The 72089-nt window shown below is 43.4% G+C and overlaps 3 protein-coding genes, 2 long non-coding RNA genes and 1 pseudogene across 6 annotated transcripts in view; all 6 read right to left on the bottom strand.

Annotated features, from left to right (window-relative positions):
* Positions 1-1683: 1683 nt before the first annotated feature.
* palb2 (partner and localizer of BRCA2) lies at positions 1684-25936 on the bottom strand. Its single transcript, XM_065000993.1, is given in 15 exon segments — positions 1684-3059; positions 3169-3320; positions 4114-4201; positions 4606-4722; positions 4822-4971; positions 7941-8023; positions 9057-9209; positions 9319-9830; positions 9832-11223; positions 11361-11866; positions 23874-24669; positions 24838-25021; positions 25173-25232; positions 25347-25420; positions 25615-25936. Coding segments are annotated over 14 exon segments (4452 nt in total). The 5' UTR covers positions 25395-25420; positions 25615-25936; the 3' UTR covers positions 1684-2848.
* Positions 14879-22682, bottom strand: LOC115122251 (uncharacterized). The gene is made up of 2 exons (XR_010458638.1): positions 20256-22682; positions 14879-16906 (listed from the first exon to the last, which is right to left on the bottom strand). It is a non-coding gene; the product is annotated as an uncharacterized LOC115122251 (long non-coding RNA).
* A 4949-nt stretch (positions 25937-30885) lies between the features above and the next one.
* Positions 30886-49074, bottom strand: LOC135560000 (oocyte zinc finger protein XlCOF6-like). Of its 2 annotated transcripts, none has more exons than XM_065000966.1 (3): positions 48850-49074; positions 37056-37820; positions 30886-34751 (listed from the first exon to the last, which is right to left on the bottom strand). In XM_065000966.1, the coding sequence occupies exons 2-3, from the start codon at positions 37747-37749 to the stop codon at positions 33262-33264; spliced, it is 2184 nt and encodes a 727-aa protein (XP_064857038.1). In that variant the 5' UTR covers positions 37750-37820; positions 48850-49074; the 3' UTR covers positions 30886-33261. The 2 variants fall into 2 exon arrangements, with proteins under 2 accessions (XP_064857038.1, XP_064857039.1); XM_065000967.1 differs by having other exon boundaries at positions 48774-48851.
* Positions 49075-56335: 7261 nt separating this feature from the next.
* LOC135560012 (uncharacterized) lies at positions 56336-62390 on the bottom strand. Its single transcript, XR_010458640.1, has 3 exons — positions 62162-62390; positions 59085-59714; positions 56336-58794 (listed from the first exon to the last, which is right to left on the bottom strand). It is a non-coding gene; the product is annotated as an uncharacterized LOC135560012 (long non-coding RNA).
* A 1685-nt stretch (positions 62391-64075) lies between these two features.
* Positions 64076-64614, bottom strand: LOC135560007 (large ribosomal subunit protein eL18-like; annotated as a pseudogene).
* Positions 64615-71846: 7232 nt separating this feature from the next.
* LOC135560003 (gastrula zinc finger protein XlCGF17.1-like) overlaps positions 71847-72089 on the bottom strand; it is a 15721-nt gene continuing 15478 nt past the window's right edge. Inside the window, exon 4 of the mRNA XM_065000984.1 lies at positions 71847-72089. This exon is cut by the window's right edge and continues 2278 nt beyond it. The gene's annotated coding sequence lies outside the window, so the exon portion shown is untranslated.

The raw sequence follows: 72089 nt of genomic DNA, 5'->3' as shown, positions 1-72089 counted from the left end.
TCATTTATATGTAGGTACATATGGAACAGACTCAGGAACCATGCCATTTATATGTAGGTACATATGGAACAGACTCAGGAACCATGCCATTTATATGTAGGTACATATGGAACAGACTCAGGAACCATGTCATTTATATGTAGGAACATATGGAACAGACTCAGGAACCATGCCATTTATATGTAGGAACATATGGAACAGACTCAGGAACCATGCCATTTATATGTAGGTACATATGGAACAGACTCAGGAACCATGTCATTTATATGTAGGAACATATGGAACAGACTCAGGAACCATGTCATTTATATGTAGGTACATATGGAACAGACTCAGGAACCAGTTGAACCATGTCATTTATATGTAGGAACATATGGAACAGACTCAGGAACCATGCCATTTATATGTAGGTACATATGGAACAGACTCAGGAACCATTTGAACCATGTCATTTATATGTAGGTACATATGGAACAGACTCAGGAACCATGCCATTTATATGTAGGTACATATGGAACAGACTCAGGAACCATGCCATTTATATGTAGGTACATATGGAACAGACTCAGGAACCATGTCATTTATATGTAGGAACATATGGAACAGACTCAGGAACCATGTCATTTATATGTAGGAACATATGGAACAGACTCAGGAACCATGCCATTTATATGTAGGTACATATGGAACAGACTCAGGAACCATGCCATTTATATGTAGGTACATATGGAACAGACTCAGGAACCATGTCATTTATATGTAGGTACATATGGAACAGACTCAGGAACCATGCCATTTATATGTAGGTACATATGGAACAGACTCAGGAACCATGCCATTTATATGTAGGTACATATGGAACAGACTCAGGAACCAGTTGAACCATGTCATTTATATGTAGGAACATATGGAACAGACTCAGGAACCAGTTGAACCATGTCATTTATATGTAGGTACATATGGAACAGACTCAGGAACCATGTCATTTATATGTAGGAACATATGGAACAGACTCAGGAACCATGTCATTTATATGTAGGTACATATGGAACAGACTCAGGAACCAGTTGAACCATGTCATTTATATGTAGGAACATATGGAACAGACACAGGAACCATGCCATTTATATGTAGGTACATATGGAACAGACTCAGGAACCATTTGAACCATGTCATTTATATGTAGGTACATATGGAACAGACTCAGGAACCATGCCATTTATATGTAGGTACATATGGAACAGACTCAGGAACCATGCCATTTATATGTAGGTACATATGGAACAGACTCAGGAACCATGTCATTTATATGTAGGAACATATGGAACAGACTCAGGAACCATGTCATTTATATGTAGGAACATATGGAACAGACTCAGGAACCATGCCATTTATATGTAGGTACATATGGAACAGACTCAGGAACCATGTCATTTATATGTAGGTACATATGGAACAGACTCAGGAACCATGTCATTTATATGTAGGAACATATGGAACAGACTCAGGAACCATGCCATTTATATGTAGGTACATATGGAACAGACTCAGGAACCATGTCATTTATATGTAGGAACATATGGAACAGACTCAGGAACCATGCCATTTATATGTAGGTACATATGGAACAGACTCAGGAACCATGTCATTTATATGTAGGTACATATGGAACAGACTCAGGAACCAGTTGAACCATGTCATTTATATGTAGGAACATATGGAACAGACTCAGGAACCAAACATTTGAACCACGTCATTTGGATGTGGTAGAAAGTGATTCAGAAGAATCAGAATCAAAAATGTGATTCAGCACCAGAAGTCACGGTTGCAGGTGTTTACGACTAAGCAAGATCAATGTGTTACCCAGCTAACTTGCCTAAATATTCAGAAATAACTTGTTTTATAGAAATATATAAAGTGCATGGCATAATAAAACAACCAAAAACACATATCTAAGTTTAGCTTTCTTAAATGAACCAGAAAATCAATAGTTATTTCTGGTTGCTTATCAAAGTTAGAGTGCTAACTCATTGTTCCTGCTATGTAGCAGACCCTTCTGGGCTGCATTCAGCAGGACACATTGGACAACCTTCAGATAGAAATGTGTTTGGTAGAACAAACATGCCTCTCTGGCATGTATAACAGTAGTTCAGAGTGGTCTGTAGTTGTTCAGAGTGGTCTATAGTGGTCTGTAGTTGTTCAGAGTGGTCTATAGTGGTCTCTAGTTGTTCAGAGTCGCCTAAAGTGGTCTGTAGTTGTTCAGAGTGGTCTATAGTAGTTCAGAGTGGTCTATAGTGGTCTGTAGTTGTTCAGAGTGGTCTATAGTAGTCTGTAGTTGTTCAGAGTGGTCTGTAGTTGTTCAGAGTGGTCTAAAGTGGTCTGTAGGTGTTCAGAGTGGTCTATAGTAGTTCAGAGTGTCTATAGTGGTCTGTAGTTGTTCAGAGTGGTCTATAGTGGTCTGTAGTTGTTCAGAGTGGTCTATAGTAGTCTGTAGTTGTTCAGAGTGGTCTAAAGTGGTCTGTAGTTGTTCAGACTGGTCTCTAGTTGTTCAGAGTGGTCTATAGTGGTCTGTAGTTGTTCAGAGTGGTCTAAAGTGGTCTGTAGTTGTTCAGACTGGTCTCTAGTTGTTCAGAGTGGTCTATAGTGGTCTGTAGTTGTTCAGAGTGGTCTAAAGTGGTCTGTAGTTGTTCAGACTGGTGTATAGTAGTTCAGAGTGGTCTATAGTGGTCTGTAGTTGTTCAGAGTGGTCTAAAGTGGTCTGTAGTTGTTCAGAGTGGTCTATAGTAGTTCAGAGTGGTCTGTAGTTGTTCAAAGTGTTCTATAGTGGTCTGTAGTTGTTCAGAGTGTTCTATAGTGGTCTGTAGAGGTGTAAGCAGACGTCTCCATTGAGGTGTGCCGTCAGGACAGTTCCCTGCGCCCCCCAACGGGCGAGCTGACACCCCAGCTCTGGGAACCAGACTCCCTGCTGGCCCTGACGCCCCCCAAGCTGCCACACACACACGGAGCCGGACCGGAAAACCCCAATCACACTGGATCCATGGACATCAACCTCCACCAGCCTAGGGAGAGAACACACACACAGAATAAACACACACCCACAAACAAGAGAGAGGTTAACACACAATTCCCTCTTCCTGCCAACTCTCCCTTTCCTCCTCCCCATCTCACCTCCCGGTGCAGGCTTTGGGGAGGCCTAGTCTGGTTGCCAGGGCGACGGTGCCAGTCAGAGGGTTGGTGGCGATTAGCGAGAACAGAGCCCCTCCCTCTTCCTCCTCCACAGCACACAGGGACGGGTGTTGCAACAGGACAAACAGCACCCCCTGTAGGACGAATGGGGACATGACAAATCAAAATTCATTCAAAGTGTATTTCTCCAGGTCTCAACACACTTCACAAAAAAAGAAAAAAAAGAAACAACCAATAAAACAGAACAACATCATGACTGTACATACCATCACTATATCTACAAAGGTACCCCAGCACATTGACTCGGTACCGGTTCCCCCTGTATTTAGCCTCGTTATTGTTATGTAAATGTGCTGTTTTACTTTTTGATTGATTCGATTTTATTTTTTTACTTTAGTTTATTTAGTAAATATTTGTATTAACTATTTCTTGAACAGCATTATTGGTTAAGGGCTTGTAAGTAAGCATTTCACGGTAAGATCTACACACCTGTTGTATTCGGCGTATGTCACAAATACAATTTGAGTTACACATTGACTGTCTCAATTCTCTGTACTCTCACAATACACTTGTTCACTTCCCTTCATGGATTTAGAAGGAAAGTAGTGGACACTCCCTCTAACCCCATGGATGGGTTATGGACAGTAATGCTGTAAATGTGTGTGGGAGAGAGTGCACATAGAGAAAGGGCAGAGAATTGGGTGGTTTGGGACGCAGACACTGGGAGGTTTCGTAGGACGGACTGGGACATGACAACCTCATCACTATTCAGTCAAGGTGGGTGGAGGCTGTTGGTTAGACATGGGGAATGACATGGTGAGAACACAAACACACAAAGATCAGAAATTCTCCCGTGTCCTGTGGGTTCTCTCACACATTATAGTAGGAATGAACACACTCTTTCTGGTACAGATACTACACACTCACGCAGAGGGAGTATCCTCGGAGGCAGGTCATATCCTTGAAACCATCTCCCAGATTGATGCTCCGCAGCAGCTGCCCCGTCGTCACGTTCCTGACACACACACACACGCACGCACGCACGCACGCACGCACACACACGCAGTTAACGGAGAAGATTCTCATTCAACTGTAAACAGGTTTGAAAAGGTATTTAGCAGATGCTCTTATCCAGAGAGAGACTTACAGTCAGTGCATTCCACTAAGATAGGTGAGACAAGCACACATTAGTCATTGGAAGTAAAAGCGTTCCTTGATAAAGCAGCTGTCTACAAAACCAGTGCAAAGTGTCTTTGAAAACCTTTCAATTAGAGCCTCCTGGTCCCGGAGACCTAAAGAGGTGTTTTCGCCCCAGAACGACACCACTTATTCAAATTATTATTAAAATAACCACAAGGGTGCCACCGTTTAGGTCCCCAGCACCAGGAAGCACTGAATTAGCTACGTTCTTTTGCTCACCACAGAACAACATGTCCTCCGTGGGTTGAGCCAATCAGAGCGTCAGTCTGTCCCTCCACCGCCGCCACGGTCTGCACGCGCTCAGTAGGACAGACCAAAGACAGGCAGGCCTGCAGCCTGAGAGAGGTCAGAAAGACAGAGATAGAGTACACACACACACACACAGCATTAACCATGCCAGACGAGAGAAGACCTTGGTCACCCATGGTTACCTACCTGCCATCCTGTGTCAGTGTGTAGACCTGCAGCGGGGTTGTGGCGACAGAGTAGGAGGAGCTAACCAGCCTTCGGTTGGACATGCCCACCACCATGTGGATCTCCCCCTCACACAGCACCGCCTGGGACAGACTGGAGCAGCACAGGACCCTACACACACACAGAGATACATGTGCACAGACACAGAGATACATGTGCACAGACACACACACACAGAGATACACAAATATTAATAGAAATATTTACAGACGCATGAACACAGAGACTGACAAGCAAAGAAGAGGGAGAGAGAGGAAAAAGAAGAACAGGGAGGGGTGGGGGAGTGGTAGCAGTATGTGTGTGGGGTGGGGGAGTGGTAGCAGTATGTGTGTGGGGTGGGGGAGTGGTAGCAGTATGTGTGTGGGGGGGGGGAGTGGTAGCAGTATGTGTGTGGGGTGGGGAGTGGTAGCAGTATGTGTGTGTGGGGTGGGGGAGTGGTAGCAGTATGTGTGTGGGGGTGGGGGAGTGGTAGCAGTATGTGTGTGGGGTGGGGGAGTGGTAGCAGTATGTGTGTGGGGTGGGGGAGTGGTAGCAGTATGTGTGTGGGGTGGGGGAGTGGTAGCAGTATGTGTGTGGGGTGGGGAAGTGGTAGCAGTATGTGTGTGGGGGGGAGTGGGGCAGTAGTGGTAGCAGTATGTGTGTGGGGTGGGGGGAGTGGTAGCAGTATGTGTGTGGGGTGGGGGAGTGGTAGCAGTATGTGTGTGGGGTGGGGGAGTGGTAGCAGTATGTGTGTGGGGTGGGGGAGTGGTAGCAGTATGTGTGTGGGGTGGGGGAGTGGTAGCAGTATGTGTGTGGGGTGGGGGAGTGGTAGCAGTATGTGTGTGGGGTGGGGAAGTGGTAGCAGTATGTGTGTGGGGTGGGGAGTGGTAGCAGTATGTGTGTGGGGTGGGGGGGGGAGTGGTAGCAGTATGTGTGTGGGGTGGGGGAAGTGGTAGCAGTATGTGTGTGGGGTGGGGGAGTGGTAGCAGTATGTGTGAGGGGCAGTAGGGGAGTGGTAGCAGTATGTGTGTGGGGTGGGGGAGTGGTAGCAGTATGTGTGTGGGGTGGGGAGTGGTAGCAGTATGTGTGTGGGGTGGGGGAGTGGTAGCAGTATGTGTGTGGGGTGGGGGAGTGGTAGCAGTATGTGTGTGGGGTGGGGGAGTGGTAGCAGTATGTGTGTGGGGAGTGGTAGCAGTATGTGTGTGGGGTGGGGGAGTAGTAGCAGTATGTGTGTGGGGTGGGGGAGTGGTAGCAGTATGTGTGTGGGGTGGGGGAGTGGTAGCAGTATGTGTGAGGGGTAGGGGAGTGGTAGCAGTATGTGTGAGGGGTAGGGGAGTGGTAGCAGTATGTGTGGGGGTGGGGGTGGTAGCAGTATGTGTGAGGGGGGAGTGGGGGAGTGGTAGCAGTATGTGTGTGGGGTGGGGGGGAGTGGTAGCAGTATGTGTGTGGGGGGGGGAGTGGTAGCAGTATGTGTGTGGGGTGGGGGGAGTGGTAGCAGTATGTGTGGGGGGGGGGGAGTGGTAGCAGTATGTGTGGGGGGTGGGGGGAGTGGTAGCAGTATGTGTGTGGGGTGGGGGAGTGGTAGCAGTATGTGTGTGGGGTGGGGGAGTGGTAGCAGTATGTGTGTGGGGTGGGGGAGTGGTAGCAGTATGTGTGTGGGGGTGGGGGAGTGGTAGCAGTATGTGTGGGGGGGGGGAGTGGTAGCAGTATGTGTGTGCGGGGTGGGGGAGTGGTAGCAGTATGTGTGTGGGGGTGGTAGCAGTATGTGTGTGGGGTGGGGGAGTGGTAGCAGTATGTGTGGGGGGTGGGGAGTGGTAGCAGTATGTGTGGGGGTGGGGAGTGGTAGCAGTATGTGTGTGGGGGTGGGGTGTGTGCGGGGTGGGGGAGTGGTAGCAGTATGTGTGTGGGGTGGGGAGTGGTAGCAGTATGTGTGTGGGGTGGGGGAGTGGTAGCAGTATGTGTGTGGGGTGGGGGAGTGGTAGCAGTATGTGTGTGGGGTGGGGGAGTGGTAGCAGTATGTGTGTGGTGTGGGGTGGGGGTGGGGGAGTGGTAGCAGTATGTGTGTGGGTTGGGGAGTGGTAGCAGTATGTGTGTGGGGTGGGGGAGTGGTAGCAGTATGTGTGTGGGGTGGGGGAGTGGTAGCAGTATGTGTGTGGGGTGGGGAGTGGTAGCAGTATGTGTGTGGGGTGGGGGAGTGGTAGCAGTATGTGTGTGGGGTGGGGGAGTGGTAGCAGTATGTGTGTGGGGTGGGGGAGTGGTAGCAGTATGTGTGTGGGGTGGGGGAGTGGTAGCAGTATGTGTGTGGGGTGGGGGAGTGGTAGCAGTATGTGTGTGGGGTGGGGGGTGGGAGTGGTAGCAGTATGTGTGTGGGGTGGGGGAGTGGTAGCAGTATGTGTGAGGGGTGGGGAGTGGTAGCAGTATGTGTGTGCGGGGTGGGGGAGTGGTAGCAGTATGTGTGTGGGGTGGGGAGTGGTAGCAGTATGTGTGTGGGGTGGGGGAGTGGTAGCAGTATGTGTGTGTGGGGTGGGGGAGTGGTAGCAGTATGTGTGTGTGTGGGGTGGGGGAGTGGTAGCAGTATGTGTGTGGGTTGGGGCAGTAGTGGTAGCAGTATGTGTGTGGGGTGGGGGGGGTGGGGGAGTGGTAGCAGTATGTGTGTGGGGTGGGGGAGTGGTAGCAGTATGTGTGTGGGGTGGGGAGTGGTAGCAGTATGTGTGTGGGGTGGGGAGTGGTAGCAGTATGTGTGTGGGGTGGGGAGTGGTAGCAGTATGTGTGTGGGATGGGGGAGTGGTAGCAGTATGTGTGTGGGGTGGGGGAGTGGTAGCAGTATGTGTGTGGGGTGGGGGAGTGGTAGCAGTATGTGTGTGGGGTGGGGGTGGTAGCAGTATGTGTGTGGGGTGGGGGAGTGGTAGCAGTATGTGTGTGGGGTGGGGGAGTGGTAGCAGTATGTGTGTGGGGTGGGGGAGTGGTAGCAGTATGTGTGCGGGGTGGGGAGTGGTAGCAGTATGTGTGTGGGGTGGGGGAGTGGTAGCAGTATGTGTGTGGGATGGGGGAGTGGTAGCAGTATGTGTGTGTGTGTGTGTGTATGGGGGGGGGTGTAGTACCTGGCCTCTCTGATTTCCAGCTGGCCCAGAGTCACACACAGAAGCCCAGGAGCGTCCGACACAGGAAACACTGACATCACTGACTTAAACACACACACATACATTAAATACACACATACATACAATGTAGACTCACTGGACAGTTTATTAGGTACACCTATCTAGTATCGGTCAGACCCCCCATTGCCTCCAGAACAGCCTGAATTTTGGGGGGTATTCAACAAGCTGTGGGAAACGTTCCACAGGGCTGTTGGTCCAGTTGCTGCTGATTGGACGGCGGTACATTCATGCTACCAACATCTCATCCCACAGATGCTCTACAGGGTTGAGGTCTGAGGACTGACCAGGCCACTCAAATAAACTGAACTCGCTGTCATGTTCCAGGTGATGCTTTTCCACTCCTCTCATCCAGTGTTGGTGACGGCGTGCCCACTCTTCTTGGTTTTAGCTGATAGGAGTGGAACCCGGTGTGGTCGTCTGCTGCAATAGCCAATCAATGACAAGGATCCATGAGTTGTGCGTTCTGAGATGCCGTTCTGCTCCGTTATTTGTCTGTTTGTGGCCCGCCGGTTAACTTACACGGTTTTTGTCACTCTCCTCCTCATTCAAGGGTTTTTCTTTATTTGTACTATTTTCTACATTGTAGAATAATAGTGAAGACATCAAAACTATGAAATGACACATATGGAATCAAAAAAAGGGTAAACAAATCAAAAGAGAGAATGCCAAGAGTGTGCAAAGCTGTCATCAAGCCAAGAGTGTGCAACGCTGTCATCAAGCCAACAGTGTGCAACGCTGTCATCAAGGCAAGAGTGTGCAACGCTGTCATCAAGGCAAAGGGTTGATACATTGAAGAATTTCAAAAAATAAAATATTTTTGTTCATATTGATCTGTTTAACACTTTTTTGGTTACTAGATGATTCCATATTTGTTATGTCGTAGTTGATGTCTTCACTAAAGAAACTAAAGAAAGGAAAACTCTTGAATGAGTCCAAACCTTTGACTAATACACAGTTGTTACACACACACACTCATTCAACACAGAAACCCCCATGAACAATATAAACTCACAGTTGTTACACACACACACATTAAGACACACAACACAAAGTTACTTCTATGAAGGTCCAGGTGTGGAGTCGTCTCCAGTGTGGGGGCTTGTTCTGACCCCAAACACACACCTCCCACTCTCCTGCCACCGCTACACATACACCTACTGACAGCCACGACACACAGCACACATCCACCAGGCTGCCTCCTGCAGGGGCCTACACACACACACACACACACACGATTATTATTACACACACAGACATTCTCTGAAATGAGTGGTGACATGGATGTTGAAATACACAACAATGTCATCACAGTATTGACCTTCAGTGTGTGAGAGAGCGTTAGGACACCCTCCTCTGTCATCCCATCCCTCCTCTTCTCCTCTTTCTTCCTCCACGCTCTCTCCTCCTCTCCCTCTCCTCTCTCCTCGGTGGCCTGTCTGGTTGAGTGGAGAGAGGGAGCTGGCTGGCGGAGAAGCTGGATAAGGGACGATGGAGGGGGTGTATTTGGGGTTGGAGGGAGAGATTGAGGCAGTAGTAGAGGAGTGGGAGGGAGCAAAAGTTGGGGCAGGGAATCAACAAGGTTGGGGTGGCAGAGAGCAAGGGAGGAAGGAGGGGAGGAGGAGAGAGGGAAGATTGGCGAGGGGCAGGGAGAGAGGGAGGGAGGAGAGAGGGCTTGGGTGGAGGGACTAGAGGGGAAGGGGAGGGTCAGAGTAGGGGGACAGGGAGAGCAGGAGAGGGGGAGGGTCAGAGTGGGGCGGCAGGGAGGGCAGGAGAGGGGGAGGGCCAGAGTGGGGGGCAGGGAGGGCAGGAGAGGGGGAGAGTCACCGCCTCTAAAGAAGGTAATGGGGGCTGTCAGGGAGGGAGAGGGGTATGTTGGGGTTAGGGGTCAAGGGGCTAGGGGTCATCCCTAAGGAAGGTAAGGGGGGAATGGAGGAGAGGGAAAGGGAGAGGGTGTGTCCGTGAGGGGTGTGGCTGGTTAAGGAGGAGCTAAGGAGGAGCAGGGAAGGGCTGGGGGGGACAGCACACTCTGCATCTGTCTCCGTCCGGAGGGAAGGGCACTCAGTAGTGCACACGGAAGGACATTTGGTAAGGCACTCGACAGAGAACTCCGTAGGGCACGGAGAAAGGCCCTTAGTCTTTGTGTGGAAGGATGGACACTCAGGAGGGCACTCTGTCTCGTTTTCAGTTTGAAGGGAAGGGCACTCAGTAGTGAGTAGGCCTGTCTGCTGGTCTACTGAAGGAAAGTCTATAGACTGGCCTACTAAAACGGTTAGCTGATGGCCAATAAGCAGGTCTACAGATTGGTCTGTAGACTGATGGCCAGTAGGTTGGTCTGTAGACTGATGGCCTATATGCTGGTCTACAGGGTGGTCTGTAGACTGATGGCCAGTAGACTGGTCTACGGGTTGGTCTGTAGACTGATGGCCAGTAGGCTGGTCTACAGGGTGGTCTGTAGACTGATGGCCAGTAGGCTGGTCTACAGGGTGGTCTGTAGACTGATGGCCAGTAGGCTGGTCTACAAGGTGGTCTGTAGACTGATGGCCAGTAGGCTGGTCTACAGGTTGGTCTGTAGACTGATGGCCAGTAGACTGGTCTACGGGTTGGTCTGTACACTGATGGCCTGTAGGCTGGTCTACAGGGTGGGCTGTAGACTGATGGCCAGTAGGCTGGTCTACAAGGTGGGCTGTAGACTGATGGCCAGTAGGCTGGTCTACAAAGTGGTCTGTAGACTGATGGCCAGTAGGCTGGTCTACAGGGTGGTCTGTAAACTGGCAAACTGAATGGTACTCCGAATGGAGGTCTGTAGAATGGTCTAGTGCGTCTGTAGACTGCTGGCCTATAGGGTGGTCTATAAGATGCTGGCCTATATATCTGTCTACAGACTGTTCTACCGGAGTGACGCAGTCTGTGACAGAAGGGGTGAGGCTGAGAGGGAGGGGCTCATGCGTAGGCGCTTTAGACGTCTGACCGCCTGTGTCGCCGTGGAGACCGTGGACCGAGCCTCTGTTGCGGCGACGACGCATGTTGTAAGGTGAGAAGGGTTCTGGGACGGCAACGGCAAATGAGGCGCGAAGCTTCTGGAGCTTTAGCTGTCCGAACTGATCGTCGGGGAGATGGAAATCCTGGAGGTCAAAGGTTGAGATGACGCGGCCCAGACTCCCAGGGTGCACTGCTGGTCCTCCAGGGGAGAGGGAGGAGGGCAGGAGGAGAGACCACACACTCTCTACACACACACACACACACACACACACACACACACACAGAACATGAACATGAGTGAAATAATGAAAAAGTTAGCTGATAATTGAAGTCACAGTGAAGTGTAACAGCCTTCAGATACACCACACAGCTCAGTCCCACCTTTGCTCTGCTTTGATGTGTGAATGAGGGGAGAGACACAGCTCCTTCTGAAGATGGGATAAAGCTGTTCCTCCACACCTCCAGAGAGAGGCCAGCGCTCCGGACATCCACCCCCAGGGAGAGGCTGTGAGGCTGGGCTAATAGCAGCCGGGGTCTGGGTGTTGTCTGGGACTGGTGCTGGGGGATCCGAGTCCAAACTTAGAGAGCGGCCCAGTGTCGGCCTCCTTCCTCTCCTCCTCCGGCCTCTGATAGGCCGAACACTGCAGGCTCTGGAAGGTAAACGCTCACTCTGATTGGTCCCTGACTCAGCGGTAAGCATCTGATTGGCTGATGGCTCCTCAACCGGTGTGCGATTGTTCGGTGAGTTTGAGGTCAGTTGACTTGAGCACGGGCGGTGATTGGAGGGTTGTGCTAGTGAGTCGGACTGTGAAGTGTTAGACATCCGGCCCCTGCTCCTTCTGTGGCGCCCCCTGTTGAGTTGGTTCAGAATGACAGCCTGCAGGTCTCTGAAAGTAGCATTAACAAAACACCTTACATTAGATTTGTGAACCACAGACGAGACAGAGCAGGCTCACACACGGAGCACCCTCACATTCAACTTACTGAGACGGCGTTTTGTTGATGGTGGTGGAAAACGCTAAATGATGGAATTTCACGTGGACGAATGGTTATGCATCCCTCCAATAGAGTTCCAGACACTTAAAGAATCTTTACCAAGCCGCTATTCTGGTGGCTCGTGGTGGCCACAAAGCTTTATATAGGCATTTCTTTTGTATTACCTAATATACAGTGCATTCATCAAGTATTCAGACCCCTGGACTTTTTGTTACGTTACAGCTAGTTGAAACTGTATGAACATTTCATATCACCATTATAGTGACCAAAATGATCACAGTTATCAGTATTATCAGTATTATCAGTATTATCAGTATTATCACGGTCGTTTAGTATTATCTGTATTATCGCGGTTATCAGTATTATCGCGGTCGTTTAGTGTTATCTGTATTATTGCGGTTATCAGTATTATCGCGGTCGTTTAGTGTTATCTGTATTATCGCGGTTATCAGTATTATCAGTATTATCAGTATTATCAGTATTATCAGTATTATCGCGGTCGTTTAGTATTATCTGTATTATCGCGGTTATCAGTATTATCGCGGTCGTTTAGTATTTTCCGTATTATCGCGGTTATCAGTATTATCGCGGTCGTTTAGTATTATCTGTATTATCGCGGTCGTTTAGTGTTATCTGTATTATCGCGGTCGTTTAGTATTATCTGTATTATCGCGGTTATCAGTATTATCGCGGTTATCAGTATTATCAGTATTATCGCGTTTAGTATTATCTGTATTATCTGTATTATCGCGGTCGTTTAGTATTATCTGTATTATCAGTATTATCGTGTTATCTGTTTATCTGTATTATCACGGTCGTTTAGTATTATCTGTATTATCGCGGTCGTTTAGTGTTATCAGTATTATCGCGGTCGTTTAGTATTATCAGTATTATCAGTATTATCAGTATTATCGCGGTCGTTTAGTATTATCTGTATTATCGCGCGTTTAGTGTTATCATTATCTGTATTATCGCGGTCGTTTAGTGTTATCTGTATTATCTGTATTATCACGCGTTTAGTGTTATCTGTATTATCGCGGTTATCAGTATTATCTGTAGTATTATCGCGGTTATCAGTATTATCGCGGTTATCAGTATTATCAGTATTATCACGGTTATCAGTATTATCAGTATTATCGCGGTTATCAGTATTATCAGTATTATCAGTATTATCAGTATTATCAGTATTATCGCGGTTATCAGTATTATCACGGTTATCAGTATTATCAGTATTATCGCGGTTATCAGTATTATCGCGGTTATCAGTATTATCAGTATTATCGCGGTTATCAGTATTATCAGTATTATCAGTATTATCGCGGTTATCAGTATTATCAGTATTATCAGTATTATCAGTATTATCGCGGTCGTTTAGTATTATCTGTATTATCGCGGTTATCAGTATTATCGCGGTTATCAGTATTATCACGGTCGTTTAGTATTATCGGTGTTATCAGTATTATCAGTATTATCTGTATTATCGCGTCGTTTAGTATTATCTGTATTATCGCGGTTATCAGTATTATCGCGGTTATCAGTATTATCACGGTCGTTTAGTGTTATCGGTGTTATCAGTATTATCAGTATTATCGCGGTCGTTTAGTATTATCTGTATTATCAGTATTATCAGTATTATCGCGGTCGTTAAGTATTATCTGTATTATCAGTATTATCAGTATTATCGCGGTCGTTTAGTGTTATCTGTGTTATCTGTATTATCGCGGTCGTTTAGTGTTTATCAGTATTTATCTGTATTATCGCGGTCGTTTAGTGTTATCTGTATTATCTGTATTATCAGTAGTGTTATCTGTATTATCGCGGTCGTTTAGTGTTATCTGTATTATCTGTATTATCGCGGTCGTTTAGTGTTATCTGTATTATCAGTATTATCGCGGTCGTTTAGTGTTATCTGTATTATCGCGGTTATCAGTATTATCGCGGTCGTTTAGTGTTATCTGTATTATCAGTATTATCAGTATTTATCTGTATTATCGCGTCGTTTAGTGTTATCTGTATTATCGCGGTTTTAGTCATCTGTATTATCGCGGTTTTAGTGTTATCTGTGTTATCTGTATTATCAGTATTATCGCGGTCGTTTAGTGTTATCTGTATTATCAGTATTATCAGTATTATCGCGTTTAGTGTTATCTGTTTATCGTATTTATCTGTATTATCAGTATTATCAGTATTATCGCGGTCGTTTAGTATTATCTGTATTATCAGTATTATCAGTATTATCGCGGTCGTTTAGTGTTATCTGTATTATCAGTATTATCGCGGTCGTTTAGTATTATCTGTATTATCAGTATTATCTGTATTATCGCGGTCGTTTAGTGTTATCTGTATTATCAGTATTATCGCGGTCGTTTAGTATTATCTGTATTATCGCGGTCGTTTAGTATTATCTGTATTATCGCGGTCGTTTAGTGTTATCTGTATTATCTGTATTATCGCGGTCGTTTAGTGTTATCTGTATTATCTGTATTATCGCGGTCGTTTAGTATTATCTGTATTATCGCGGTCGTATTATCTGTATTATCGCGGTCGTTTAGTGTTATCTGTATTATCTGTATTATCTGTATTATCGCGGTCGTTTAGTGTTATCTGTATTATCAGTATTTTAGTGTTATCTGTTTATCGTCGTTTCTGTATTATCTGTATTATCGCGGTCGTTTAGTGTTATCTGTATTATCGCGGTCGTTTAGTGTTATCTGTATTATCAGTATTATCGCGGTCGTTTAGTGTTATCAGTATTATCTGTATTATCGCGGTCGTTTAGTGTTATCTGTATTATCAGTATTATCGCGGTCGTTTAGTGTTATCAGTGTTATCGCGGTTATCAGTATTATCGCGGTATTGTTTAGATGTGCTGGAAATGTTGAAAAAGTACTGATTCACTGAAATAATTTCATCAAGTTTTATACTGAAAACCAACAACAAATACAATTAGCAGCACTATGCACTTTTTAAAATAATATCCTTAACATTAAAGATGGCGCCATGTGGCCATTCACTAAGTATCCTTAGTGCAGGTTTTAATGAACACAACCTTAAGCAACACAAGTAAAGCAATGTGCATGTAAGAACAATACAACCATATGTAAACCCATCCAATGTGCAGGTGATGACATTAACACAATATGTAAACAAATCAAACGAACAGCACTGATTGTATATCTGTTCTCTCCTTCATATAGAAACAAGGTGCTGCTGGCCTAACATCCTGTCTGTCTGTTCTCTCCTTCATATAGAAACAAGGTGCTGCTGGCCTAACATCCTGTATGTCTGTTCTCTCCTTCATATAGAAACAAGGTGCTGCTGGCCTAACATCCTGTATGTCTGTTCTCTCCTTCATATAGAAACAAGGTGCTGCTGGCCTAACATCCTGTATGTCTGTTCTCTCCTTCAAATAGAAACAAGGTGCTGCTGGCCTAACATCCTGTCTGTTCTCTCCTTCATATAGAAACAAGGTGCTGCTGGTCTAACATCCTGTCTGTTCTCTCCTTCATATAGAAACAAGGTGCTGCTGGCCTAACATCCTGTATGTATGTTCTCTCCTTCATATAGAAACAAGGTGCTGCTGGCCTAACATCCTGTATGTCTGTTCTTTCCTTCATATAGAAACAAGGTGCTGCTGGCCTAACATCCTGTATGTCTGTTCTCTCCTTCATATAGAAACAAGGTGCTGCTGGCCTAACATCCTGTATGTTCTCTCCTTCATATAGAAACAAGGTGCTGCTGGCCTAACATCCTGTATGTCTGTTCTCTCCTTCATATAGAAACAAGGTGCTGCTGGCCTAACATCCTGTATGTCTGTTCTCTCCTTCATATAGAAACAAGGTGCTGCTGGCCTAACATCCTGTATGTCTGTTCTCTCCTTCATATAGAAACAAGGTGCTGCTGGCCTAACATCCTGTATGTTCTCTCCTTCATATAGAAACAAGGTGCTGCTGGCCTAACATCCTGTATGTATGTATGTATCTTTGTTCACTTGAAACTGAAATGTAAAAATGTCAACATATTTACTTTGTCCGGTTTAAATAGTGATCTGCAAGGGGAGACAAAGTGCTCACTGGCACTGAACACTCTGACGGCACGCTGGTTGCTGGGATGCATAAAAGCTTCCTGGAAACCCTGGCAAGACGAGGCAGCTCTGATGCAGGACCCCTCCATCCCACCAGTGGATCCTCTTCAGCTGGAATGGCTGGCAGAGACAGGTAGACCTGGATCTCTTCTTTCACTCTGTCTTCTGGGGAGGTTGGAATCTGACCCTCTTCACCAGGGGACAATGAAACAAGCCATGTGCACGACTCTCTTTGCCTTCTCTGTGTATGTTGTTAAGGTCTTCTCTCATTACCCTTTTCATCTCCTTAGTCAGGGACGGCTCCGTATCCGTTTCCACCAGAACATCACGGGTGATGTGGTCCAGGACACATTCGCAAAAAAAACTCTGATGTTGTGAGCCGAGTGATCTTCTGGGAAGAACTGTGTTTCCAGGCAGTTTGATTCCAGTTGCCAGTCTGGGGTGAGGTAATGGATAGTGACGCTGATGTAGGGTTGACCACCACCCACTTTCACTGGTCCAGAGGTCAGTAGTTGCAGCAAATCATGTGCCTTGAGCCAAACTTTTGCCAACATCAGCTTTAACCTGGTTGTACAGGTTTGGGATGTCAGTCTTGGAAAATAATGTTGGTGATGGCACTTTGTCGTGGGGCACAGCAACCTTCACCAGCCACAGAAAGCCAGGCCTCTCAACAATATGAAATGGCATCATGTCCTTTGCAATGTAATATGAAAGGGCTGCAGTGAGGTCTTGAGCATGTTTTGATGTGGGTGCATAAGCAGCCTGCCTTTTAAATGCTTACTGGAGTGTCTGTCACAACCGTAGATGAGGGACCAGTAGCGTCACTGGGTTTGCTGCACGTCCATCTCTGTAAACAAGGGAATAGCAAATGTATTATTATTATTATTAGTGGTGTTATTATTATTATTATTGGTGTTATTATTAGTGTTGTTATCATTAGTGTTATTATTATTATTGTTATCATTAGTGTTGTTATTATTATTATTATTATTATTATTATTATTATTAGTGTTATTATTATTATTATTATTAGTGTTGTTATTATTATTAGTGTTGTTATCATTGTTATTATTATTAGTGTTGTTATTATTATTATTATTAGTGTTGTTATCATTGTTATTATTATTAGTGTTGCTGCTGGCCACAAAAAAACTCTGATGTTGTGAGCAACATCCTGTATGTTCTCATTATTAGTGTTATTGTTATTATTATTATTGTTATTATTATTGTTATTATTATTATTATTAGTGTTGTTATCATTATTATTATTATTATGTATTATTATTATTATTAGTGTTGTTATTATTATTATTATTAGTGTTGTTATTATTATTATTATTAGTGTTGTTATTATTATTATTATTAGTGTTGTTATTATTATTATTATTAGTGTTGTTATTATTATTATTATTAGTGTTGTTATCATTGTTATCATTGTTATTATTATTAGTGTTATTATTATTATTATTATTATTATTATTAGTGTTATTATTATTATTATTATTATTAGTGTTATTGTTATTATTATTATTATTATTATTATTAGTGTTATTATTATTATTATTATTATTAGTGTTATTATTATTATTAGTGTTATTATTATTATTATTATTAGTGTTATTATTATTATTATTATTATTATTAGTGTTATTATTATTAGTATTATTATTATTATTTATTATTAGTGTTATTATTAGTGTTATTATTATTAGTGTTTATTATTATTATTATTATTAGTGTTATTATTATTATTATTATTATTATTATTATTATTAGTGTTATTATTATTATTAGTGTTATTATTATTATTATTATTATTAGTGTTATTATTATTATTAGTGTTATTATTATTATTATTAGTGTTATTATTATTATTATTATTATTATTATTATTATTAGTGTTATTATTATTAGTGTTATTATTATTATTAGTGTTATTATTATTATTATTATTATTAGTATTATTATTATTATTAGTGTTATTATTATTATTAGTGTTATTATTATTATTATTATTATTTATTATTATTATTATTATTAGTTATTATTATTATTAGTGTTATTATTATTATTGTTATTATTAGTGTTATTATTATTATTATGTTATTATTATTAGTGTTGTTATTATTATTATTATTATGTTATTTTATTATTATTATTATTAGTGTTGTTATTAATTATTATTATTAGTGTTGTTATTATTATTATTATTAGTGTTATTATTATTATTATTATTAGTGTTATTGTTATTATTATTAGTGTTATTATTATTATTATTATTATGTTATTATTATTATTATTAGTGTTATTATTATTATTATTAGTGTTATTATTATTATTATTATTGTTATTATTAGTGTCATTATTATTAGTGTTATTATTATTATTAGTGTTATTATTATTATTAGTGTTGTTATTATTATTATTATTAGTGTTGTTATTATTATTATTATTAGTGTTGTTATTATTATTATTATTAGTGTTATTATTATTATTATTATTGTTATTATTAGTGTCATTATTATTAGTGTTATTATTATTAGTGTTATTATTATTATTATTATTAGTGTTGTTATTATTATTATTATTAGTGTTATTATTATTATTAGTGTTATTATTATTATTATTATTAGTGTTATTATTATTATTAGTGTTATTATTATTATTAGTGTTGTTATTATTATTATTAGTGTTATTATTATTATTATTAGTTTATTATTATTATTATTATTAGTGTTATTATTATTATTATTAGTTATTATTATTATTATTAGTGTTGTTATTATTATTATTATTAGTGTTGTTATTATTATTATTGTTATTATTATTATTAGTGTTATTATTATTATTATTAGTGTTATTGTTATTATTATTATTATTAGTGTTATTATTATTATTATTATTATTATTATTAGTGTTGTTATTATTATTATTATTAGTGTTATTATTATTATTAGTGTTATTATTATTGTTATTATTATTAGTGTTGTTATTATTATTATTGTTATTATTATTATTAGTGTTATTATTATTATTATTAGTGTTATTGTTATTATTATTATTATTATTATTATTATTAGTGTTGTTATTATTATTATTATTAGTGTTATTATTATTATTATTGTTATTATTATTATTATTAGTGTTGTTATTATTATTATTAGTGTTGTTATTATTATTATTATTATTATTATTATTAGTGTTATTATTATTATTATTATTATTATTAGTGTTATTATTATTATTATTATTATTATTATTATTATTATTATTATTATTAGTTGTTATTATTATTATTATTATTGTTATTATTATTGGTGGTGTTAGATTATAATTATAAACTCACACAGTCTATCTTCTGTGTTGCATTTGAGTATATGCAATGACCCCATGCACAATTGACATAAATACAAATGAGTCTTAAGAAGACAGTGATAGTAATTGCAGTGAGCCCAACAATTGACATAAATACAGGAGTCTTGTATTAGAGTCTATAGTGTTTAACCTGTTATAACAACCAAGTGGTCGACTGACGGATTTTAAATGAACAAATCATGTTGTTTGGGTGACTAAATTACAGAACGTGTTATCGTGTGCAATGGGAGAATAGTCTGTAGACACACGACACATACAGCAGCAGAACAACGTGTTATCGTGTGCAATGGGAGAATAGTCTGCAGACACACACAGCAGCAGAACAACGTGTTATCGTGTGCAATGGGAGAATAGTCTGCAGACACACGACACACAGCAGCAGAACAACGTGTTATCGTGTGCAATGGGAGAATAGTCTGCAGACACACACAGCAGCAGAACAACGTGTTATCGTGTGCAATGGGAGAATAGTCTGCAGACACACGACACACACAGCAGCAGAACAACGTGTTATCGTGTGCAATGGGAGAATAGTCTGCAGACACACAGCAACAGAACAGAACAACGCAGCAGAACAACGTTTTCGTGTGCAATGGGAGAATAGTCTGCAGACACACACAGCAGCAGAACAACGTGTTATCGTGTGCAATGGGAGAATAGTCTGCAGACACACAGCAACAGAACAACGTGTTTTTACAGGAGTAGGTAACACAACGCTTCAGTTTACATTATTGACAAGCTATTAGCAAGTTAGACAAACCATGACATATCCCCCAATCCCAAAGTCCCCACATCATGAATTGAGCTAAAAGTTAACTTACCTTGCATTCGCTATAAAGTAGTGGGTGATGGTCATGAAGAATGACTCGAGAGATTTGAAGTGTTGCCCCCTTTCGCAGCAATTATTTTGTTGCATGTTCTGCAGACAGGGTGACCATCTTCGATTAAGTTTCCCTCAGCACTCAGGGGAAAACCCAAAATACAACCACAGCTCAGATTTGGTCCTCTTAGAAGGCTGAAAAATCTCCAGAGCGCCATCACTGCCTTCCGCCATGTTTTCACACAAAACCAAACCCACGTTGCATCAGACGTCTGCACGCCGCGGTCAAACACGGTTTTAATCAGAATATACATTTGAAACGATAATACTAATCGTCGGGAATTTTACCGTGGTTAAATCATGAAACCGGTAACCATTTCATCCCTAGTTACAGCCTTATTCTAAAATGGATTAAATAGTCCCCCCTACCCTCATCAATCTACACACAATATCCCATAAAGACAAAGCGGCAGGGCGTTGGACTAGTAACCGGAAGGTTGCAAGTTCAAACCCCCGAGCTGACAAGGTACAAATCTGTCGTTCTGCCCCTGAACAGGCAGTTAACCCACTGTTCCTAGGCCGTCATTGAAAATAATAATTTGTTCTTAACTGACTTGCCTAGTAAAATAAATCAAATAAATAAAAAGCAAAAACTGGTTTAGACATTTTTCTACATGTCTATAAATATATATATTTTTTTTACAGAACGTGTTATCGTGTGCAATGGGAGAATAGTCTGCAGACACACGACACATACATCACTTTTACATAAGTATTCAGACCCTTTACTCAGTACTTTGTTGAAGCTCCTGTGGCAGCGATTACAGCCTCAAGTCTTCTTGGGGTATGATGCTACAAGCTTGGCACATCTGTATTGGGGGAGTTTCTGCCGTTCTTCTCTGCAGATCCTCTCAAGCTCTGTCAGGTTGGATGGGGAGCATTGCTGCACAGCTATTTTCAGGTCACTCCAGGGATCTTCGATCGGATTCAAGTCCGGGCTCTGGCTGGGCCACTCAAGGACATTCAGATACTTTTTCCGAAGCCACTCCTGTGTTGTCTTGGCTGTGTGCTTTGTCCTGTTGGAAGGTGAAGCTTCACCCCAGGCGGAGGTCCTGAGCAGGTTTTCATCAAGAATCTCTGTATGTTGCACTGTTCATCTTTCCCTCCATCCTGACTAGTCTCCCAGTCCCTGCAGATGAAAAACATCCCTTCAACATGATGCTGCCACCACCATGCTTCACCATAGGGATGATGCCAGGTTTCCTTCAGACGTGACGCTTGGCATTCAGGCCAAATAGTTGAATCTTGGTTTCATAAGACCAGAAAATCTTGTTTCTCATGGTCTGAGAGTCCTTTAGGTGCATTTCGGGAAAACTCCTAGCAGGCTGTCATGTGCCTTTTACTGAGGAGTGGCTTCCGTCTGACACTCTACTATAAAAGGCCTGATTGATGGAGTGCTGCAGAGATGGTTTTCCTTCTGGAAGATTCTCCCATCTCCACAGAGGAACTCTGGAGCATTGTCAAAGCTTGGTCACCACCCTGACCAAGGCCCTTCTCCCCCGATTGCTCAGTTTGGCCGAGCGTCCAGCTATAGAAAGAGCCTTGGTGGTTCCAAACTTCTTCCATTTAAGAATGATGGAGGCCACTGTGTTCTTGGGGACCATCAATGCTGCAGAATGTCACACAATCCTGTCACAGAAGCTGCACAGGCAATTACTTCGACCTCATGGCTTGGTTTTAGCACTTCTGGACCCCACAAGAATAGTTAAATACACACATCATATGCTGCTTCTAGTGTGTTCTTTAATTTAATCTCATTATTATCTATCCTGATGCCTAGTCACTTTACCCTGCCTTCATGTACATACAGTATATACCTCTGCACAGTGATCTGGTACTGGTACTCCCTGTATATAGCTACACAGTGATCTGGTACTGGTACTCCCTGTATATAGCTGCACAGTGATCTGGTACTGGTACTCCCTGTATGTAGCTGCACAGTGATCTGGTACTGGTACTCCCGGTATATAGCTGCACAGTGATCTGGTACGGGTACTCCCTGTATATAGCTGCACAGTGATCTGGTACTGGTACTCCCTGTATATAGCTGCACAGTGATCTGGTACTGGTACTCCCTGTATATAGCTGCACAGTGATCTGGTACTGGTACTCCCTGTATATAGCTGCACAGTGATCTGGTACTGGTACTCCCTGTATATAGCTGCACAGTGATCTGGTACTGGTACTCCCTGTATATAGCTGCACAGTGATCTGGTACTGGTACTCCCTGTATATAGCTGCACAGTGATCTGGTACTGGTACTCCTGTATATAGCTGCACAGTGATCTGGTACTGGTACTCCCTGTATATAGCTGCACAGTGATCTGGTACTGGTACTCCCTGTATATAGCTGCACAGTGATCTGGTACTGGTACTCCTGTATGGTACTCCTGTATAGCTGCACAGTGATCTGGTACTGGTACTCCCTGTATGTAGCTACAGTGATCTGGTACTGGTACTCCCTGTATGTAGCTGCACAGTGATCTGGTACTGGTACTCCCTGTATGTAGCTACAGTGATCTGGTACTGGTACTCCCTGTATGTAGCTACAGTGATCTGGTACTGGTACTCCCTGTATATAGCTGCACAGTGATCTGGTACTGGTACTCCCTGTATGTAGCTGCAGTGATCTGGTACTGGTACTCCCTGTATATAGCTGCAGCTGGTACTGGTAGTGATCTGGTACTGGTACTCCCTGTATATAGCTGCACAGTGATCTGGTACTGGTACTCCCTGTATATAGCTGCACAGTGATCTGGTACTGGTACTCCCTGTATATAGCTGCACAGTGATCTGGTACTGGTACTCCCTGTATATAGCTGCACAGTGATCTGGTACTGGTACTCCTGTATATAGCTGCACAGTGATCTGGTACTGGTACTCCCTGTATATAGCTGCACAGTGATCTGGTACTGGTACTCCTGTATATAGCTGCACAGTGATCTGGTACTGGTACTCCTGTATAAAGCTGCACAGTGATCTGGTACTGGTACTCCTGTATATAGCTGCACAGTGATCTGGTCTGGTACTCCCTGTATATAGCTGCACAGTGATCTGGTACTGGTACTCCCTGTATATAGCTGCACAGTGATCTGGTACTGGTACTCCCTGTATATAGCTGCACAGTGATCTGGTACTGGTACTCCCTGTATATAACTTAATTCTTCTGTATTTTATTCCTTGTGTTACTATTTGTATTTTTCTTATCTTATTATTTTGAACTGTGCATCATTGGGAAGGGCTTTCAAACTTGTATTTGATTATTGGTCTAAAAGGAGCTAAAGCAGCCAATTTCATCATGAAATGGTTTGTGACACAAATGTCAAAAATCATATCAAACATTCTTCCTCCCAATTAAATGTATGTGTGAGAATTGCCAGAACAAGCAGAGATATCAAAAAATATATATTCGTCCCACCCTGGCGTGGAATCACCCAGGCAACCTGTGGATCTGAGACGAAGGCATGCGTCGCAGTCTAGTGGTTCTGAAGTAGTATTCAACAATAGAGTACAATACAATCAAGTATAACAACAACAGATATTGAAGGTGACCACTAACCTGTGGCTCTGTGAAGAGGCCATGCGTCTTGTGGTTCTGATGTAGTATTCTACAGGGAACGGTAGACCTTCCACCAGAGTGCAGGAGTCCAGGACTCCCCCAGTGTTACACAACCCAACAGCCCCTAACACGGAGTCTCCCACAGCTACTGAATCACTTCCCTCTTCTCTCTCATTCTCTCCATCTCTCCTCAGAGAAGGAAGGGGTGAACCGATCTCCTTCTGTCCATATGTCCTCTGTTCTTCTCTCTCCTCTCCATCTCTCCTCAGAGAAGGAAGGGGTGAACCGATCTCCTTCTGTCCATATGTCCTCTGTTCTTCTCTCTCCTCTCCATCTCTCCTCAGAGAAGGAAGGGGTGAACCGATCTCCTTCGGTCCATATGTCCTCTGTTCTTCTCTCTCCTCTCCATCGCTCTGTTTCATTGCCTCTTTATCTGGAATTTCCCTCTCATTCTCCTCCCTCTCCAGCTTTTTCTTCACACCCTCCTTCTCTTCCTCCATATTTCTCTTCTCTCCGTCCTCTTCTTTCTCTGTTTGTGCATCCAGCTCCAGCCCATCCTCGCTGGTCTCCGTGTCGTACCTCCCCCCTGCCCCCTCACCGCCCTGGACCCTCCCCGTCCGCTCCCAGCGCAGCCGGCTTCTCCGCGACCTCAGCCGGAGGGAGTGGCTTCGTCTGTGAGGGTTAAGGTCAGGTGTCCGAGGGCAAGAGTCATGGACGGGTAGGAGGAAGCGGATGGACGGACCCCTCCGCCTGGGGTTCTCAGATTCCACTGGACACGATGCCGCCACAGTCGAGTCTGCACACATACACACACAGTACAATGTCATTTCCAATACACATTACAACCTGAATACAACCTGAACACACACACTACAACCTTAATAATATAATAGTGGTAAGCTCAAATATGCTAATGTCACAAAACTTTTTACAGCACTTAAGTTTCTAATAAGGGCAGACTGACCTCCAGCGGGGCCTGGTGGTGAGGCCGAACCTGGGGCTGTCCTAGCAGGGCTACCAAGGGAGAGGGGAGGTAGAGCTGGGTTGGGAAAGGTGCTGGCTGGGACTGGGTCTGTCTGGTCCTGGAGGTTCTGCTCAGAGATCCGACTCCTCACATGCTTCCGCACGGCATCTGAACGCTCAGCTCGCTGTTTGTGTATAGGAGGGATAATGTACATCAATGTTGTCAAACACGTGCAGTACTACACAACACGGGTATCAGTCATGGTTGTGGTGCTTACTACACATACTAACCCACCAGTACATACATATCCCCCCCCACACACACATATCTCTCACCTGTAATCTCTGAACTGTCCTGGAGTACTCCCTCTGTAGCAGGGCCAGTTTCCGCCTCAACTGGGGAGAGACACACACACTTATCATGCTACTTGCGAAGGAAGGTAGGCCTAGCTACATGACATTATAAGACCACTTACACAAGGCCCTACTATATGTAAACAATACACCTACCTCCTCCTTGTCATCGCAATGGAGCACGCGCTCCAAATTATCCTCCATTCTTGTCACGCGATCCTAACGGTCACCTTTGACAGTTAGCGAGAGGTTTTCAAAAAAAAAACTATAGATTTAGCAAGTGAACAAGAATCATAGCTAGCGTTAGCTGACAAACTAGCTAGTTCGCTAACTAGTGTTAGCTGACAAACTACTGCAACGTTAACTAACGTTACCTCACATTTTCAGAATAGTAGCTAGTAGCTAATTATTTGATAAAACGTACCATTCAAAGCCATTTGTTTCTGTATTTATCGGCGTCAATATGCTAGCTAGTCACGTTTTTTGAAGGGGGCAGGAAGGATTCCAATCCAGTCGCTGTTTTTTCTGGTTCAATCAATGAACAAAGCAGACCAGACCCAACTGCTATCGCATTGGTGTCTATGGGAGCGCCATCCTGTTAAGCAGACCGTAAATTGATACTTTATTTTTTTAAACGGCCTTAGTGAACTCTATTTATTTATCCACCATTTTTGTCCAAACTCTCCCGCGACTTCACGGTCCAGACAAGACCAATCGATAACCGAAAATGCAACAGCCGGTTGACTGACTGCTTTTCAGAAGGAAGGCTGGTGAGGGTGGGGGGTAATATCTTCTTCTTTGGTATCATGGCGTTCACACATGTGGATGCCGCCACCTACTGTGCGATAGTGTGTGTTCAATCACGTTACATGTATGATACAAACAGAGGGAGAAAAAAATTGTCCACCAACCAGCCCGACACCTGTATACCACAGAGGAGGCTGGTTGGAGGAGCTATAGGAGGACGGGCTCATTGTAATGGCTGGAATGGAATACATGGGACGTTATCAAACATATAGAAACCATAGCTGTGTTTGAATACTACACAATGAGTACATACTATTAGTTCATTTTAGTATACTGTAAACGAACGGTATCCTTTCAGTTGAGAGTACTAGCGCTTCACCTGTCTACCGGAAGTTGATGCTGTTGCTATGCAACTTCTTGCTAGCTTGTTGGCATAACAAATAACTAGCTGAAATTTTACAATTTTTGGTGTGTTTGTAAATTTCATCTGGAGTGCCAGAGTGAGCTCTGGGCCTTTTTGTAAATCAGGAGTACGGTTCTGACCTCACGAGTTCTGACCTCACAATGGCAGTCAAGCACCCGAGCTAACTGGCTAGCTAGCTAGCTCCAAACACAAATGAGATAACACCTCACTCTGACCATTTAACTTACCCTAGCAGAGCTGGTTAGGCTGTTTTCATGTTATCCAGAGGGTTGGTGAATGAAACTGTGCTGCTGGCAACAATTTAATTACGCTTTTTTTTTTTTTGCCTACTTTTACTAACACCGGCCATATATTCAATAGTTGTTGAGCGGTCCAGGCATTACAATGAGCCTGTCCTCCTATAGCTCCTCCCACCAGCCTCCACTGGTATCCCACTATTTCATATAAATCTCATTAACATATAACTCTTCTTTAGTAAAATGTCATACACCCATGTAATTCTCTGCAGCTTCCACTTCCACTCATTAAAAACCTACTAGCCCATTCCACTACTTTGACAATATCTGCTCCTGCACAATGCCAACAGCCTGGGAGGACGGGACACTACCTCTCAACAGACCCTGTAACTCTTTGGAAGTTAAATCTCGTAAACCCAAATATTTCTCTGCAGCTGCCACCACAACATCTATTTTCTGTGTTTTACATTCCATTTCTGTGATACAGCTGATAACCATTACTATGAACGCTAGTGTTTACTTATTCAATCTCTCCCTATCCCAGTCTGCTGTCCCTACTGCTTCAAGATGTCCCCCATTGTTCCTGTACCCAAGAAAGCAAAGGTAACTATCACCTCTACCTTACCTGACACCGTAGACCCTCTTCAATTTGCATACCGCCCCAATAGATCAACAGACGATGCAATTGCCATCGCACTGCACACTGCCCTGTCCCATCTGGACAAGAGGAATATCTATGTAAGAATGCTGTTCATTGACTACAGCTCAGCCTTCAACACCATAGTACTCTCCAAGCTCATCATTAAGCGTGAGGCCCTGGGTCTGAACCCCACCCTGTGCAACTAGGTCAAGGACTTCCTGACAGGCTGCCCCCAGGTGGTAAAGATAGGAAACAACACCTCCACTTCACTAGTGCTCAATACAGGGCCCCACAAGGGTGCGTTCTCAGCCCCTCCTGTACTCCCTGTTCACCCATGACTGCGTGGCAACGCAGGCCTCCAACTCAACCAAGTTTGCAGATGACAGAACAGTAGTAGGCCTGATTACCAACAATGACGAGGCAACCTACAGGGAGGAGGTGAAGGCCCTGGTGGAGTGGTGCCAGGAAAATAACCTCTACCTCAACGTCAACAAAATGAAGGAGCTGATCGTGGACTTCAGGAAACAGCAGAGGGAGCACACCCCTATCCACATCGACGGGACCGCAGTGGAGAAAGTGAAAAGCTCCAAGTTCCTCGGCGGACACATCACTGAAAATCTGAATTGGTCCACCCACACAGACAGTGTGGTGAAGGCGGCGCAACAGCGTCTCTTCAACCTCAGGAGGCTGAAGAAAAGTGTCTTGGCCCCTAAGACCCTCACAAACCTTTACAGATGCACAATTGAGAGCATGTCAGGCCTGGTACGGCAACTGCACTGCCAGCAACTGCAGGGCTCTCCAGAGGGTGGTGCTGTTTGGCCAACGCATCACCGGGGGCACACTGCCTGCCCTCCAGGACACCTACAGTACCGGATGTCACAGGAAGGCCAAAAAGATCATCAAGGACATCAACTATCCGAGCCACGGCCTGTTCACCCCGCTACAATCCAGAAGGTGAGGTCAGTATAGGTGCATCAGAGCTGGGTCCGAGAGACTGAAAAACAGCTTCTATCTCAAGACCATCAGACTGTTAAATAGCCATCACTAGTCGGCTGCCACCCGGTTACTCAGCCCTGCACCTTAGGGGCTGCTGCTCTATATACATTGACATGGAATCACTGGTCACTTTAATAATGTTAACATACTGCTTTACGCATCTCATATGTATATAGTTTATTATATTCTACTGTATTTTAGTCTATGCATTACTCATCTCATATGTAAATACTGTATTCTATTCTACTGTATTTTAGTCTATGCTTTACGCATCTCATATGTATATACTGTATTATATTGTATTTTAGTCAATGCCACTCCGACATTGCTTACCCTAATATTTATATATTTCTTAATTCCATTCTTTTACTTTTAGATTTTGTGAATCGTTAGATACTACTGCACTGTTGGAGCTAGGAACACAAGCATTTTGCTACACCCGCAATAACATCTGCTAAATATGTGTATGCGACCAATAAAATTTGATTTGACTAACCTTACTGAAGCAAAAATCACTTGTTGGCCTATCTGCTATTTGCTGGCACAAATCTACTACTCACTCCGATCCTCTCAGGATCCCTCCACCTTGACCCATCCTCCTCTACTTTCTTCACCGCCTCAGCATATGACACTTTCTGGACAAATCGGACTCCAGCCACTTCAACCTGCCTCTCTCACACCTGACACTTCCGATCACCGGCAACTTTGGTACCCCTACAGTTCACACACATAACTTTATCCACCGAAACTACACAATCCTCTGTCCCATGCCTTCCTGCACACTTGCCACATCTTGGAATCTCCCTCCTACACACTGCTGCAACATGACCATAAACGTTAACCCGGAAACAGAGCAGTGGATTTGGCACACAAGCTCTAACAGGATAACGGATGTATCCTAACATGACTTTGTCTGGTAGAGACTGACTTAAAACTCAGAAGAACTGACAGTGACTCCTGTTTCACCACGCTCACCGCCGGGTCTGTGACGCACCCATCGGCAGGCGGAACACACACCAGGAATCTTCAACTTCAATTGCTCCACCTCCACACATAACGCTACCCCATAAAAATCACTCCATTCAATGGTGTCCTGTTCCTAAGAGCAAGGCAAGAAACAGATCTTGACCCAAGTTGCGTGACACGGAGCACACACTCCCAGCGCCCACTCCCTTGAAAGTTGTGGTTCAGGTAGGCTATGTACCAATTTCAGGTTCAGGTAGGCTATGTACCAAGGTTGGTGACACCCCTCCCTCACTCCCTCTCTCTCTCCCTAGACTGACACCCCTCGCTCTGTCTCTCCCTCTAGACTGACACTCCTCCCTCTCTCTCTAGACTGACACCCCTCCCTCCCTCCCTCTCTCTCTAGACTGACACCCCTCCCGCTCTCTCTAGACTGACACCCTTCCCTCTCTCCCTCTCTCTCTAGACTGACACCCCTCCCTCAATCCCTAGACTGACACCCCTCCCTCCCTCCCTCTCTAGACTGACACCCCTCCCTCCCTCTCCCTCCCTCTTGACTGACACCCCTCCCTCTCTCTCTAGACTGACACCCCTCCCTTCCTCCCTCTCTCTAGACTGACACCCCTCCCTCCCTCTCTCTCTAGACTGACACCCCTCCCTCAATCCCTAGACTGACATCCCTCCCTCCCTCTCTAGACTGACACCCCTCTCTCTCCCTCTCTAAACTGACACCACCCCTCCCTCTGACTTCACCCCTCCCTCTAGACTGACACCCCCCTCCCTCTCTAGACTGACACCCCTCCCTCCCTCCTTCTCTAGACTGACACCCCTCCCTCCCTCCTTCTCTAGACTGACACCCCTCCCTCCCTCCTTCTCTAGACTGACACCCCTCCTTCCCTCCTTCTCTAGACTGACACCCCTCCCTCCCTCCTTCTCTAGACTGACACCCCTCCTCCCTCCTTCTCTAGACTGACACCCCTCCCTCCCTCCCTCTCTAGACTGACACCCCTCCCTCCCTCCCTCTCTAGACTGACACCCCTCCTTCCCTCCCTCTCTAGACTGACACCAAAGTCCTTTCCCATTATTGATGTGTATTCTATTAACGATCTGTGTTGATTGTTGTGTGTGTTTTAGTGTTATCTTGTCCATAAACTGCTTACAGTGTAAGGAAACCAGTATGTCATTTTGTTATTAGGGTGAACTAACTTTTTTTTAAACTACAACTTTGTTGATTGTAATTGTGTGTTATCATCTGATGGCTCATATAAATTGTTACTAATGTCTTTTCCACAGCAGTACAAGTGAAAAGAAAAAAATCTGTACAAATGTTTCATTGATATCGACTGTATGCAGATATGACCTGTATTTACTGTCTGATGTTCCCGTTCATACAGGAGACGTGACTATTGTGGATCCTCTGGGGAGCCTCAACAACATCATGAAGCTGACTAGGCAGAGAAGAGTCTCTCGATTCCCTCCGGGGACCAGTATGAAATATGGTGAAAAATGTATGCTCTCACTACTAAGTCACTTTGGATAAGAGCGTCTGCTAAATGACTAAAATGTAAAGTGTAAGCCTGACCTCTGCTCTGTCTGTGGGGAAATGCTTTGCTCAATTAGCCCATCTTAAAGTACACCAGCGCACACAAGAGAGAAGACATAAGGTTGCCATAGACACCATTCAAAAAAACACGTGAATTTTGTAATGATTTAGGGGTGAAGGGGGCCCACTAGGTACTTACACATCCATAAATCACTTACAGTCCTCGTCTTATTTAATGTAAGCCTGCTGAAATGTATACATATACACAATGTCAGTCCGGAGTTCACGCCAGTCAAACTCAATCAAGCCCAGATAAAGTATTTGAAATGATTTCAGTCACAATGTACACAATGCTAATTAACAATGTAATACTAAGTATGTTTAAACAATGTAAAATACAAATAAAAGCTTGTTCATCACAGAATTGTTATCAGTAATTATGAGCTGTCTTTTGCCACGTGATTTCATTCTTTAATTGTGTCTGCATGTATGTGTGTATGTGCAGACATGCATGTTCGTGTGTGTAGTTGCGTGTACATGCATGTGTGGTGCAATGCATACATATGTGTGCATGTTCTCTGATATATACAGGGAACTGCCAAAAGAGAAGGAAACACCACATTTGGCAAGTAGGTATATAGAAAGCAGGTGTGCTTTTCTGAGTTAATTAACATCATATAAAAATGAACATTATTTTGGCTACAAGAGATCTCTGACTTTGATAGAGGGCACGGGGGGGGTTAAAGTGTGTGTGTCAGTCATCAGATCACAACCGAATTGAACACTTATGGGAGATTCTGGAGTGGCGCCTGAGAGAGCGTTTTCCCACAAACATCAACAAAACACAAATTATGTCATTTCTCGTGGAAGAACGGTGTCGCGTCCCTCCAATAGAATTCCAGACATTTGTAGAATCTGTACCAAGGAGCAGTGAAGAGGTTCTGGTGGCCGCAAAGCCTCATGTTGGTGCTTCCTCTATTATACCTGTATATGTACTACTACTGTTCTCTACTTCCATAAACAATGTATATAACAACATATAGAACTGACTGTAGCCTAGGGCTTTAACATACCCTAGACCGAGGCTACACAGGTTACCTATAACATCCTTTCACTTGTGACCTATAAAAACACATTTCAGATAAGACATGTCTTTTCATTTAATTACGCCTTTAAAACTTCACATTTATTCCTGGTTAGTTTCATTGATAAAGATGTATGTCTCGCAATAAAAGGAATTTATCTCAAATGCTCACATGAGACCTGCATGAAGATTTAAGTTACCATGGAAACATATTTAGTCCTTAATATTCTGAAATAACTTAACCATATTGGTAAAGGAATATAAGGACTTGAAATTGGCACGGTGGAATTGACTCCTGCTTTATTGTGACTGGGAGCAGTGGGATGTTCCAGAGACCAGGATCCTTAACTTAAACCATTCGAGCTCTTAAATCAGGGGTTTATTTTGAAAGCTAAACATGAATATGTGTTGCTGGTTTCAAGTTAATGACACCATGCCAATTTCAAGTCTAAATTTGTCCCCCCAAAAAATGATACTTCAGAATATTTAGGACAGTACCTCAATGAATCTGCCATCTGGGACAGCCCCCAGGGAAGAGGTGAGTGTAGGGTGAAGTTGCCCCTAGATGCTGATCTTGTAGCATTTTCACCAATAATGCTTAATAATAGGATTTGGGGAGGAGAACCTGATCCTACACCTGTCAGGTGTGTATGTATAAAACACAACACTGTGATTTCAGACAATTTAAAGCGACAAATCCTTGTTTTGTGATTCAGTCCAATGCGGAGGAAACATAACCACTCTCAAAAACCGTAGTAACCACTCTCAAAAAACGTAGTAACCACTCTCAAAAACCGTAGTAACAACTCTCAAAAACCGTAGTAACAACTCTCAAAAACCACAGTAACCACTCTCAAAAACCACAGTAACCACTCTCAAAAACCGTAGTAACCACTCTCAAAAACCGTAGTAACCACTCTCAAAAACCACAGTAACCACTCTCAAAACTCACAGTAACCACTCTCAAAAACCACTCTGTGCTCCCAATTCCTCTGGGTGGAAAGGAAATGAGGGATAACTAGCCAGTTGCACCACTAAATGCCTTCAACCTTCCGCATCTAAACCCTCTGAATCACAGAGGTGCGGCGGGCTGCCTTAATCCACGTCATATGTGCCCAGGGAGCAGTTGTTGTTGGGTACTAACTGGCTAGCTCAAGGGCAGAACAGCAGATTTTTTTCCTAACCTTTGCCGACTCAGGGATTCAAACCAGCGATCTTTCTGTTACCGGTCAAACGCACTTAACCGCTAGGATACCTGCCGCCCTCTGGGTTTGTCTGCGTGTGTGAGTGTTTGTGTCTCTCTCTCTCTGGGGGTTAGATTATAAGCAAAACAACAAATTGATGTCTTCTGTAGGTTAAACAAAGTTATTCTCTATTCATAGACAGAACTGGAATCGTCCTGAGGACATTCAGCACAGAGTACATCACCTGCAGGATGTCAATGTCTTTTCTTATGTTTCAACATGGCTACTAAATAGGTGAATGTCTCCCTGCATATATCACAGCTGTAAGGCTTCTCTCCAGTGTGAGTGCGCTTGTGTACAGCCAGTGCGTCGGTTCGGGAAAACCTCTTCCCGCACTGATCACAGGCGTGAGGCTTCTCTCCAGTATGAGTTCTCTTGTGTGCAGCCAGGTTTTGTGACCGACTGAAGCTCTTCCCACAGACAAAGCATGGGTAAGGTTTCTCCCCGGTGTGGGTTCGCTGGTGAATCACCAAAGAATTGTACTGAGAAAATCTCTTTCCACATTGATCACAGACGTAAGGCAGCTCACCGGTGTGCACACGCTGGTGGGTTGTTAAACCTTGGCGGAATATGAAGCTCCTGCCACAGTCGGAGCAGTGGTACGGTTTCACTCCTTGGTGTATCTTCATGTGCGTTTTAAAGTTGCTTGGATGGTTGAAGGTCTTCCCGCACAGGTCGCAGACAATGGACATCTCTTTACTGTGCCTTTTCTGGTGTTTCTTCAGATAAATCGGATGAGAGAAACAATGCCCACACTCAGAGCAGCGATAAGTTCTCTCTCCCCGGTCATGGGTCAGCTGGTGAAATTTAAGATTACCTTTTGTAGTAAAACACGCTCCACATTTAGAGCAGTGGAAGGGCCTTTCGTCAGAGGGCTTGTGTTTGTGTTTGTGTGCTTTCAGTAAACTGGCGTGAATGAACCGCATTCCGCAGACGGAACATTGGAATGGTTTTTCTTCAGTATGCATTCTCATATGGAAATTAAAGGACGCCGAAATACAAAACTTCTTCTCACAGAATAGGCATTGGTAAGGCCTTTCTGCAGCAGGCATGTGTGTTTGCTCGTGGGCTTTCAGAGTGGATTTCTGAGCGAAACTTTTCTTGCACTTGGAGCATTGGAATGGTTTCTCTCCTGTGTGTTTTCTTTGATGGTTTTTGAAGGTTGATAAAAAACTGTAGCTCTTCCCGCAGTCAGAGCAGTGGTAAGACCTTTCTGTGGGAGGCTCATGTACAGTTTTCTCATGTATTTTTCGATAGTGGTTGTTTGCAAAACCTTTCCCACACTTGGAGCATTGGAATAGTTTATTTTCGGTGTGGGTGCTTTGATGGATTTTCAAGCTTGATAAAACACTGAAACTCTTTCCGCAGTCAGAGCAGTGGTGAGGTTTCTTCCCAGTGTGCATCTGCTGGTGAATCTTAAGAGTCATTTTTTGACTGAAAGTATCCCCACACTGTGAGCAGCGGTAAGGTTTCTCTCTCGTATGGATTCTTCTGTGCATTTTGAGTGTCGCTGGACAGCCGAAAGTCTTCCCACACTCAGAGCAGCAGTGGTGTGGTTTCTTCCCTGTATGTCTCTGCGGTTGTTTATTGAGGTGTTTTGATGTGGGGAGACTCCAGTCTGTGTTGTCAGCATGAGGTTGTTGTTGAGGCTCCCCAGAAGATCCATGGTTGCCACGTCTCTCTCCTGTGTGAAAGAGACGAACAGTGAATACAGTTTGTCCAATAGAAGAAAGTGACATGATACTGAGGTATTACAGTCTATTCCAAAAGTATTCACACCCCTTGATTCTTTTCCACGTTGGTTGTGTTACAGCCTGAATTTACACACATATACCCCATAATATCAAGGTGGAATTATCTTTTTAGAGATTTTTACAAATTAATAAAAAATTAAAAGGTGAAAAATCTTCAGTCAACCCATTTGTTATGGCAAACCTAAATAAGTTCAGGAGTATAATATTTTTTATAAAACAGACCTTGAATAACCCTTGGAGCCTGGTGAAGTTATTAAATACACTTTGGATGGTGTATCAATACACCCAGTCACTACAAATATAAAGGAGTCTTTCCTAACGCGGTTGCCGGAGAGGTAGGAAACTGCTCGGGAATTGAAGACTAATGGCTGTGATAGGAGAAAACAGAGTGAAAAATAGGGAGCGTGTACAAGGCTCTGCATCTGTCCTCGTGCTCCTAGACCTTATTGCCGCTTTTGACACCACCGATCACCAGATTATTTTGGAGAGATTGGAAACCCTAATTGGTCTACATGGACAAGTTCTTGCTTGGTTGTCAGAAATATATAATTTTGTCTCTGTGGATGGTTTGTCCTCGGGGTGTTCCTCAAGGTTCTGTTTTAGGACCATTATTTATTCTACTTCTTGGTGATGTCATTCGGAAACACAATGGCAACTTTCACTGCTGTGCGGACAACACATTGCTGTAAATTTTGATGAAACATGTTGAAGCACCAAAATTGCTTACCCTGGAAGCGGATGGGGTCAAATGTTTTACTTTTAAACTGTGACAAAATGAAGAAGATGCTAGTTCTAGGTCCCAAGGAACAGAGAGATCTGCTGTTTGATACGACAATTAATCTTGATGGTTGTAGTCGTCTCAAATAAAACGGTAGGACCTCAGCGTTACTCTAGACCCCATCTTTGTAACATTGCTACCCAGATAAGCACTACATGCACTTCAGTTACTGCTGCTAACCACTGTGATGGAAATGTAACATTCATTATATACTGTACTGTTTAATTAGACATACTATGCTGTTTTTAGAGAGATTTGTCCATTGTTATATGTTAGTATTTTTACTGACACAGGCTAGTCTTGTGTAACTTTGATTAATCTGAGCGTACAGATTTATGAGCTGCTTGGGTGCTACCACAGTATGTGACCTCCTATGTTTACGATCGGCAGGAATTTAGCTATGTGGGAAGTGCAGGGAGGAACAGAGAATGGTGGCGATATCAGCTATCTTGATCTACATAGACAAGCTAAATTACTTTTTACAACTCTGTTCCCAGGGCCTGATTCTGCACATTTGCTAACTGTCACAAAGATAAAAGGATGTACTTACTTTAAGAGGAGATAGATAACTTTGTTCGTTGAGCTTTCAACACTTAACTACTCTTAGTGATGGTTGATTGCTTCATTTTTGCAAATCTTATACTAAATTGTTGTTTTTAAAGAATCCACAGTCTCTCTTACTAGAACCAAAACAATAACTATCATATTACTCCAGTGATAGCCTCTCTACACTGACTTCCTGTTAAGGCTAGGTAATGGAATGATGTGAGAGAGGGAGGATAGACAGAGAGATGGGGCAGAGGCAGAGAGAGGTAATGGAGTGATGTGAGAGAGGGAGGATAGACAGAGAGATGGGGCAGAGGCAGAGAGAGGTAATGGAGTGATGTGGGAGAGGGAGGATAGACAGAGAGATGGGGCAGAGGCAGAGAGAGGTAATGGAGTGATGTGAGAGAGGGAGGATAGACAGAGAGATGGGGCAGAGGCAGAGAGAGTAATGGAGTGATGTGGTGCAGAGAGATGGGGCAGAGGCAGAGAGTAATGGAGTGATGTGAGAGAGGGAGGATAGACAGAGAGATGGGGCAGTGGCAGAGAGAGGTAATGGAGTGATGTGAGAGAGGGAGGATAGACAGAGAGATGGGGCAGACAGAGAGATAATGGGTGATGTGAGAGGGAGGATAGACAGAGAGATGGGGCAGAGGCAGAGAGAGGTTGGAGTGATGTGAGAGAGGGAGGATAGACAGAGAGATGGGGCAGAGGCAGAGAGAGGTAATTGAGTGATGTGAGAGGGCAGAGGGGTGCATTGCATGTCACTGTGCTCTATGTTTAACGAATCTACAATGAAAAAATGTATTGATGTAACTTACAAAACGATGATATCAAACTGCACTGTAAATTAGACAACTAAACTTCACAATGATACTTAGAACCCAAACAAAAGGTATCCTGCTGCACTTACTTTGATGAATCAAGTCTCCTTCCTCCTCCTCGTCTCCTTCCTCCTCCTCGCCTCCTTCCTCCTCCTCGTCTCCTTCCTCCTCCTCGTCTCCTCCTCCAGCAGTTCCTCTAAACCCTGGTGTTTTCCTGCAGTCGACCAGCCGCACAGACACTCTCTTCAGACCCAGCAGTAAGGCATTACCAGGAGAGGACAGAGAGGGGGACCCACTCACTCTCTTCAGACCCAGCAGTAAGGCATTACCAGGAGAGGACAGAGAGGGGGCCCCACTCACTCTCTTCTCTCTCTGCTCTGGTGTGTGTCTCTCTGGTGCTGGTTCTGCCTCCAGCCCTTTGCTAGGCAACAAATCCATGTCCTTCTGGTTCTCGTCTTCATCACAGTCTACAGCGTCGTCATCAATGGATTGGCTGGGACTCAAAGGTGCACCGATACCCTCCTCCTGTATCTTCCTGATGTCCTCTTTCAGTTGGAGTAACCAAGACATTCCCTGCTCCTCCGATTCCATTGAATCTGCATTTTCCCAAAGTTCCTCCAGGATTTTACGGCACAATGAGTGATGGAGATTCTTTCCTTGAACATCAGAGCCATCCTTGCCACCTATTCCACTGCGTTCACACAGGCAGCGTAAATTGTCGTTGGTTAAAGTGTATAAACTCTGTTCCATTTCATCCATCAACGTTTCCCTCTCTCCACTCATATTGTCCTGCTCACGATGACAACAGCAGCAATGAAGTCAATGTCAAGACTGATATAGTTCAGTTAGATGACCTGTAATGAAAATGAAAGATTAGAACACATTAGCAATTGCATCTGTCATTTCACCCTAAGATTTTGCTTCTTTTTACTTTGAGTGTTAAATTAGTTTAGGAATATTCAGGCATGTTTAAATTAAAAAGGCTATGCATGTCAAGATGACATGGTGGTTTACATCTATTGTGTTTTGCCTTAGTTTGATTAATACCTAGGAACTAAGATGGCATCATATAGGGAGATCTGTGGAAGGGAGCCATTTCAATTACGGCAGGCATGCGGTCCCTACTTGCGGATCTTCACAGGGGAACCCAGGCAGTGGGAGAGTGTTGGGGTGGTATTGGGCTAGTGTTGGGCTAGTGTGGGGTAGTGTGGGGGTGGTGTTGGGCTGGTGTTGGGCTGGTGTTGGGCTGGTGTTGGGGTGGTGTTGGGGTGGTGTTGGGATGGTGTTGGGCTGGTGTTGGGCTAGTGTTTGGCTGGTGTTGGGCTGGTGTTGGGCTGGTGTTGGGCTGGTGTTGGGCTGGTGTTGGGGCGGTGTTGGGGTGGTGTTGGGGTGGTGTTGGAAGACGTGGGGCCTAAAAGGGTTACTTTGTGTTCAGACTGCCGCTGCCCTGGTCACGCTGAGAGAAGGGGAGTCTAGAGCACAACCAGACTTGTTAAATCGAGCTGTTGATGGCGCTTAATAGGGTGGAGGGCTTCTCTGTCAAATGGCACCTCCTGTTCTCTGTTACTGTGGATATTTGAAAGGTCCATTGGAAGCTACAGCTTTCAATACCAGTGTTGTCCTGAATACAGCTGCTGGTATCGACGCAGCTCTGTCTTTTGTGGCTAAAGCAGTCTGGACTGGTTGAAGCCGAGTGGGAAGGATTATTTTGGAAGTGTTTCAGTCTGCCGTGAATCATCATTATCCATACACCGGTAAGAGTCTACAGTTAAAATGCTAAGACCGATACATAATTGTACATACGTTATTGTCTCAACTGTATCAAAAAGTTGTTTTCATTACTAGTTATTGTTCGCTATATAGCTAGTTAGATAGACAGTTGCATACAGGTAAAGTTGTAGGTAGCTAGCTGAGCTGGCCAGCCGCATTCTGCTGTTAAGGTTAATAGCTGATGTGCTAAACCCTGCATGACGATCCTCTTTCTCATGTTTGTCATGTTCAACTAGATAGCTACTGACAATAGCCACTGTGGTGCGAATGCTAATGAAACCCCATTTTAAGTGGTTAGGGACACATGCTAAGTTGGTTAGCTAGCGAGCCAGAATGAAATTATCAATAAATAGCTAGCTAGCTATTGGACAATAGATGTCAAGGTCGTTTTTCCTTGCATGTTCAACTAGCTATATGAATACTGTTATATAAATAATCTAATATCAAGCATTACTAGCAGGCCAACGCTCTGGTTAAACCGGATGTCCTCAAATCATTTCTAGAGAATACCTAAATAAATTGCTAAACAAATTCAAATTACATGCCGGAGAGGCACACACACATAACTGCCGCCACATTACTGATAAGATCTTTCTGTGCGAGGGTGGGGGCGCATGAGAGAAGTCTGAGCCAGCACCACAGTACATCCCTGGTCTCGATCAAGGACGGGCTGAGTATACAAAGATAGAAATAAACACCACACAAAGGACTGACTAAAACCTAGATAACACATTATACACATTATCAGAAGAATTACATAAAATGTCTGCAGCCACCACGCCCAAATTCAATACGCATGTGCACCACCATGTAACACAACACAACAAGGAAAGAGGGGGTGCTGAGAGCCAGGTCCAGTCTCTGCAGGTGCAGCTGTTAAAGCTCCAAATAAAAGATGCACAAAAGGGGGAGAAACCTAAAAAACAAATGATTGCAGAAGAAACTCAAGACAAAGGGGAGCAGCCAGATATCACTCAGATCGTAGCACAGACTGTCTCTCAGATGATCCAACAGCAGGCAGCCCCACTCACTGCCCCTATGGGGGCCCCACCACCCCAATACCCTCCCCCACAGCAGTATATCCTGCAACAGCAACAGCCACAACGGGCTCAACGGGGCCCCTACACTGGACCATACAGAGGGGGAAACTACCAGTGTTATAACTGCGGAATTCCCGGTCACTATGCCAGATATTGCACGAAACCACTCTCCCCGCAGCAACAACAATGGAGAGAAAGAGGACGTGGAGGAGCACCAGGAAGAGGGAGAGGAAGAGGAGGACCCTCTCCTAATCACATGCAGCAGCAACAGCAAGATTACAACCAACCACAGTTCCAAAGTCTGGCAGGGAACACCATGCCCTGGCCATGAAGATGCCCACCACCCACGGCAGGAGAAGGGAGACAACATTTTCAACAGCACACTGAACCAACAATGATATGCGAAGTTGAGGGTGTCCCCCATCAGTTCCTGGTAGACACAGGATGCACCTATTCTACTATCAAGTTCCCCCAAATGCTGTCATCTGATTCCATATCGGTGGTAGGGGTCACGGGATCACCTGAGGCTCAAAGCCGCACTATCCCTTTAACATTCTCCTGGGAGAAATCTCAGTTGAAACACCAGTTCCTGTACTGTCCAAAATGCCCGATCAACCTACTAGGACGGGACCTCTTATGCAAAATGGGGTGCACCATATATCTTACGGAAAGTGGAGTGGAAGTATCCACCAACCCTCCCACTTCAACACCTGATCGCCCAGTAAGAATTATGATGATGCCACTCCTGCCGATGCCCACACTGTCTGAAACCCAAGAAGTGTACTGGCTAAAATGCCTACCCACAGGGCCTGCCACCCCTCACATCCAGTTTAAGTTCAACCAACTGAAAGCTCAAATCTACACTCTGCACCCATATAAGACTCCCCAAGCTGAGATCCATTGCACACTCAATGCAACAGAAACTGATGACTGACCCTACACTGACGACTGGGACGAAGACATGATGCACCTGACCCCACCTATCAGGTGTTGTACCATTGTGTGAGGCCAAGAGGGGGTGGCAGCACCGGTCATCCTACGATCAAGGAACCTCCATGCACCCCTGGCCTGGACGGCTGAAGCATCAACAGCCATAGCACTCCTGAAAACAGATCTATCAGCGGCAGCAGCTCTGACTGCACCTGACTACAAGAACAAGTTCCATTTGGATGTTTCTGAAAAGGAAGGATTCACCTCATCCGTCCTATTCCAGAAACAAGAGGGGGAGAGAAGGGTCTTGATGTACCACTCTTCCAAACTTGACCACATTGAGGTAGGACAGACAACATGCTCCAGATACGTTCCTGCAGTAGCAAAAGCTATTGAAAAAACAGCTCACCTCGTGATGTCACCCTTGAATCAGCCATCATCCCTCAACCAGCATCGGCCCAATTAGCTGAAATCATCGGATTGACGCAGGCCCTCATCAGAGGAAAAGGAAAGACTGTGAATATCTATACAGACTCAGCCTATGCCCATGGAGCAGTCCACACTGATGGACCCAGAACTTTTACGAGAAGCACATAGCCCCACACACACGAAGGCAAACTAAAGACCCTTCAAAAGGTCTCGCACATCTGGTGGCACCCTCACATGAAAAATGACTGATTTATTTAGTGACGAATGCAACATTTGTGGCAGCCACAACCCAAAGAAACCATATCAAACACCAATGGGCTCATACCCAGTACCTAATGCATGTTTTCAGGATATTAGTATAGACTACACCGACATGGGCCCCGAAAATGTATCTAAAGGCAAACGCTATCTCCTAGTTATGGTAGATAGGTTCTCCAAATGGGTAGAAGCAATACCAACAGCGAAGGGGGATGCTAGGTCAGTCGTTAAGTGGCTACAAACCAAACTAATACCCAGGTATGGCATCTAAAGACAAATCAGATCTGAAAATGGCTCACATTTCAGTAACAAACACCAAAGACAGGTGGATTTGGCATAACACACAGATTCGGTTCTGTGTACCGGTCCCAAGGTCTGGTGGAACGTGCAAAAGCTAAGATAGCTAAAGTATGTGCAGGTACGAAGTTGACATGGGTTGAAGTCCTGCCTCTGGTGCTGATGGCCATGAGAGCCTCACCAGGAGCAGGCACCCATCTCTCTCCTCATGAGATAATGACTGGAAGAGTCATGCCTGGTCCACCAAGGGAGGGAGGTCATATGCCCGCCCTTGATGTACAACAAATTGTAATGTCTAATTATGTGAAAAAACTGACGGTTCTCTCTGCAGCACTCTCTACCTAGGTTCACAAGGTCCAGGAGTGGGAGCTGCCGGGGGACACGCCACCACTGAAGGTAAAGTGGCGTGTTCCCCCCCTTAAAAGACCTAGATGCACTATTGTAAAGTGGCTGTTCCACTGGATGTCATAAGGTGAAAGCACCAATTTGTAAGTCGCTCTGGATAAGAGCGTCTGCTAAATGACTTAAATGTAAATGTAAAGGTTGGTGACTGGGTGAGGGTTAAAGTCCACAAGAGAAAGTGGCTGGAACCCAGGTGGACTGGACCATACGAAGTGAAGGAGGTTACTTCACACTCTGTCCAGGTCAAAGGTAAATCAGGCGCACCTTGGCACCACCTCACACATTGCACTCCAGCCCCAATTCCTTCCAGAACACTGACAGAGGTCAGAGCTGATTTGAGCGGCCTAATTTCGATTCCAAATGAAGACACTCCTTACTCAGGTGATGCAGCATCAAACTCCGCCTCCCCTGAAAAGGGAACCTCGCCCAGTTAGAGGGACATTTCTCCCTCCCTGGGTGAGGCTGGGGATATCTGGCCCCTTATTTGTGATATTCGTACTGATATTTGGGGTGTCCCTGGGCACTTTCACATGGTTAATAGAACAACAAACACATACTAAAGCATCAACCCCTCTCACCCCAACCCCTATCCCTGATACCATTCCTAGCACCACTCCCTTCAATCTCACACGCACCAAACGTAGCACTACACCTACAGACCCACCATGCACACCAGACAAGGTTAGAAGCACCACCTTATGTATACCCACGAATGCAACCACCACCATTGCACTAAAGTTTTCACGTCTTAAAAGATGTGAAGAGGGGGATTTGTTATATAAATAATCTAATATCAAGCATTACTAGCAGGCCAACGCTCTGGTTAAACTGGATGTCCTCAGATAACTCTGGGCCCAGTGTCCTCAGTCAAGTTTAGAGCCTACGTGCGATAACATGATTATCCGAAGGACACACAGCTGCCATCACGCAAATATACTCCCCTGTAAACTACGAAGAACATCCTGCAACACTAACGAGCTTAGAGTGCCAAACTATCTCACTGACATTGACCCTTGCATGCACTCCTGCAAAGACAGGAAACACCTGAGCCTAAAGCAGACATTGCCAGTCCCTATATCCACGCTTCCTTGACACACAAAAATTTCATGAGCACTGTACACTCACACTCTACCCCCCTCTACTGGTCGGGTGCCAACAGCAGAGGACTCTGCTGTGCACCAATGGGGCTCCTGCTCTAGCTAGAGCAGGCCCGCCTCCAACTCTTCAGGACCAGTCAGAAGACCAACACGACGAGACTCCACCTACATTATTCTGTGTATACATTCTGCTGTAAACTCTGGCTGGGCAGCCTAATTATTCTGACTCCTCACAGAGTCATATTGCTTAGGTCCGTGCACGATGTAGGACAAGATATCTTTGACTCAATAAACTGCCTTTTTGCTACACCTGATTCCACTCTGTCCAGCGTCATTGTTTTGCATTCCCTCTCCAGTATGTAAACACCAACAATACCACTTACATCTAGGCAGCTGGTAATTATGAAGCTAAATGTTTGCTAAATCTAGCTAGTAATCTTGTGTCTGCACTGCCATTGTTGGACTGGAAGCAGGTTAAGTGTGTACAGGGCGTTTTAGTACAGCTGTAGAGGTCAACAGGAAATAACAATCTATAAGATGAATTAATGTTTTAAACCCCTTTTTCTGGAATTTCTCTTTCAACATAAACCTGCTCTCCACCATCAGTACAAGGAGATGATCAAGGGTGAACAAGAAACACTTCACTTTTGTCCTGCCCTCTTAGGCCTGACTCCCCCCTATCTGAGATATCTACTGCAGCCCTCATCCTCCACATACAACACCCGTTCTGCCAGTCACATTCTGTTAAAGGTCCCCAAAGCACACACACACCCCTGGGTCGCTCTTATTTTCAGTTCGCTGTACCTAGCAACTGGAACGAGCTGCAACAAACACTCAAACTGGACAGTTTTATCTCAATATCTTCATTCAAAGACTCAATCATTGACACTCTTACTGACACTTCTGGCTGCTTTGCGTGATGTATTGTTGTCTCTACCTTCTTGCCCTTTGTGCTGTTGTCTGGGCCCAATAATGTTTGTACCATGTTTTGTGTTGCTACCATTTTGTGTTGTCATGTGTTGCTGCCTTGCTATGTTGTTGTCTTTAGGTCTCTCTTTATGTAGTGTTGTGTTGTCTCTCTTGACGTGATGTGTTTTGTCCTATATATATATATATATATTTATTTATTTTAAATCCCAGCCCCCGTCCTCGCAGGAGATCTTTTGCCTTTTGGTAGGCCGTCATTGTAAATAAGAATTTGTTCTTAACTGACCTGCCTAGTTAAATAAAGGTTAAATAAAATTTTAAAAATGGGTTAATTAATGTTATTTCTGGTATGCAAGGTCTATGTCTATTTTAGTCTGCTTTCCTCCTTTAATTGTCTGGAGCCTAGTGTTGTTGTGGCCAAGTAGTTTTCACTCAGATGGAACCAGGTTTCAGCTGCTGTGCAACGTTGATGTCCTTCCTCCCAGAGATGTTAAAGCATCCCCCCTGGACTGGACACAACCCGGCAAACATATTTTGAGAAGATCAGGACTTTTGCAATGAAAATGCCATGGACATTGCATGTCCTGCACCAAAAGGGCAGGACAGAAATATGCTCTCAGGCTAGATTCCTTTGTCCATATCATTACCTTTAGTACTTGAAGTTAATACAGGAAGGATGTATAGTTTAACACCATGTGTTCTAATTTGCTCACAGAGACAGTAATTCAATAAGATCTAAATGCATATGTAAATGCATATGTAAATGTATATGTAAATGTATATGTAAATACATATGTAAATGCATATGTAAATGCCAAATGGTTTTATTCATGTAGGCTACACCGTTCCACGATTCGCCTGCAAAATCGTCCTGTTGTCCTGCATGTGGGTATTTTCAAATGTGGTCACCTTAGGCATGTGTCTGTACAGTTTCGCTCTGTTGCGCGCAGTAAAACAGACACATGAAAGCAATTGAAGTTGAATTCATCGATGGGAGCGGATGATAAGGGAATTTATATGCTTAAAAAGGTAATGACTAAACAATTCCACCCTGAAACGTAATTATGACATTATGTAACAGATATAATGAATAATTAGACAAACGTAACTATTAGTAATCATTCGATTCTGTAACATGTATAATGAATTAGAATGATAAACTTCAGTCTAATAAGGTTTGGTCGAGACAACTAGAAATGTGTGTGTGACTAAGAAGATCCCGAGAACAATTAAACTGTGTATGACCTGACCTGGCTAGAACTCTGAGAAACTTACGGCAGGACAGGGAGTCCTGTCAAGGTTCCTCTAATCTCAGGGAAATGGAACTGCCAGTTTGCTAGTGATAAACAGTGGTGAGAACCAGGGGAAGGATACATTCAATCTACTGCTCGTGTGTATGTGTGTGCGTAGGCCATCACACCTCCTTCGTGTGTGCGTAGGCCATCACACCTCCTTCGTGTGGAGGTGTGTGCGTAGGCCATCACACCTCCTTCGTGTGGAGGGTGTGCGTAGGCCATCTACTGTTTGTGTGGAGGTGTGTGCGTAGGCCATCTACTGTTTGTGTGGAGGTGTGTGCGTAGGCCATCTACTGTTTGTGTGGAGGTGTGTGCGTAGGCCATCTACTGTTTGTGTGGAGGTGTGTGCGTAGGCCATCTACTGTTTGTGTGGAGGTGTGTGCGTAGGCCATCTACTGTTTGTGTGGAGGTGTGTGCGTAGGCCATCTACTGTTTGTGTGGAGGTGTGTGCGGTGTGTGGAGGTGTGTGCGTAGGCCATCTACTGTTTGTGTGGAGGTGTGTGCGTAGGCCATCTACTGTTTGTGTGGAGGTGTGTGCGTAGGCTATCTACTGTTTGTGTGGAGGTGTGTGCGTAGGCTATCTACTGTTTGTGTGGAGGTGTGTGCGTAAGTCGGGAGTGAGTTATAAAATGGCATGTCTTTGTATTGTGGACATGAGAACGTTCTCGTGAATAAACTTTACGGGCCTTTTGCATAAGCTGAGTCTTTGCCTAATTATTATTAAACCCAGGGTCTTACTAACCTCGGGGATTAGTCAGCAAATAATGTTTAGTTACTATCATTAGGATTGAAATTTCTCGTGACAGCGGATCAGGCTGTAATTTCATAAAGCACATGACTCAACTGTTGACTCATTTATACTCGCTTGGGTAACCGATTAGTAGTAATTTATACCCGCGTGGGAATTTTTGATAACCAACATTACCTTTTCTGTAGGCTACAGCAATAACTCGTTGGAACCGAAACATTTAAACTTTCTGTCTCAAAACTTTAGGCCACGACTGTACACCTCACAGGAAGAATGACACTGTTTAAATTACAATTCTGACAAGTGAGCACTTAGATATGATCATTTTCATAGCCTTCTTTCACCAACTACTTCGCAGACAGATCAGTGTGTCAAATCGGAGGGCCTGTTGTCCGGACCTCTGGCAGTCTCTATGGGGGTACCACAGGGTTCAATTCTCATTTACATTACATTTAAGTCATTTAGCAGACGCTCTTATCCAGAGCGACTTACAAATTGGTGCTTTCACCTTATGACATCCAGTGGAACAGCCACTTTACAATAGTGCATCTAGGTCTTTTAAGGGGGGGGTGAGAAGGATTACTTTATCCTATCCTAGGTATTCCTTAAAGAGGTGGGGTTTCAGGTGTCTCCGGAAGGTGGTGATTGACTCCGCTGTCCTGGCGTCGTGAGGGAGTTTGTTCCACCTTTGGGGGGCCAGAGCAGCGAACAGTTTTGACTGATTCTCGGCCCGACTCTTTTCTCTGTATATATCAACGATGTCGCTCTTGCTGCGGGTGATTCCCTGATCCACCTCTACGCAGACGACACCATTCTGTATACATCTGGCCCTTCTATGGACACTGTGTTAACTAACCTCCAGACAAGCCTCAACGCCATACAACACTCCTTCCGTGGCCTCCAACTGCTCTTAAATGCTAGTAAAACCAAATGCATGCTTTTCAACCGTCCGCTGCCTGCACCCGCCCGCCCGACCAGCATCACTACTCTGGACGGTTCTGACCTAGAATATGTGGACACCGACAAATACCTACGTGTCTGGCTAGACTGTAAACTCTCCTTCCAGACTCATATCAAACATCTCCAATCCAAAATCAAATCCAGAATCGGCATTCTATTTCGCAAACAAAGCCTCCTTCCCTCACGCCGCCAAACTTACCCTAGTAAAACTGACTATCCTACCGATCCTCGACTTCAGCGATGTCATCTACAAAATAGATTCCAATACTCTACTCAGCAAACTGGATGCAGTCGATCACAGTGCCATCCGTTTTGTGACCAAAGCCCTTTATACCACCCACCACTGCGACCTGTATGCTCTAGTCGGCTGGCCCTCGCTACACATTCGTCACCAGACCCACTGGCTCCAGGTCATCTATAAATCTATGCTAGGTAAAGCTCCGCCTTATCTCAGTTCACTGGTCACGATAACAACACCCACCCGTAGCACGCGCTCCAGCAGGTATATCTCACTGGTCGTCCCCAAAGCCAGCACCTCTTTGGCTGCCTTTCCTTCCAGTTCTCTGCTGCCAGTGACTGGAATTAATTACAAAAATCGCTTAAGCTGGAGACTTAGACTTCCCTCACTAACTTTAAACATCAGCTACCTGAGCAGCTAACCGATCGCTGCAGCTGTACATAGTCCATCTGTAAATAGCCCACCCAATCTACCTACCTCATCCCCATATTATTTTAATTTACTATTCTGCTCTTTTGCACACCAGTATCACTACTTGCACGTCATCATCTGCTCATCCAACACTCCAGTGTTAATCTGCTCAATTATAATTACTTCGCTACTATGGCCTATTTATTGGCTTACCTCCTCACGCCATTTGCACACAGTGTATATAGACTTAATTTTTTTATATTGTGTTATTGACTGTACGCTTCTTTATTCCATGTGTCTATGTTGTTTGTGTCGCACTGCTTTGTTTTATCTTGGCGAGGTCGCAGTTGTAAATGAGAACTTGTTCTCAACTAGCTTACCTGGTTAAATAAAGGTGAAATTTAAAACAAAAAATGAATGTCTGGGAATGATGTAGAATAAGGCATTTGTGAAAATTCCTAAGCAATATATTCAGCTGGTGTTGCGTGTTGGTAAATCCATCAACTATTCTGCATCAGGCGCACACAGACCAGACTGCTCTGAAATCGGAGTAGATAGCCAGGGCGACTTCTACGACCGCTAGAGATATGCTTACTGGATAGCAGTCGTTCAAGTTCAGCATAGCTAGCTAGCAAAGTGAATCACATTTCTTGCTAGCTAACCAAACGACACCTGGATCTAGTTGTAGCCACCGAAAAACAATAAGGGGTTAAAAATCGGTCACTCAACCACTCCTCCAATGACATGACATCCTCCCAGCAGCTAGCTAATATGAGGCTCCATGCTTTAAACTTGCCACATAAACAGATACGCTAGCCTATTAGCCACGTTATAACTGCCTTGTGATCATTGCTAGTTTGATTGTATTGACATTCCCAGCCTTAGTTACATTCATCCGTTTTTGTCCAAAATATTGAGTAATTGAAACTGAAACAGTGCATTCCGAATATAGACAGCAAACAATTTCCCAGGCCAGCTGTGATTTACAGAACATTTGCTACCTACCAGTTACAGTAGAAAAGCTAATGTTAGCTAGCTAACAGGCCAACGCGTCTCTGTCCAACCTGAACAAGAAGTATACCTCGTGACTTTCGCTTGATGTTCCTTCGATAACGTTGTTCTGAGATCAGTTTTAAACTGTATTTTGGAGTTTGAATGTAGAAATTCCCACGATGTTGGAAGACTAATCTAGTTCGGGTTAGCTGCTCATTCTTTGCATGGATCCAATGTATGCTATGCCGTCATCACACACAGACCAGACCAATCGAGTATCGATAGATCAATGGTACAACTCTATGGCTAGAGCAGTTGAGGCTGATGATACTCCTCGTAATCTCACTTCAGGATACATTTTTGGTGCATTTAGAATGTTCTCAGGCAAATGTAAATTGTGAAAAAAATGATTTTTGAAGTTCAGATGAGCTTTTTCTGTGATTTTATTAACATTACGAGACTTAGTTGTCTAAGGCTTACGACGTACTTTACTTCTCAACATGAAAAAAGGCGTGCATAGGTTAAAAAAATGTAATCAAAACACTAACATATATTACTCAATTCTACCATATAGCATACATTAATTGATAAACCCATACGGAAAAGTTATACATTGGAATATCTTTAAATTAAATTAAACATAACATTTCAATATATTATTTGTATTCTAAAGTTAACAAATTATATGTCCAAACACTCCTCTAAAACTCAGAAAGCCTTGTTTTGTTTTTTAGATCTCATGAAACATTTGATGTCGTCTTATTCAGAAATAGATTTCTAAAAATGGATGAAAGGGTAGAGGGCTCACGAGGAATTAGTATAGGGGTTACCGAACCTAAAATTAACTTTACATTTTTTTTATGTGGTGCGGCGGTTACTTACTCTAAAAATTCGAACCTAACACTATGCTTGGCACCTGAATGACCAACATGTTGAGGGACAGCTGAGAGAGCAATCGCTCCCTTCCCCCTTGTATGCTCACTGGGAAGTGTTCTTCCACTGCAAATCTACCATTCCAGTGTTTTACTTGCTATATTGTATTTAATTTGCCACCATGGACTTTTTTTGCCTTTACCTCCCTTATCTCACCTCATTTGCTCACATCGTATATAGACTTGTTTATACTGTATTATTGACTGTATGTTTGTTTTATTCCATGTGTAACTCTGTGTTGTTGTATGTGTTGAACTGCTTTGCTTTATCTTGGCCAGGTCGCAATTGTAACTGAGAACTTGTTCTCAACTTGCCTACCTGGTTAAATAAAGGTGAAATAAATCAAATAAAAGTGTCTGAATACCTACATTGTACTGCTGCTGTTCCCTCATGCGAAGTGGACCCTGAATACCAACAGAATGGTCAATACAAAAAGGGGAGGTCGAGATAACCATGAATGGCATATAAGGAGGAGACTTCATAGCAGCTGGAGCTGACGGATACTAAGACGAGTCTTTATGAAGTCCCTGGCTCTGTTCCCCATTGTAGCTTATCAAAAACTCCTGGAACACAATGGAAAGATGTGGGTGTTTGGATGAAGAAAGTGATGGAAGCAACTGATTGGGTGACCTGGGAGGGGAGAGGGAAAGCATCTAATATATTTTTGGAGAGGGCATAACAGGTTTAGGGAACGCTTTAATTGTCTGTCATCTATTTTTGGAGAGGGCATAACAGGTTCAGGGAACACTTTAATTGTCTGTAATCTATTTTTGGAGAGGGCATAACAGGTTTAGGGAACGCTTTAATTGTCTGTCATCTATTTTTGGAGAGGGCATAACAGGTTTAGGGAAAGCTTTAATTGTCTGTCATCTATTTTTGGAGAGGGCATAACAGGTTTAGGGAACACTTTAATTGTCTGTCATCTATATTTGGAGGGGGCATAACAGGTTTAGGGAACACTTTAATTGTCTGTTATCTATATTTGGAGGGGGCATAACAGGTTTAGGGAAAGCTTTAATTGTCTGTAATCTATTTTTGGAGAGGGCATAACAGGTTTAGGGAACGCTTTAATTGTCTGTCATCTATTTTTGGAGAGGGCATAACAGGTTCAGGGAACACTTTAATTGTCTGTAATCTATTTTTGGAGAGGGCATAACAGGTTTACAGGTTTAGGGGGCATAACAGGTTTAGGGAACACTTTAATTGTCTGTCATCTATTTTTGGAGAATTGTCTGTAATCTATTTTTGGAGAGGGCATAACAGGTTTAGGGAACGCTTTAATTGTCTGTCATCTATTTTTGGAGAGGGCATAACAGGTTTAGGGAACGCTTTAATTGTCTGTAATCTATTTTTGTAATCTATCAAAATGCAATTATGCTGGAACGCCGTTAAATATTTGGGTCATGACATTACTTCTGAGGGTCGCGCCCTCTCCAAAGATAGATTAGAGGCAATTAATTAGTTCAACCGCTGCAGGACTGTGTTTATGGGAGAAAGATGGAGACGAGTGAAGTTGGTCTGGACTGTTTTTGCCAAGTTCTGATATTGTGGCAATGTCTCCTCTGGCCGTACATGTGCCTCATGCTGTGCACACAATTATTACACAGGCAAAAACCTGCAAGACTATCCTGTTGACAATGTCCCATATGTTCCTCTGAAACAATGTACAATTCTTAACCCTTCAACTCTTCTCCCTACAGCAGATGCCGGTGAAGACCATGACTGTAGTTGATTGTAAGCCATAGGTTGGACTCGAGAGACACCCCCGTTAGACAATCCAGACTTCATTTCTTTGGTCGATTGCACAGGCAGCAGAACTATTTGGCTTGACTAGAGCTTGTGTATTTTGGCCAAGGACAGCTCTGTTAACATTTACACTGACAGTAGAGAGAGCTCTGTTAACATTTACACTGAAAGTAGAGAGAGCTCTGTTAACATTTACACTGACAGTAGAGCTCTGTTAACATTTACACTGACAGTAGAGAGCTCTGTTAACATTTACACTGACAGTAGAGAGAGCTCTGTTAACATTTACACTGACAGTAGAGAGCTCTGTTAACATTTACACTGACAGTAGAGAGCTCTGTTAACATTTACACTGACAGTAGAGAGAGCTTTGTTAACATTTACACTGACAGTAGATATGCATTTGGTATAGTGCATTATTTTTGTAACATTGTGGAAGAATAGGGGGGTTTTGACCTCGTCTAGAAAACAGATTGCACACAGTAATCTTGTTTCGTCTCTTACAGTCTGTCCAGCTGCCGTCCTCTGTTTCTATAATCAAGTCGGGCACATTCTTCCTCTAACGATAACCTTTCTCTGGGGAACGCTAAGGCTGACTGCACAGCTAAAATGGCTGCTTCATCTTCTATTTCCCTCCTACAGATGGCAGCAGTTCCTGCTTCCACTGATGACATCATTGCTTTGCAGGCAACGGCTGATGCATCAGAGAAGGACGCCTGGCGTGTATGGCTGGACCACTGGAGCAGACCATCCATGCCAGGTTGTACTTACCAATTTCTTGCCACATAGTCAAGACCATGTGTCAAAAGGAGGGATGGTGGCGCTTGTAAATAGATATTTATGTACAGTAGGGTTTTTACTGTGTTTGCAGAACATTTCACAGGTGGTGGGGTTGTACATGACTAACAACGTTGAACCAAACTCTGAAAATAACATTTATTAAACAAATTGGTGAAACATGCCTGACATGGATAAAGGTGCTTCCATTGGCACTGATCAGTATGAGAGGCAGATTCTATTATAATAACTGTTGATCCCAGAAAGAAACTCTAGTCTCGAGAGCTACCTTAAAAAGGAAGCTCCCTCCAAAGTTTACATCTCCCCTTCTGAGTTGGCTGGTGTAGTTTATAATCTCGGTACATTACATATCAATCTCAAAATAAGACGTTTAATGAGTGCGAAGCAGAAAGTAACATTGTTAGGTTAGACTAAAATGCAAACAATGCCTTCCAATAAGGAGAACGTTATCATGTTTGTTTTGTTTGTTTTTAAACCTTACAATAGGTGTAAAAGCAGAACATAGTTTGAGTGTGATCTATGTGCATTAGCAGTAGTGATTGAGAGGGTCTTTCCTATTGGGAAGAAAGGGAGGCTCCTAGTTGAAGGAAACAGATATGGAGACTAGTGAAAGTAACAAAGTGAATGGTAATATTAGCGGCATTCAGATAGCACTCTAATAATGCAATATCTTAGTAATTTGAAGAAGTAAAGGTTTCAATACAAGGTCACATGATGGAGGGATTGAGCATTGGGACTGATATTAAACTAGAGGACAGATATTAAACTAGAGGACTTATATTAAACTAGAGGCTGCCATCTGGTGTTTGGGTTAAAGATAAGCTTCCTATGGACAAATAGATAAGCTTCCTGTGGACAAATAGATAAGCTTCCTGTGGACAAATAGATAAGCTTCCTGTGGATAAATAGCTAAGCCGCCAGTGAAAGTGAGTGGTACTGAACTCAAACAGGCTGTAAGGAACACAGTGGGAAAATTTGGGGCAGATATAAGATACGTTTTTGACCATTTCCAATTATTATTATTCAATTTGATAGTTTGAATATACCAGTGATTTAAATAAGAAGGTAATGTCATCTAAAACAATAATCTGTTTCCATTATGTGGAACACTGTTCAGAATTGGAGTAGATCCAAGTAAATGTGTTAGTACCGAATACTGAGCTGATAAGTCAGCACCAACTTTTTGAAGGCTCTATTGTAGTTGTTAAACAACTGGTTTTACATTTTGACTAGTTGACGTCACAGGGAGTTAAGTACAGAACAGTTCAATGCAAACCCGATTGTGTTCATCTCTATGGAAACAACACATTCCCTGCTCCTCCCATTGAATCTGCATTTTACCCAAATTCCTCCAGGATTTTACAGCGCAATGAGCGTGGTGATTCTATCCTTGAACAGCGGAGCCAAGCTTGCCACCTACTGACACATCCATAATCCCTTGTAGTCCTTATCTTATTTTACAACTATACATACGTCCGTCAAACTCAATCAAGCCCAGATAAAGTATTTGAAATGATTTCAGTCACAATGTCCATAATGTTAATGTAATACTAGGTATGTTTAAGTAACATAAAATAAAAAATCTTGCTTGTCAAATAATTCTAATCAGTAATTAGGAGCCAGCTTTTGCCATGTGCTTTCATTGTTTGTGTGTGAATGTACAGCGCATTCGGAAAGTATTCAGACCTCTTGATTTTTCCACATTTGTTACGTCACAGCCTTATTCTAAAAACAATTAAAGAAAATATTTTCCTCATCAACCTACACACAATACCCCATAATGACAAAGCGAAAACAGGTTTTACAAATCTTTGCAAACTTATATAAAAAAAATATAAAAACAGATATACCTTATTTACATAAGTATTCAGACCCACTGAGACTCAAAATTGAGCTCAGGTGCATCCTGTTTCCATTGATCATCCTTGAGATGTTTCTACAACTTGAATGGAGTCCACCTGTGGTAAAATCAATTGATTGGACATGATTTGGAAAGGCACACACCTGTCTATATAAGGTCCCACAGTTGACAGTGTATGTCAGAGCAAAAACCGAGCCATGAGGTTGAAGGAATTGTCCGTAGAGCTCCAAGACAGGATTGTATCGAGGCACAGATCTGGGGACCGGTACCAAAAAATGTCTGCAGCATTGAAGGTCCCCAAAAACACAGTGGCCTCCATCATTCTAAAATGGAAGAAGTTTGGAACCACCAAGACACTTCCTAGACATGGCCGCCCGAACAAACTGAGGTTGGGGCGGAAGTGACCAAGAACCTGATGGTCACACTGACAGAGCTCCTCTGTGGCGATGGGAGAACCTTCCAGAAGGACAACTATCTCTTTTTTTATTTATTTTTTTATTTCACCTTTATTTAACCAGGTAGGCTAGTTGAGAACAAGTTCTCATTTGCAACTGCGACCTGGCCAAGATAAAGCATAGCAGTTAGACACATACAACACAGAGTTACACATGGAGTAAACAATTAACAAGTCAATAACACAGTAGAAAGAAAAAAAAAGAGAGTCTATATACATTGTGTGCAAAAGGCATGAGGTAGGCGGATAATTACAATTTAGCAGATTAACACTGGAGTGATAAATGATCAGATGTTCATGTACAGGTAGAGATATTGGTGTGCAAAAGAGCAGAAAAGTAAATAAATAAAAAAAACAGTATAAAAACAGTATGGGAATGAGGTAGGTGAAAATGGGTGGGCTATTTACCAATAGACTATGTACAGCTGCAGCGATCGGTTAGCTGCTCGGATAGCTGATGTTTGAAGTTGGTGAGGGAGATAAAAGTCTCCAACTTCAGCGATTTTTGCAGTTCGTTCCAGTCACAGGCAGCAGAGTACTGGAACGAAAGGCGGCCAAATGAGGTGTTGGCTTTAGGGATGATCAGTGAGATACACCTGCTGGAGCGCGTGCTACGGATGGGTGTTGCCATCGTGACCAGTGAACTGAGATAAGGCGGAGCTTTACCTAGCATGGACTTGTAGATGACCTGGAGCCAGTGGGTCTGGCGACGAATATGTAGCGAGGGCCAGCCGACTAGAGCATACAAGTCGCAGTGGTGGGTGGTATAAGGTGCTTTGGTGACAAAACGGATGGCACTGTGATAGACTGCATCCAGTTTGCTGAGTAGAGTGTTGGAAGCCATTTTGTAGATGACATCGCCAAAGTCGAGGATCGGTAGGATAGTCAGTTTTACTAGGGTAAGCTTGGCGGCGTGAGTGAAGGAGGCTTTGTTGCGGAATAGAAAGCCGACTCTTGATTTGATTTTCGATTGGAGATGTTTGATGTGAGTCTGGAAGGAGAGTTTGCAGACTAGCCAGACACCTAGGTACTTATAGATGTCCACATATTCAAGGTCGGAACCATCCAGGGTGGTGATGCTAGTCGGGCATGCGGGTGCAGGCAGCGATCGGTTGAAAAGCATGCATTTGGTTTTACTCGCGTTTAAGAGCAGTTGGAGGCCACGGAAGGAGTGCTGTATGGCATTGAAGCTCGTTTGGAGGTTAGATAGCACAGTGTCCAATGATGAGTCGAAAGTGGATCAGGGAATCGCCCGCAGCAAGAGCAACATCATTGATGTATACAGAGAAAAGAGTCGGCCCGAGAATTGAGCCCTGTGGCACCCCCATAGAGACTGCCAGAGGACCGGACAGCATGCCCTCCGATTTGACACACTGAACTCTGTCTGCAAAGTAATTGGTGAACCAGGCAAGGCAGTCATCCGAGAAACCGAGGCTATTGAGTCTGCTGATAAGAATATGGTGATTGACAGAGTCGAAAGCCTTGGCGAGGTCGATGAAGACGGCTGCACAGTACTGTCTTTTATCGATGGCGGTTATGATATCGTTTAGTACCTTGAGCGTGGCTGAGGTGCACCCGTGACCGGCTCGGAAACCAGATTGCACAGCGGAGAAGGTACGGTGGGATTCGAGATGGTCAGTGACCTGTTTGTTGACATGGCTTTCGAAGACCTTAGATAGGCAGGGCAGGATGGATATAGGTCTATAGCAGTTTGGGTCCAGGGTGTCTCCCCCTTTGAAGAGGGGGATGACTGGGCAGCTTTCAATGGGGATCTGACGATATGAAAGAGAGGTTGAACAGGCTGGTAATAGGGGTTGCGACAATGGCGGCAGATAGTTTCAGAAATAGAGGGTCCAGATTGTCAAGCCCAGCTGATTTGTACGGGTCTAGGTTTTGCAGCTCTTTCAGAACATCTGCTATCTGGATTTGGGTAAAGGAGAACCTGGAGAGGCTTGGGCGAGGAGCTGCGGGGGGGGCGGAGCTGTTGGCCGAGGTTGGAGTAGCCAGGCGGAAGGCATGGCCAGCCGTTGAGAAGTGCTTATTGAAGCACTCCTTTATGGTAGAGTGGCCAGACGGAAGCCACTCCTTCCTGTATATGTACTACCACTACTATGCCAATTTCAAGTCTATATTTGTCCAAAAAAAATAGGATAGTAGAGAATATTTAGGACAGTACCTCAATGAACCTGCTATCTGGAATAGCCCCCAGGGAAGGGGCAAGTGTAGGGTGAAGTTGCCCCTAGATGCTGATCTTGTGTCAGTTTAGCATTTTCCCCACTAATGCTAAAAGATAGGATTTGGGAGAGAGGAACCTGATCCTACACCTGTCAGGTGTGTATGTATACAACACAACATTATGATTTCAGACTATTTAAAGCCACAATCCTTGCTTTCAAAAACCACAGTAACCACTCTCAAAGACCAGAGTAACTACTCTCAAAACTCACAGTAACCACTCTGTGCTCCCAATTCCTCTGGGTGGAAAGGAAATGAGGGATAACTAGCCAGTTGCACAACTAAATGCCTTCAACCTTCCACATCTAAACCCTCTGAATCACAGAGGTGCGGCGGGCTGCCTTAATCCACGTCATATGTGCCCAGGGAGCAGTTGTTGGGTACTAACTGGCTAGCTCAAGGGCAGAACAGCAGATTTTATTCCTTATAACCTTTGCTGACTCAGGAATTCGAATGAGCGATCTTTCGGTTACCGGTCGAACGCTCTTAACCGCTAGGCTACCTGCCGCCCTCTGGGTTTGTCTGCGTGTGTGAGTGTTTGTGTCTCTCTCTCTCTGGGGGTTAGATTGTAAGTAAAACAACAAATTGAGGTCTTCTGCAAGTTAATCAAAGTTCTCTATTCATAGACAGAGCTGGAATCGTCCTGAGGACATTCAGCACAGAGTACATCACCTGCAGGACGTCCATGTCCATTCTTATGTTTCAACATGGCTACTAAATAGGTGAATGTCTCCCTGCATATATCACAGCTGTAAGGCTTCTCTCCAGTGTGAGTGCGCTTGTGTACAGCCAGTGCGTCGGTTCGGGAAAACCTCTTCCCGCACTGATCACAGGCGTGAGGCTTCTCTCCAGTATGAGTTCTCTTGTGTGCAGCCAGGTTTTGTGACCGACTGAAGCTCTTCCCACAGACAAAGCATGGGTAAGGTTTCACTCCGGTGTGTGTTCGCTGGTGAGTCACCAAAGAATTGGACTGAGAAAACCTCCTCCCACATTGATCGCAGATGTAAGGCAGCTCGCCGGTGTGCACACGCTGGTGTTTTGTTAAACCTTGGCGGAATATAAAGCTCCTGACACAGTCGGAGCAGTGGTACGGTTTCACTCCTCGGTGTATCTTCATGTGCGTTCTGAAGTTGCTTGGATGGTTGAAGGTCTTCCCGCACAGCTCACAGACAATGGACTTCTCTTTACTGTGTCTCTTCTGGTGTTTCTTCAGATATATCAGATGAAAGAAACAATGACCACACTCAGAACAGCGGTAAGGTCTCTCTCTTGGGTTGTGCATCAGCTGGTGAAATTTGAGACTACCTTTCGTGGCAAAACCTGCACCACATTCTGAGCAGCTGAAGGGCTTTTCTTCAGTGGGCTTGTGTTTAAACTTGTGTGATTTCAGTAAATAGGCTTGAATGAACCGCATTCCGCAGTCTGAACATTGGAATGGTTTCTCTTCAGTATGCATTCTCATATGGAAATTAAAGGATCGCCGAAATACAAAACTTCTTCTCGCAGTAGGAGCATTGGTAAGGCCTTTCTGCGGCAGGAATGTGTGTTTGTTCGTGTGCTTTCAGAGTGGATTTCTGAGCAAAACTTTTCTTGCACTTGGAGCATTGGAATGGTTTCTCTCCTGTGTGTATCCTTTGATGGTTTTTGAAGGTTGATAAAAAACTGTAGCTCTTCCCGCAGTCAGAGCAGTGGTAAGACCTTTCTGTGGGAGGCTCATATACTGTTTTCTCATGTATTTTTCGATAGTGGTTGTTTGCAAAACCTTTCCCACACTTGGAGCATTGGAATGGTTTATTTTCGGTGTGGGTGCTTTGATGGATTTTCAAGCCTGATAAAACACTGAAACTCTTTCCGCAATCATTAGCAGTGGTGAGGTTTCTTCCCTGCATGTCTCTGTGGTTGTTTGTGGAAGTGTTTTGATGTGGCGAGACTCCAGTCTGGGTCGTCGGCATGATGAGGATGTTGTTGAGGCTCCCCAGAAGATCCACGGTTGCCACGTCTCTCTCCTGTGTGAAAGAGACAATCAAACAAACAGTGAATACAGTTTGTCCAAACAGAAGTGACATCATATTGAGGTATTACAGTGCCTTCTGGAAATATTCAGACCCCTTTACTTTTTCCACATTTTGTTACGGTACAGCATTTTTCTAAAATGGATTCAATAAATAAACAATTCTCAGCAATCTACACACAATACCCCATAATGACCAAGCGAAAGCAGGCTGACATTTTTGCACATTTATTAAAAATAAAAAAAACATGTAAACCAAAACAAAAGGTATCCTGCTGCACTTACTTTGATGAATCACGTCTCCTTCCTCCTCCTCGTCTCCTCCTCCAGCAGTTCCTCTCAACCCTGGTGTTTTCCTGCAGTTGACCAGCCACACCCTCTTCAGACCCTGCAGTAAGGCATTACCAGGAGAGGACAGAGAGGGGGACCCACTCACTCTCTTCTCCCTCTGCTCTGTTGTGTGTCTCTCTGGTGCTGGTTCTGCCTCCAGCCCTTTGCTAGGCAACAAATCCCTGTCCTCATCCCATTCTTCATCATCATCCTCAATGGATTGGCTGGGACTCAAAGGTGCACCGATACCCTCCTCCTGTATCTTCCTGATGTCCTCTTTCAGTTGGAGTAACCAAGACATTCCCTGCTCCTCCGATTCCATTGAATCTGCATTTTCCCAAAGTTCCTCCAGGATTTTACGGCACAATGAGTGATGGAGATTCTTTCCTTGAACATCAGAGCCATTCTTGCCACCTATTCCACTGCGTTCACACAGGCAGCGTAAATTGTCGTTGATTAAAGTGTATAAACTCTGTTCCATTTCATCCATCAACGTTTCCCTCTCTCCACTCATATTGTCCTGCTCACGATGACAACAACAGAAATGAAGTCAATGTCAAGACTGATATAGTTCAGTTAGATGACCTGTAATGAAAACAAAATGAAAGATTAGAACACATTAGTGCTGACCCCATTTAGTCGACTGGTCCATTGTTTGGCTGTTGGTCAACAGATTTCTTTAGTTGAGCAGTAGCAAAAAAATAATAATAATCATGGTGTACAAGACACCTTTCTGATTGGCTCCTGTCTGAGTGGACTGATCCATTGTGGAGGCCGTGGGGATGGTCCAGTCCATCAGTCTAAGATATGTGCTACTGTAATTGTATATTGTCAGAACAACACTAATAAAAAATATATTTATTTTAAAACAAATGCGGTCGCTCTCTGCGGTTCTGAATCACATCAGTGCGCTGTTTAATTGGCGCCTTTTCCTAGACCATGTGCATAATAGCAAAGTTAACCAGCATTTTGGTGTTGAGAACAATGCAGTGCAGTTAGGAGACGAGAAAACAGACGTTTCCTTAATGGTCTAAGGAAAGTGAGGAAACCCCAACTTCATTAGGTCTATAATCAACAGCCTAACTGTTAAATGTGCCTTTATACATCATCTATATACTGAACCAATCAAAACGTTTGGACACACCTCCTCATTCAACGGTTTTTCTTTATTTTTACTATTTTCTACACTGTAGAATAATAGTAAAGATATCAAAACTATGTTATAAGACATATGGAATCATGTAGTAACCAAAACAAGTGTTAAACAAATAAAAAAATATGTAATATTTGAGATTCTTCAAAGTAGCCACCCATTACCTCATGAAACTGGTTGAGAGAATGTCAATAGTGTGCAAAGCTGTCATCAAGGCAGTCACCTGGAAAGCATTTAAATTAACATGTGTGCCTTGTTAAAAGTTCATTTGTGAGATTTCTTTCCTTCTTAATGCGTTTGAGCCAATCCGTTCTGCTGTGACAAGGTAGGGGTGGTATACAGATTTGGTAAAAGACCAAGTCTATATAATGGCAAGAACAGCTCAAATAAGCAAAGATAAATGACAGTCCATCATTACTTTAAAACACGAAGGTCAGTCAATCCCGGAAAATGTCAAGAACTTTCTTCAAGTGCAGTCGCAAAAACCATGAAGCGCTATGATGAAACTGGCTCTCATGAGGACCGCCACAGGAAAGGAAGACCCAGAGTTAGCACTGCTGCTGAGGATAAGTTCATTAGAGTTACCAGCCTCAGAAATTGCTGCCCAAATAAATGCTTCACAGAGTTCAAGTAACAGACACATCTCAACATTAACTGTTCAGAGGAGACCGTGTGAATCAGGCCTTCATGGTCGAATTGCTGCAAAGAAACCACTATTAAAGGACACCAATAATAAGAAGAGACTTGCTTGGGCCAAGAAACACGAGCAATGAACATTAGACCGGTCGAAATCTGTCCTTTGGTCTGATGAGTCCAAATTTGAAATATTTTTTTGTAGTTGCAACCGCTGTGTCTTTGCTGCTATTTACTCTGTTCCAGCTGACTGTGCAATCCACTGTCTCATCAGCCCAGCCAGGCAGTTTATAAACTTGATCCACTACAAAAAGCATCTAGACATCATCTCACTAGTTTTCAACAGCAGAGATGTGTATAAACCCTGCTGTCTGTCTCTCTGATATTTGCAACATTGTTTCAATATGTTCCAATGTGTAGGGAGTCTGGAGGTGTCAGTAGCTTTTCTCAGCCAGTCGAAATCATGATTCAGCTGATATAATTTTTATGGATATATACAAAGAAAAGTCCATTTAAAAAAAAGGTACAACAAAGACAGTTTTTGGATGATGTATTGGCATGATTTGCCAGCCCTCGATGACACCTGTGCCAATATATCCTCCAAACACCGGCTTCTCTGGCATTATCACTTAATTAGTTATACAAGTCTTTAGATATACTCTGGTCATTATTTAAACTTTCTAGCCAGCTAGCAAGCAAGTAACGAACCTGGCTGACATTTCCTCAATGTGTTTTTAAACGGATGGTTTTACTGGTGTTAAAATAGAGAAAGTATGTTATTTGGAGCACAGGGCTGATGATGTCATGCAGGGGCTGTCGTTTTGTGTTTACGACAAGTTTGATGTCGGACGACAATAGAACGTTCATGATGTTGCTACGGCAATGGTCTACACAGACATGTCGATAGACGGACTGTAAAACCAGCCTTTATGCTTTTGGCAGATTTCATAACATAGCGTTCAACAATGTAATGTCGACATGAAAATGAAAGTTATTCGGTTCAACGTAAAAGTTTAAATAGAGAATGTTCCAATCTTCTAAAGTTACTTGGATAAGTTATCTACGTTAGCTAGCAACGTTAAACAAAACCTTTCGGGTGTTTGTCGCCACCTCACAAATCGGGAATTAAGTTATTATCAAATGAAATCCCTGAATATTAGCTAATCATACAAGGGGTTAATAATGTGGTGTACAAAAACATAAACTCGGCTCTAGTATGACTGTGACCGTAATATTTGCTACCTACCTGATTCAGGTGAAAGGCTACAGTAGCTAGCTAGCACGTTTCTGTCCACGTGGGAAAGAAGTAACGTTATATCTCCTGACTTTCGTTTGATGTTCCTTTGACAACGTTGTTCTAATGTCAGTTTCCCGTTGGAGTTTGAAAGTAAAGTAGAATATCCAGCTATGCTTGAAGACTTATCTAGATGACTAACTCTTCCTTGTCTAATGTTACTTCCAACTTCATCACACACAAACCAGAGCAGTCGAGTATCGATAACCATGATTAAAAGCTTCTTCTTCGGGTTTTATGACGAACTACATGCAAAATGTGTGTTTTTGCCACAAACTGGATGAAAATAAATATCCCAAAATTGATATGGATAAATCATACTGACTACCCAAAAATCACTAATCAACATGTATTTATCTGTTAAAATCAATAAATCGGATCATTCCTCCCATATGGTTCCTTTTGGACGTCATATAATATATATGTGTGTGTTATCTGAAAATGGACGTTTGACTTTCAGAAAAACATATTGGTCAAGCACAGACACTTTTTATTTTATTTTTTACTTATTAGGTGCATAATCTTAACAGGCTGGACATTTGGAGCCCAAATTAGCCCTAGCACTGACGTGACTGTAAATTGTTGGCTAGCTAGCAAGCAAGGGATAAGAACCTTTCCAGCCAGTATGGCAATAGAACATTCACACCAACCTCAAATCTCAAAATCACCTCAAATCACACCAACAGACACACAAAAGAAAGAACTATACCAACCTTTATTTAACTAGGCAAGTCAGTTATGAACAAATTCTTATTTACAATGCCAGCCAACCAATGCTCCCAGTATGGCTATGCTTTTAGTCAGTTATCAACGCGGAAGATACATCAGCTATCTCACACGTGAGAGAGGCATTTCCACTGCTCCCAATGTGGGGAGAGTTTCAGGCAGTCATCAGCTCTGAAGAAACGCTAGGGAACTCACAACAAAGAGCCCCAAATACTTTGAAGATGCAAGAGTAACATGTTATAATTATTGAGTATCCTGTAATAAACCCTGGATGTCTGGTAATAAGTGGTAGTGAAAGAAGAATTTCAGTTTAAATATTGTATATTGAATAGGGTGACAACCTTTTAAAATTGATATCATGTTATAAACACTGTAGCTATTATAACATAAAAATGGTGGTGGTGAAAGAAAAGTAATGCTCTGGAGTTGTGTTTGAATGTTGTTTATTTAAGTAAAGTTGGCACAGCTATGCCATGGCCCGTGGGGCAAAAGCGGTATGAGAGGAGCACCCTCAATTGAACAGTAATCTGTGCAGCATGTTGTCAACAAAGCATCGTTCAGAAACATACATATTTTTTCCATTAAATATGTTTGAATTTTCAAACCTCTTTTCATTGAGAAGACAGACAAAGCCTTTTATCAAAAGTAATCACTTATGCAAGTGAAAACCCAGAATCCTACTCATTACTCCACTTGCTTAACCTACGGCACTTTTGTTTTGAGCAGACTTCACCCTCGGCCAAAACGGGCCACCCGGCGCACTCCCGGGAGACAGCCCGGTTCCAAAGCGAATGCACTCAACGCTAACCTAGTTCATCCTGGGCATTAATCAAATCCCCTCACTGTTCGTGCTGTTGCCCTGTGTCTAGAATTTTCCGAGACTAGTTTAGCACTGCAGCAAGCAAAACAAAAGCCCCACACCTACACTTAAAGCTGTCCTTTTCATAGAGTAAAGCTATTTTGTTATCTAGCGTTCTGGTAGTGGCAGTAATACTTGGCTGAACAATGTATCAAGTATATATCACTTTCAATTGCTTTATATATTTTTTTTCTTGGTAAAACGTTGCGTTGCTAGCTACATAGTTTTTTCTGTTTTTTTTCTCATTTTGTATCGCTATCTTTATTTGTATCAGATTCCAGGGGGGAAAAAATACTTTAGGCCTTGTATCCATGGCTGGATCTGCCCCAAGAGCACGCTCAAACTTCCTGCCCTTGGAGCGAATGTAGGGCTTGGTGTGACTGTGGGGGGTTCCACAGGCTTTTCCAAAATGCCTGTACACCTCTCTGCCCTTACGGGGTCCTGACAGCAGCACGGTGCCCTGTCCTTTGGGGTCAGCCAGAGCCAGCTGGTCAAAGGTCATGACCTGACCTCCGGCCTTCAGGATCCTGCGGCGAGCGCCGTCAGTCACCTTCAGAGCGCACACCTTGAGCTTGGGGATATCCTGAATTCTAACATCATCAGTGACGGTTCCACTGACAACTGCAGTTCGGTTCTCACGACCAGGCAGTTTCATCTTACGGATCATGCGAGACACCGATATCGGAGGCCTGTGGGTCCTGCTCATGAAGAGCCTCCTGAATCTGTAACGCTTGACCAGGAGCCTCAGGTTGATATCCTGACTCTTGGGCTCCTTTCGGTGCACCTTACGGTCCTTGTTGTGTCGGATGTCGACTCACATCTTAGACTCACATCTTAGACTCACATCTTAGACTCACATCTTAGACTCACATCTTAGACTCACATAGTTATCTCACTGATGGCTGCACAAATGATGTCACTTCCGGTTTGAGAACGCGGGAGGAAGTTTATATTACAGATATTTTTTCCTGGCGTATCCTTTATGCGGTCAAATAACTGACCATAAGGACTTTTATTTTCAACTTTTAAATGTGAGTTTATGGTCTCTTTAACTATTTGTTAGGGTGACCAAAGGCTTGACTTCCATTGTCAATTGTCAGTGATTCACACAAAAACAGTCTCGAAAGAAAGAAGACTTACCCGTGAGAAGGGTTGCCAACTTTCTCACTACCAAATAAGGGACAGTGTATATTCATATTATTTTCAATTGGAAATGCAAAACATTTTTATATTCCATTTATTCTATAGCTTTACTAAAACTGTATCATTATGTAAACGTATGTGAATAAACCTCAAAATAAATGATTAAAGAAGTCACAACTTGAACCTTTACAGCAAAAAAAAAAAAAAAAAACTTTTCAAATGCAAAAGAGGCTTCACTTGCCGCGATTTTGTCTTTTTCCGCAGTAGACGCCACGATGAATGCACCGATATCGCTACTGTAGCACCTTTAGCTAGTGTGGCCTTCTTTAGCATTTCTGTGGATGCATGCTGAGTTAGGTCATTCTCCCTTCCACGGCCAATTGAGAATTCCCGACGGCATAAAGTACAGAAAACCTTCGTCGAGTCCCCACTGACGGGCTTAACCCAGGTATTGTTTTGCTTCCCGTTGTTTGTTGGAGCTGCACAGTCTTTTCTTTTTTCAGGTTTATCTATATTTCCTTGATATGTCAAACCGACCGAACAACAACAGAAATTACTTACAGGAATTGGCGCGTTTACGCTATACTGTGATTGGATGAATACACGGGACAAGGGAGGTATGGGACAACCCAATTTAGCCCAATATAAGGGACATCCCGGCTAATAAGGGCCAGTTGGCAACCCTACCCGTGAGGTCAATGTGGGAAGATTTTTCAGACACCAAGAAAATGAATAGACACAAGCTTACTCTTACAGGAGAGAAGCCTTTCCACTGCTGTTTGTGGGATGAGTTTCTCTTTTACAAACCTTAAATAGACACAAGCTTACTCACAAAGAAGCCTTACCACTGCTGTCGGTGTTGGAAGAGCTTCAGCCTGTTCCATAAACCAAAGACTCACCAGCTAACTCCCACAGGAGACAAGCCTTACCATTGCTCTCTGCATGTGGTTAGTTTCATTGATGTATGAAACTTAGATATGTTCTGGAACTTTTTAGCCAATAGTTATGAAAGTGGCTCTTGAGCCAAAAGTGGTCCCCAAAAATGTCATACTACGTCACATATGTGCACCAAGTAATTTCGCTCTCTCGCTCTGCTGTGTGTGCATTTTGCTAGCTGTTACTCAAATGGTGAGGGACTGAAGCGCATTGGCTGGAACTTGAATTGCTTGGGGGCTGGCCCACGTGGGGGGAAATGTGGAGAAAACGGTTCCTATCAAACTAGGACAGTAATTCTGATCATAGATCATGCGTGGATGAACTACTGTGATTGGCCTGACTGAAACATGGCTTAAGCCTGATGAATTTACTGTTTTAAATGAGGCCTCACCTCCTGGCTACACTAGTGACCATATCCCCCGTGCATCCCGCAAAGGCGGAGGTGTTGCTAACATTTACGATAGCAAATTTCAATTTACAAAAAAGAAAATGACGTTTTCGTCTTTTGAGCTTCTAGTCATGAAATCTATGCAGCCTACTCAATCACTTTTTATAGCTACTGTTTACAGGCCTCCTGGGCCATATACAGCGTTTCTCACTGAGTTCCCTGAATTCCTATCGGACCTTGTAGTCATAGCAGATAATATTCTAATCTTTGGTGACTTTAATATTCACATGGAAAAGTCCACAGACCCACTCCAAACGGCTTTCCGAGCCATCATCGACTCAGTGGGTTTTGTCCAACATGTCTCTGGACCCACTCACTGTCACAGTCATACGCTGGACCTAGTTTTGTCCCATGGAATAAATGTTGTGGATCTTAATGTTTTTCCTCATAATCCTGGACTATCGGACCACCATTTTATTACGTTTGCAATTGCAACAAATAATCTGCTCAGACCCCAACCAAGGAACATCAAAAGTCGTGCTATAAATTCACAGACAACACAAAGATTCCTTGATGCCCTTCCAGACTCCCTCTGCCTACCCAAGGACGCCAGAGGACAAAAATCAGTTAACCACCTAACTGAGGATCTCAATTTAACCTTGCGCAATACTCTAGATGCAGTTGCACCCCTAAAAACTAAAAAAATGTCTCATAAGAAACTAGCTCCCTGGTACACAGAAAATACCCGAGCTCTGAAGCAAGCTTCCAGAAAATTGGAACGGAAATGGCGCCACACCAAACTGGAAGTCTTCCGACTAGCTTGGAAAGACGGTACCGTGCAGTACCGAAGAGCCCTTACTGCTGCTCGATCATCCTATTTTTCTAACTTAATTGAGGAAAATAAGAACAATCCGAAATTCCTTTTTGATACTGTCGCAAAGCTAACTAAAAAGCAGCATTCATTCCCCAAGAGAGGATGACTTTCACTTTAGCAGTGATAAATTCATGACCTTCTTTGAGGAAAAGATTATGATTATTAGAAAGCAAATTACGGACTCCTCTTTAAACCTGCGTATTCCTCCAAACCTCAGTTGTCATGAGTCTGCACAACTCTGCCAGGACCTAGGATCAAGAGAGACGCTCAAGTGTTTTAGTACTATATCTCTTGACACAATGATGAAAATAATCATGGCCTCTAAACCTTCAAGCTGCATACTGGACCCTATTCCAACTAAACTACTGAAAGAGCTGCTTCCTGTGCTTGGCCCTCCTATGTTGAACATAATAAACGGCTCTCTATCCACTGGATGTGTACCAAACTCACTAAAAGTGGCAGTAATAAAGCCTCTCTTGAAAAAGCCAAACCTTGACCCAGAAAATATAAAAAACTATCGGCCTATATCGAATCTTCCATTCCTCTCAAAATTTTTAGAGAAGGCTGTTGCGCAGCAACTCACTGCCTTCCTGAAGACAAACAATGTATACGAAATGCTTCAGTCTAGTTTTAGACCCCATCATAGCACTGAGACGGCACTTGTGAAGGTGGTAAATGACATTTTAATGGCATCGGACCGAGGCTCTGCATCTGTCCTCGTGCTCCTAGACCTTAGTGCTGCTTTTGATACCATCGATCACCACATTCTTTTGGAGAGATTGGAAACCCAAATTGGTCTACACGGACATGTTCTGGCCTGGTTTAGATCTTCTCTGTCGGAAAGATATCAGTTTGTCTCTGTGAATGGTTTGTCCTCTGACAAATCAACTGTAAATTTCGGTGTTCCTCAAGGTTCCGTTTTAGGACCACTATTGTTTTCACTATATATTTTACCTCTTGGGGATGTTATTCGAAAACATAATGTTAACTTTCACTGCTATGCGGATGACACACAGCTGTACATTTCAATGAAACATGGTGAAGCCCCAAAATTGCCCTCGCTAGAAGCATGTGTTTCAGACATAAGGAAGTGGATGGCTGCAAACTTTCTACTATTAAACTCGGACAAAACAGAGATGCTTGTTCTAGGTCCCAAGAAACAAAGAGATCTTCTGTTGAATCTGACAATTAATCTTAATGGTTGTACAGTCGTCAAATAAAACTGTGAAGGACCTCGGCATTACTCTGGACCCTGATCTCTCTTTTGAAGAACATATCAAGACCATTTCGAGGACAGCTTTTTTCCATCTACGTAACATTGCAAAAATCAGAAACTTTCTGTCCAAAAATGATGCAGAAAAATTAATCCATGCTTTTGTCACTTCTACTACTGCAATGCTCTACTTTCCGGCTACCCGGATAAAGCACTAAATAAACTTCAGTTAGTGCTAAATACGGCTGCTAGAATCCTGACTAGAACCAAAAAATTTGATCATATTACTCCAGTGCTAGCCTCTCTACACTGGCTTCCTGTCAAAGCAAGGGCTGATTTCAAGGTTTTACTGCTAACCTACAAAGCATTACATGGGCTTGCTCCTACCTATCTCTCTGATTTGGTCCTGCCGTACATACCTACACGTACGCTACGGTCACAAGACGCAGGCCTCCTAATTGTCCCTAGAATTTCTAAGCAAACAGCTAGAGGCAGAGCTTTCTCCTATAGAGCTCCATTTTTATGGAACGGTCTGCCTACCCATGTCAGAGATGCAAACTCGGTCTCAACCTTTAAGTCTTTACTGAAGACTCATCTCTTCAGTGGGTCATATGATTGAGTGTAGTCTGGCCCAGGAGTGGGAAGGTGAACGGAAAGGCTCTGGAGCAACGAACCGCCCTTGCTGTCTCTGCCTGGCCGGTTCCCCTCTTTCCACTGGGATTCTCTGCCTCTAACCCTATTACAGGGGCTGAGTCACTGGCTTACTGGGGCTCTCTCATGCCGTCCCTGGAGGGCGTGCGTCACCTGAGTGGGTTGATTCACTGTTGTGGCCATCCTGTCCGGGTTGGCGCCCCCCCCCTTGGGTTGTGCCGTGGCGGAGATCTTTGTGGGCTATACTCAGCCTTGTCTCAGGATGGTAAGTTGGTGGTTGAAGATATCCCTCTAGTGGTGTGGGGTGGGTGGGGTTATATCTGTGCTTTGGCAAAGTGGGTGGGGTTATATCCTTCCTGTTTGGCCCTGTCCGGGGTGTCCTCGGATGGGGCCACAGTGTCTCCTGACCGCTCCTGTCTCAGCCTCCAGTATTTATGCTGCAGTAGTTTATGTGTCGGGGGACTGCTGGGTCATCTTGTTTGTTATATCTGGAGTACTTCTCCTGTCCTATTTGGTGTCCTGTGTGAATCTAAGTGTCAGTTCTCTAATTCTCTCTCAGGATTCTCTCTTTCTTTCTCTCCCTCTCGGAGGACCTGAGCCCTAGGACCATGCCCCAGGACTACCTGACATGATGACTCCTTGCTGTCCCCAGTCCACCTGGCCATGCTGCTGTTCCAGTTTCGACTGACCTGAGCCCTAGGACCATGCCCCAGGACTACCTGACATGATGACTCCTTGCTGTCCACCTGGCCAGCTGCCTCCAGTTTCAACTTCCACCTGACTGTGCTGCTGCTCCAGTTTCAACTGTTCTGCCTTATTATTATTCGACCATGCTGGTCATTTATGAACATTTGAACATCTTGGCCATGTTCTGTTATAATCTCCACCCGGCACAGCCAGAAGAGGACTGGCCACCCCACATAGCCTGGTTCCTCTCTAGGTTTCTTCCTAGGTTTTGTCCTTTCTAGGGAGTTTTTCCTATCCACCGTGCTTCTACACCTGCATTGCTTGCTGTTTGGGGTTTTAGGCTGGGTTTCTGTATAGCACTTTGAGATATCAGCTGATGTACGAAGGGCTATATAAATAAATGTGATTTGATTTGATTTGACTACACATTGACACATCCAGCCCATAGCGGGAGGTTTAATAAATACTTATGTTGTCGCCAAGGTTCCGGAGCGTGTCTTTAACGGCTCACCAGAGAAGTCACATAGGAGAGAAGCCTTTTCACTGCTCCCAGTGTGGGGAGCGCTTCAGTCATACTGAAGACCTAAAGAAACATCAGCTAATTCAGCAGAGAAGCTTTACAACTGCTCTTGGTGTGGGAAGAGTTTTAAATTACTGAAAGAACATCAAAAGGCAATACACAGTGCAGTGCCAAATCCTGGGTCCGTATCCACAATGTGTATCAGAGTAGAAAATGTGTCGTAAGTGCTGAGAATAGAGACATTTTACTCCTACTCTTATGGGTGAAAATCTAATCCATGCATGAAGCCTCTTCAGTCGTGTTCCACCTAGTGGACAGATATTTAGGAGACCTCATGAGCTGTCCTGACCAGTTAAGAGTTGCCAGCAGGTGTCATGGTAATAGAACAAGGCAGTGGGTTAGTGGTTCCTGCACCACATGCAATTGGTTTGGAGTTGTTCAAAGAATGGTTTGATATTTCTATATGATCAATCCAGAAATAATATAGACCTACATGCAACAGTATTTCTCGCACTTTATACAATGATTTCACAAGGCCTATTTCTTTGTTTTTGTAAATTTCACATGATATGTCTAAATATTTATAACCACTAGGCTAATTATACATGTTTTTCTTTCGATTATTGAATGACCTACATCATGTAATTTATTCCAAGTAATCCCTTTGGAGCACAATCATATTATAAAAAAAAAAGATATGCCTACAAATTGGGCAATTTAAGGCATCTAGGGTTTATGTTAAAGACGCAATATGCAGAAATGTACAGTGGGGCAAAAAAGTATTTAGTCAGCCACCAATTGTGCAAGTTCTCCCACTTAAAAAGATAAGAGAGGCCTGTAAATACTTGTTTTCCACCATAATTTGCAAATAAATTCATAAAAGATCCTACAATGTTATTTTCTGGATTATTTTCTCTCATTTTGTCTGACATAGTTGAAGTGTACCTATGACGAAAATTACAGGCCTCTCTCATCTTTTTAAGTGGGAGAACTTGCACAATTGGTGGCTGACTAAATACTTTTTTTGCCCCACTGTATGAGTTGATTTTACTCTGGGCTCAGTTTGTCTGGGCAGTGTTCTAACATCATCCTAAAACGTCCTCTGAGCTGGGAGTTTTAATAGTCTTAACAGGTTTTAACAGGATTCCTAGGACCTTTTCTGAGATGTCTTGTGGACACAGACCCTGATCTCATAATGGTGTTTGTTGCCAAGCTGGTCAATTATGTGCGTATCTAACTAATGTTGACAGACTATTTTTTTTCCCCTCTTCATTAAACATTTTTTTTATATTCTAATATTTATTTAACCTTTATTTTACTAGGCAAGTCAGTTAAGAACAAATTCTTATTTTCAATGACGGCCTAGGAACAGTGGGTTAACTGCCTGTTCAGGGGCAGAACGACAGATTTGTACCTTGTCAGCTCGGGGATTCGAACTTGCAACCTTTCGGTTACTAGTCCAACGCTCTAACCACTAGGCTACCCATGAAAATGTACTAAAGAATATGAATTACGACGAGGGTCACATTTTAATTCAATTGTCTTATTCCTCCAGAAATCCATTCACTTTCCATCTGCATAAATCAATACTTTCTAAACCAAACTTCCATTGTCACAATTTAACCAGCCAGACAGCCAGCTCCTCTTGGAAACATTTTATTTATGCATATTGATGTCCATTTCACCAGGATCGTGGGTTAACTTGTCAGTAACATAATGTGGTACAATAATATGATTACTTGAATCAATAACTAATTACACTTTGTATTTGACTAACAATAACTATAGTTAGCAATGCGATACTTTCAGAATATACGGTGCATTCAGAAAGTATTCAGACTCTTTCCCTTTATACAGATTCCGTTACATTACAGCCTTATTCT

Source organism: Oncorhynchus nerka, linkage group LG15 (genome assembly GCF_034236695.1).
Source record: "Oncorhynchus nerka isolate Pitt River linkage group LG15, Oner_Uvic_2.0, whole genome shotgun sequence".
In the NCBI taxonomy this organism is placed as follows: Eukaryota; Metazoa; Chordata; class Actinopteri; order Salmoniformes; family Salmonidae; genus Oncorhynchus; species Oncorhynchus nerka.
Note: the sequence above shows the minus strand (reverse complement) of the source record. Positions and strands in the feature narration are given on the sequence as shown.

Excerpts from the sequence above, each read along its gene's own strand:
- LOC135560000 (XM_065000966.1), bottom strand. The coding sequence starts at position 37,749 with ATGAGTGGAGAGAGGGAAACGTTGATGGATGAAATGGAACAGAGTTTA. Across the intron at positions 34,752-37,055 it reads AGGAGACTTGATTCATCAAA|GAGAGAGACGTGGCAACCAT; the intron begins GTAAGTGCAGCA and ends TCTTTCACACAG.